The sequence below is a fragment of the Apodemus sylvaticus genome, chromosome 20 (genome assembly GCF_947179515.1).
Source record: "Apodemus sylvaticus chromosome 20, mApoSyl1.1, whole genome shotgun sequence".
In the NCBI taxonomy this organism is placed as follows: domain Eukaryota; kingdom Metazoa; phylum Chordata; class Mammalia; order Rodentia; family Muridae; genus Apodemus; species Apodemus sylvaticus.
The window spans coordinates 55,752,459-55,824,547 of NC_067491.1; the positions used below are offsets into that span (position 1 = coordinate 55,752,459).

The following is a 72,089-nucleotide window of genomic DNA, read 5'->3' on the forward strand; positions in this document are numbered from 1 at the left end:
GCCCTATTTGTAATAGCCAGATGCTGGAAAAACCCCCAGATGTCCCTCAACAGAGGAATGAATACAGAAAATGTGGTATATTTACACAATGGAATACTATTCAGCTATTAAAAACAATGAAGTAATGAAATTCTTAGACAAATGGGTGGAAATGGAAAATATCTTCCTGATTGAGGTAACTCAATCACAAAAGAACACACAGGCTTTTCACTCACTGATAAGTGGATATCCTAGACACAATTAACCCCTGGGTTAATTTGATCATATTTTCCCTCCCACTTGTAAATGGCATGCCAATCCTCGTCACCTATCTATGAATCCAATTCTGTGGTAATTCTTTTGGTGTTTGTAAAAACGCCAAAGCTTGAAATGGACATTTCAACAAACAAACAAAAAAGAATAAGATTAAACAATGCCTAAAGGAAACAAAATAAACAAAAGTACCGCACTAAATACACAAAGAGAAAAATACATGAAATTAGTATTGTGTTTTTCAACTACAACACAAGACATGACCCTTCTCTGGAATGTGAATGACCCGACCTCTACAAGTAGACTGTAAAAAAACTGATTTTTCTCTTGTCAACAGATATGAATAGAAAAATATTTGCTTAGGGTTAGGACTTGGAGTCCCTGTCCACTTCTAGTACTAGGATATTTTATGGCTTGTACCTGCGCATATATTATTCATGCTTCCAAAATCTATGTGTTCATACAATCATCAGTTCCTTTGCTTCTGGATAACAATACCTCTGTGAAGTAACCCACTACCTCTGTCGTTTACAATCAGTCATTCTGCATCCTTTTCACATGGAGCATTGAGGCTTCAGTGGTGTGGGTGATCTATAAAACTTGGTGCTAAAACAATATCCCAGGTCATAACATTTACTTATGTCATCCAATATGGAAAAATCAAACTGATAGTCAAACTGAGACTTAGTCCTATTGACCAGCATGAAAAAAGCTATAAAGTACTCAGCAAGCAACTAAAATAAAAATAAGTGCTACTAAAGACTAATTGGAGCCAAACTGCCAATGATTCTTCCAGTTCAACACGTACATTTAGAAATAAACCAGGGATCCATCTAAAATACACCTACATACCTAAGTACCTAAGTTTCAGGAAATACTGAAGAAGAAAGAAAATATTCTGTGGGTTAATGAATTATAGAACTTATTGTGAGAATATGTTTTCTACAAATAGAGCTATAACATAAATTCTCACCCACATGTCCCCAAATGTGAGCTAAACAAGAAAGACATAAAAGAACATGCTAAACTGGATGGGGGAAATATCAAAAGGACTCAAGCCTACAATAAGTAGGACAGGCAAGTAATTAAATCTGAAAATGGAAGAGGTGGCTATTCCCAGAAAAATGAATACAGATATTTTACATATAATCTAAAAATATAATACTATGCACGTTTTAATATCGTAATTTATTCCTGTAATTTTGAGGACAGTTTGAATCAGGCTTTATCAAAATAACATAACACTTTGGAACAAAGATGCAGACTAAAAGTCCTGCACTGGAAGCCAAAATGGAGAAGACCTCCACAGCCACCATGTCCTTCCCTTTGGTGCTGTGGTAGACAGGAAGGAAGGTGACCCACACACTGCAGAACACCAGCATGCTGAAGGTTAGGAATTTGGCTTCATTGAATCTATCAGGCAGATTCCTGGCCAAGAAAGCCACAGTGAAGCTTCCCAGAGCCAAGGATCCCAAATATCCCAGGACAAAGTGGAATGCAATGACTGAGCCTTTGTTGCACACAATGGTGATCTGCCCATGTTCAAACTGGGTATCTGTATCAATAAAAGGAGGTGATACTGCTAGCCAGATTCCACAGAGAACAAATTGGAGCAGGGTACAGAGGGGAATGACAAAGTTAGGTGCCCCTGATATCAACATTGATCTCATTCTTCTTCTTGGAGTAGTAATCTTGAAAGCCAGAACCACAGTAATTGTCTTGGTCAAGATAGTAGATAAAGCCACTGTGAAAAAGACACCAAATGTAATCTGCTGCAGGATGCAGGTACCCATGTTAGGATGCCCAATAAAAAGCAATGAGCAGAGGAAACAGAGTGTGATGGAGATTAGTAGGATGTAACTGAGATTGCGGTTGTTGGCCTTCACAATGGGAGTGTCACTGTATTTCACAAAAGTACCAAATACAAGACTTGCGAGTACAGAGAAACACAGGGACATGCAAGCAAGAGCCATTCCCAGTGGGTCTTCATAGGCCAGATAGGAGAGATGCCTTTTCAGACAGTGTGTGTGCTCTGTGTTGGCATACTCATCAGGTAGACAGCTCACACACTGTTCCAAATCTGCTGGAGAACATTAACAACAAAGCTTAAGAAAATGTCCTCATTATACACTCAATCACTTAGTATCTGTATTAATCAGAGGATATCACAATAAACATTTTGTTGTTCAGCAACAATTCTCTTGTTTGATATTGTAGGGAGCTGCTCTGAAGCAGTTCATCCCTGGTAGTGTAACATACCACTTTCAAGATAAAAAGGGGAGAGAAGATACTCATTCACAAGAATTATCTCTGATATTGATAAAAGTTTTTAGAAATCATAATTTATAAGATCTCAAGTTGGTGAATTTATAAGACATTAAATGTGGAAGTATATAATCTGCTTTTTGATTTTGATTTTAAAAGTTTTGAAACTGTTGGGTCATGAGTAATTATGAAGCCAGAATAACTTAATTTTTTATTATAGTATGACAAAAACTGTATGGCACCAAAAGGGGTTACATGTGGTTGTTTGAATGAGAATGACACGCTTAGAGTCAGATTTGTCTGCTTAGTCACTATTGAGTACCACAATTTGAAAGGACTAGAAGCTGTGGCCTAGTTGAAGAAAGTGGGCCAGTAGAGTAGGCCCTGAGATTTTAAAACCTCTACCAATCCAATGTTTTTTGTTTTTTTGCTTTGTTTTTTGTTTTTGTTTTTTTTATAATCCTGCTTCCTGAAGATGCGGTATAAAACTCTCAGTCACTTCTCTAGAAATATCCCTTCTCTAAAAACATCAGCAGACTCAATTCCCCAATAAAAAGATATAGGCTGACAGGCTGGATACATAAAGACGATCCATCTTTCTGTTTCATACAAGAAACATACTTCAAAAAGAAAGACTTTAAATATGTTGATACTGAGTTGTATATTTTAAAATAAATTTCAGTAGTTTAATTTAAAAAAAAAAACTAAAAAGGGAGTGAATCCCAGAGAGATGGCTCAGCAGTTAAGAGCATTTGGACTAGGGTTCATGTACCTGAACCCATGTGGGAGGTCACAGATGTCTTTAACTCCTATGCCAGCAGCTCTGATAAACTCACACAGAATAAATGCAAGCAAAGCAGCAATGATCATAAAATAATATAATGATATATTTTTAACTTGAAAAAAATAAAAAATTAAAAAAATAAGTAAATAAAGTTTTGAGCAGATCAGAAATTCATGGCACATGGTTAAACATAATAAAAAACTAATATACACTGAGACAACAGGCAACATCAAATTAAATGGAGAGAATGTTGAAGCAATCACATTAAAATCAGGGGCAAGTCAAGGATATTCACTCTCTCCCTATCTTTTAAATATACTCTTTGAAATTATTGCTAAAATAGTTAGACAAGAAATGTAGATCAATGAGATGAAAATTAGAAAAGAAGTCAAGCTATTACTATTTGGGGAAAAGATCAAATACATAAGTGATCCCAAAAATTCTACCAGAGAATTTCTAAAGCTAATAAACAACTTCAGTAAAATGGCTGCATGTAAAATTACACTCAAACCAGTCGGTAGCTTTGTACAAATGCTTAACTGCTGAGAAAGAAATTAGAGAAACAAAACCAGTCACAATGGCCACAAATAATACAAAATATCATGGTGTAAATACAACTAAGCAAGTGAGAGATCTGTATGTCAAGAACAGAGTCCCTGACAGAGGGCAGACAAGAAGAATTCAGAAGACAGAAAGATCCCCAATGTTCCCAGAACAGTAGGATTAACAGTGAAAATAACCATGTGACCAAAAGCAATCTGCAGGTTCAGTGCAATTCCCATCAAAATTCCAATGCAATTCTTCAAACGCATGGAAAGAGCAATTCTCAACTCCATCTGGAAAACAAAAATCGTAGGATAATCGCAACAATTCTGGAAAATAAAAGAACTTCTGGGGTGATCACCATTCATGACTTGCAACTGTACTACAGAGAAGTGGTGAAAAAGATCACATGATTGATAAAGAGATAGACCGGTCTGTCAAAGGCATAGAATCAAAGACCCAAAAATAAATCCCCACAGTGATATATACTTGATCTTTGATAAAGAATCCAAAACCATAAAGTGGAAAAAAATCTTCAAAATTAGTGCTGATCTAACTGGTGATTTGCATGTAGAAAATTGGAAATCAATCCATATTTATCATCCTGCACAAAACTCAAGTCCAAATATATCAGAGACCAGAAAACAATACCAGATACACTAAATCTAATGGAAGAGAAAGTGGGGAAATAGCCTTGAACACATCATTGGCACAGGAGGAACTTTTCTGAACAGAACACCAATGTCTCAAGAGTCTAAGTTCAACAATACATAAGTGGGACTTCATAAAAAACCTGAAAGGCTTTGAAAAGGCAAAGGATACCATCAATGGGACTAAAAAACATCCTGCATATTGGGAAAAGATCTTCACTGAACAAGGGTTATTATCCAAAAATACAAAGAACTCAAACATTTAGACTCCAGAGAACCAAATAACCCTATTAAAAATAGGGTATAGAACTAAATAGAACTGTCAAGACAGGCATCTTGAATGGCTGAGAAGCACTAACAGAAATGTTCAATATGCTGAACCATCAGGGAAATGCAGCTCAAAACAACACTGAGATTTCACTTTGCAGCAACCAGAATGCCTAAGATCAAAAAACTCAAGTGACAGCATATGTAGGCCCCAGATATGGAGAAAAGTGAACACTCCAGCAAGCCTGTACAAATGCTCTAGAAAACAATTTTATGGTTCTTCAAAAAGTTGGAAATAGTTCAACCTGAAGACTCAGCTATACCACTCCTGGACACATACCCCAAAAGATTCTCTACCAGAGATAGCACAGGGCTAGATGGTTTTAGTGCAGAATTCTAGCAGACCTTCAACAAAAAACTAATATGAACACTCTTCAAAATATTCCACAAAGTAGAAACAGAAGGAACACTACACCAATCATTCTATGAAGTCACAATTTTGCTGATACCAAAACCATATAAAGATCCAACAAAAAAGAGAACTTCAGAACAATTTTACTTATGAGTATCTGTGCAACAATATACAAAAAATTCATGCCAACTGGATCTAAGAACACATCAAAACAATAATTCACCGCAATCAAGTAGGCTTCGTCCCAGGAATGCAAGAATGGCTCAACATATGGAAATCCATCGATGTCATCCACTACATAAACAAACTCAAGGAAAAAAACACAAAGTCATTTCATTAGATGCTGAAAAATCATTTGACAACATTCAGCATCCCTTTGTGTTAAAAGTCTTGGAAAGATGAGAATTCAACACCCATATCTAAACATAGTAAAAGCAATATACAGAAAACCAGCAGCCAACATCAAACTAAATGGAGAGAAACTTGAATCATAAAATCAGGGACTAGATGCCCTCTCTCTCCATATCAATTTAATATAGTACTTAAAGTTCTAGCTAGAACAATTAGGCAACAAAAAGAAGTCAAAGTGATACATATTGAAAAGGAAGAAATCAAACTATCAGTATTTGCAGATGATAGGATAGTATACTTAAGTGGCCCAAAAAACTTTATCAGAGAAATCCTATAGCTGATAAACAACTTCAGCAAAGCGATCAGATATAAATTTACTTAAGCAAATCAGTAGCCTGCCTATACTCAAAGGATAAACAGGCTGAGAAAGAAATTGGGGAAATGACACCCTTCACAATAGCCACAAACAATATAAAGTATCTTGGTGTGAATCTAACCAAACAAGTGAAAGATCTGTATGACAGGAACATCAAATCTCTAAAAAAAGAAATTGAAGAAAATGGAAAAATATCCCATGCTTGTGGATTGACAGGATTAAGATAGTAGTAATGACCATCTTGCCAAAATTAATATACAAATTTAAATTTGGGATTTATCAAAATCCCAACTCAATTCTTCATAGTGTTCGATAGAGCAATTCTCAAATTCATCTGAAATAACAAAAAACCCAGGATAGCTAAAACTATTCTCAACAGTAAAAGAACTTCTGGGGATATCAATATCCCAGACCTCAAGCAGTACTACATAGCAATAGCATTAAAAACTGCAAAGTATTGGTACAGTGACAGGCAGGTGGATCAATGAAATAGAATTGACGACCCAGAAATGAACCCACACACTTATGGTCACTTGATCTTTGACAAAAAAGGTAAAACCATCCACTGGAAAAAAGATAGCCTTTTCAACAAATGGTGATGTTTCATCTGACAGCATGCAGAGGAATGCGAATCAATTCATTCTTATATCCTTGTACTGAATGTATTCTCTTTTTGTTATTTGTTTTGGGTTTTTGTTTGTTTGTTTGTTTGTTTGTTTTTCAAGACAGGGTTTCTATGTGTGGGCCAGGCTGTCCTGGAACTCATTCTGTAGACCAGGCTTGTCTCGAACTCAGTTATCCACTTGCCTCTGCCTCCGAAATGCTGAGATTTCAGGCGTGTGCCACCACCGCCTGGCTTAAATTATTCTTAATTAATGTAAATACAGTGTATCTCTTGTCCTTTTGCTTCTTAACTGAGAATAGAGGGGACATATATAACAGTGTTTAGTGAGGCTAATAGTGCTGAATAGAGAAATAAAAGGGTTGTAATTCCCTTTCAATTAAAATATAGTTAGGTGAATTATTATGTGTATGTGGTATGCATAAAAGTGTATCCATGATTACATGATTGTAGGTATGAATGATTTTGCATTTCAATATCAGAACATATACATTTTTTGCATATATTTGACATTCAGAAGACAATCATCAAATCAGATGTATCTCCCCACTTTCCACTATTGGATGTATAGTCTTTTATTGTTCTCAACTATATATTCCAAGCTATATGTCAAGCAACAAAATACATATTACAAATCTTTCCTCTATCTCTCAGTAGGCTACAGAATAACACTAACACATCTTTGTGTGGATTTTTGGTTTTTGCACTCTTACTTAAATTCTGTCATAGTTAGTGCTTCCATTCTATGAGCTAGTTCATATCTTAAATACATTTCATTAAATAATAACAAGAGTCTGAGCCTCTAGTCTCTCTCAGGAACCAATTTGGTTTTTAGGATAACAAGATTGTGTACTGATCATGTTATCAATTTAAATTGTGCATAGGATAGAGGACAATTAGACATATGTATAACAATACTATGTACAAAATTTTCTGACAGAATAATAGCTAAAATATTTCCATTAAATATTCTTTGTAAAATATAAATTATGTAACCAACATAATATGAAAAAATGTGTGATTATGGAAGATAGTGCATGTTCATTTCAGGGTTCAGAATATTTTTGATATAAGTAAAACGATTATATTGAAATACATGTCTTATGTCTCCAGTTTCCTTTCAGACTCATTTAAATTTCTATTTTGTAAAAGACATTTCTGCACACAAACACATACCTGTCTCATTGGAAACCTCATTCTCTGGGCACTGAACACAATCAAAGCAGCATTCTGCTGTCTGTTCCTGATGAAGTCTCCTGAATCCAGGGTTACAGATCACACTGCATGTAGAGGTGGGAACCTGATGTAAATAGAGTATGTAGAGATAACTGTGATGGCTTGAAATGTTTGACCCAGGGAATGGCACTATTAGAAGGTGTGGCATGTGGGAGTAGGTGTGACATTGCTGGAGGAAGTGTGTCATTGTGGGCATGGGCTTTAAGACCCTCATCCTAGCTCCCATGAACCAGTCTTCTCCTGTTTGCCTTCGGAACAAGATGTAAAACTCGTGGCTCTTCCTATGTCATGCCTGACTGGATGCTGCCATGCTTCCCCCTTGGTAATAATGGGCTGAACCTCTGAACCTGTAAGTCAACCCCAATTAAAGGTTTTTCCCATAAGAGGTGCCTTGGCCATGGTGTTGTCCACAGCATCAAAATCATAACTAAGACAGTAACAACTGTGTGATAATACTCTTCTATTTTCATGCATTGTTTGCCAAATTAGGGTATCTGAGCATTTCATATAAACCTGCAATTAAATTAAAGGTCATAAAACATTGTGGAAGTATTTTCATATTCTAACTGTAAATGTTTGGATGAAGAGATTAAAATTTATTTCTTCTTAAATTTAAGTGATCCACACAAACTATGTAGTAGAAAAATTGTTTTTGAAAAGTTTAGATATCAAAAAGGAAAAAAGAACATTTGGTGAATAAAATGTTGGATGGAATAGTGAAGGTTTATTCAATGTATATCCTCATAGTAGGTGGCTAGAGACTCTTAGAGACATAATAAAATTAAAGTTACAATGAAAGGCTAAGATATACAAAAATGTTTCACTAAAAAAATTACATGGTGGCCCCATCTTCCTTCTGGTTCACACGTCTACTTGCAATCAGGATTGGCACCATTCTCCTCAGCCCACAGCTCTGCCTGTCTCTCAGGAGGTCTGCTCTCACAGGGAACAGCCAGGTGAGACACCCAGACCCCAATCCCCTGCCTGCTAGGACCCCAGCAAACCCAGATCTCTTATGTCTGCTTCATATTTTCAGAGCTCCATCTTTTTTCTGGTCCATACTTCTACCTGCAATCTTGAACTAATATCTTGCTTCCAAGCCCAGAGCTCTGCCTGGGAGGCCTGCTCCCACCTAAGAAAACCAGCTCCATCTTCTAGTCTACAGTGCTACCTGCAAACTAAGATCTGCACTCACATTCATGCCAACAGCTCTCTCCCTGGCCTGCTACCACCAAAGACTACAAGTCTAAGCAGGTAACTACTCCCAGTTGGACTACCAGGCCATGCAACAAAGGAGATAACCAGATGACTAAAGAACAATGCCCTACTAAAATGGGGTACAGAACTAAACAAAGAATTCTGAACTGAGGAATACTCTATGGCCAAGAAACACCTAAAGAAATGTTCAACATTCTTAATCATGGGGGAAAAGCAAATCAATACAACACTGAGATTCCACCTCACACCAGTCAGAATTGCCAGGATCAAAAACTCAGGGGACAGCAAATGCTGGAGAGGATGTGGAGAAAGAAGAACATTCCTCCATTTCTGGTGGGATTGCAAGCTGGTAAACCCAAGCTGGAAATCAGTTTTGTCATTCCTCAGAAAATTAGACATAAAACTACCTGAGGACCCCAATATACCACTCCTGGGCATATACCCAGAAGATGTTCCAACATATAATAAGGGCACATGCTCTACTATGTTCATAGGAACCTTATTGATAATAGCCAGAAACTTGAAAGAACCCAGATGTCCCTCAACAGAGGAATGGATACAGAAATTGTGGTGTATTTACACAATGGAATACTAGTCAGCTATTAAAAATGAATGCATGAAATTCTTAGACAAATGGATGGGGCTAGCAAATATCATCCTGAGTGAGGTAACCCAATCACAAAAGAACACATATGGTATGTAGTCACTGATAAGTGGATATTAGCCTGAAAGTTCAGAATACTCAAGGTATAACTCACAGACCACATGAAGCTCAAGAAGAAGGAAGACCAAAGTGTGGACACTTTGATCCCTATTGGAAACTTGATCAAAATACCCATGACTCACAGGCAACTAATAGGATGAGCATATGGTCCCCAATGGAGCAGCTACAGAGAGGACCCAAGGAGTTGAAGCGGTTTGCAGCTCTGTAGGAGGAACAATATGTACCAACCATTACTCGCAGAGTTCCCAGGGACTAAACCACCAACCAAAGAGTACACATGAAGAGACCCATTGTTCCAGCTACATATGTAGCACAAGATGACCATTTCAGACATCAATGAGAGGAGAGGCTATTGGTCTTGCGAAGGCTCCATTCCCCAGAATAAAGGAATGCAAGTCAGGAAATGGGGGTTTGTGAACAGTGGGAGAAGAAATGGGAAAGGAGGTTTTCGGTGGGGTAACGCAAAAAGGGAATTCCATTTAAAATGTAAATAAAGCAAGTATCTAATGAAAAATTAAAAAATAATAACTACCCCACACTCCCTCAAAGCAATGACAGTATGTTATACTCATCTGTGTGGGTGTTGATTGATGTGATATGGTGTATATACTGTATGTATTATATATATATATATATATATATATATATATATATATATATATATATATATAAGTCATTATTTTATATCTTTAATATATGTAACACTTTAAAATTTGCTGCAGTGTTGCTGAAACTACAGCAAAACTTGTATTCTGCACACCAAGATAGCAATCTTCCCATCCTTGGTAACATCCACATAGAATACATGATAATTTTTGTGGAAAACAACAACAACAAAAACAATAAAAAATAGAAGTACACCAACAATCCGATCCATCTCTGAATATTTCAAGAATGGACAGTTTATAAAGTAATCCAAGGCAGCTGGAACATTCTATCAATTAATAAAGCTCAACAAATCAATGCTTCCACAGATGGAGGACTACTCTGCTTTTAGTAGACTCTAGATTTCCCAAGAAGGGCTCAGTTCATGTAATTTCATTCTGTTTAATAGAGGGGATTTCTCAAATACATAACTAAGGAATTTGATTTCTGTGTCTTTGAAAAACTCTTTGTCTTCATATATTCATACTTCAGAACAAATTCTTTTTTACATTGTGTCTAAATGGAAATTAAGAGAAGTTTGTCATTGGTGCTCAAAGGTTGCTTCAAGGATTTCTGTCACTACTTATCACTTTTGAAAACATCATGTAACTTTGGTGAATGGATAAAACTGGAAGAAAAAGGTTCGTCAGATGATTAAAATTTATGGGCCTTTACTCTACTATATCTTTCAATAGACCATACCTCAAAATAAAAGTTCTTTCTACGTGTTAAGAATGTATCTAAGAATTGTTACCCCTGAGGTGAGTCCATTTTTGGGGATAAATGATAGAACTGTAAGGATATTTTACATAAGATTTATACTTTTGTGTATTTATTTCCTCTGTGTATCTACTAATTTTGCCTGAAGAGGTATATTATTTTAAGTTAATGTTAATGAAATAACTGGTAAAATGGTAAGCTCAGTAAGTCTAAAAAAGCTCACATACTTTTTCTGAGAATGTGTTCTACAAAATTACAAGCCTAAGTATACTGTGAGGTATACAAGCTTGAGGAAATTGGTAGTGGCATGCATCATTTGCAGCTGAAATATTGAAGCAATTTAAATATACATCAATTATAGGTTAACTAAATAAGTTAAGTTACATGTATACCATGAAATATGGACAGTTTCAAAAATAGATTTAAGTGTGCTTTTATGCCCATGATAATACTATCAAATCAAGTTGTAGAACTATATGTAGTTTTACACATATACATTCATATAATTTGTTGAATTACACATACCAATACCATATGTACTTATATACATCATAAAATATTTTTAAAGAATAGAAATCTCATGGGAAATCTGAAGAGCAAGTTTTGTTTTGTATCCTTTTGTATTGTTAAAATATATTTTATTCACAACCATGTATATTGCAACATGAAATTTTTAAAAATAGAAAACCATCAATCTCCCCCAGAAATAAATTTGTAATTACTAGCACCTTTACTAATATTATTTGTCACCATGCTGTTTAAATATTCCTGAATTATCTTCAACTGCCGTGATTACTTGTTCATTAAACCCAGATAGGGTTCATGGCTTCCTGTTACATGTTCCCCCAAAGCCTTGTTCTCATGAATATATATATATATATATATATATATATATATATATATATATATATATATATATATATATATATATATGTAATGTGTAAATAGATTTATTCAGTTTGTAACCTAGTGTTATGCTTATTAAAATTTATTTTTAAGGGTTATAAAAATGAAAACACAGAAATAAAACCACACACTTATGGACACTTGATCTTCAACAATGAAGCCAAAAATATAGAATGGAAAAAAGAAAGCATCTTCAATAAATGGTGCTGGTCTAACTGGCTGTTTGTATGTAGAAAAATGAAAATGAACCGATATTTGTCACCATACACAAAGCTCAAGTCCAGGTAGATTACGGACCTCAACAGAACACCAGATACACTGAATCTATTAGAAGAAAAAGTGATAAAGAGCCTTGAACTCATTGGCACAGGGGGAAACCTCCTAAACAGAACTCCAATGGCTCATGCTCTATGATCAAGAATTAATAAATGGGATCTCATGAAACTGGGAAGCATCTATAAGGCAAAGAATATAGTCAAGAAGACAAATTGGCAACCTAAAGAATGGGAAAAAAACTTCACTAACCCCACATCTGATAGAGGGCTAATATACAAAATATATAAAGATCTCAAGAAGCTAATCACCAGAAAACCAAAGAATCCAATTTTAAAAATGGGGTATAGAACGAAACCGAGATTTCACAACTGAGGAATCTTGAATGGCTGAGAAGCACCTAAAGAAATGTTCTAAGTCCTTAGTGATCAGAGAAATGCAAATCAAAAAGACCCTGAGATTCCACCTTACACCAACTAGAATGGTTAAGATACAAACCTTAGGTGACAACGCATGTTGGAAAGATGTGGACAAAGAAGAACATTCCTCCACAGCTGGTGGGATTGAAAACTGGTACAGCCACTCTGGAAATCAATCTGGAGGTTCCTCAGAAAACTGAAAATAGATCTTCCTTAAGACCCATCTATACCACTCTTGGGAATATACCCAAAAGATTCCCTACCATGCCACAGGGGTACATGTTCCACTATGTTCATTGCTGCCTCATTTGTGATAGCCAGAAGATGGAAAAATTCTAGATGTCCCACAACAGAAGAATGGATACAGAAAATGTGGTTCATTTACCCAATGGAATACTACTAAGCTATTAAGAATAAGGACTTACTTAGTTTTGCAGACAAATGGATGGAACTAGAAAATATCCTGAGTGAGGTAACTCAGACCCAAAAATACATACATGGTATATACTCACAAATAAGTGGATATTAGTCAAAAACAGAAAAGTAGAGAATCCCCAAGATACAGACAGAACTCATAATGTCAATAAGCTAAAGTCCCACTTGGGGGGAAAAACATGGCAATGACAAGTGGGGAGGGAGGGAGGGATGTGGGATGGTAAATAAACAGGGCAGGGAAGAGGGCAACCTGATCTGAATTGGGGAAGGGAAAAGGACTGAAGTCCTGAGGGCCAGCAGAAAGAATGGAAACTGGCAGCCTCTAGAGACAGGAGGTTGGGGTGACTCTCCAGAATGAACCAGAGAGCTGGAAGGTGATTGACTCACAGGACTAAAGGGAGGGACCTTAGATGAAATGCCTGACAGTAGGGAGAGGGACCTTAGAGAGCCTACCTCCAGCAGCAGCATCAAACGAGGGAGAGGGAGGTCTTCTCACAGTCATAACTCTGACCCATAATTATTTCTGTCTGAAAGAATTACAGGAATCCATAAGTAGAGAGGAGCCTGAGGAAAAGAAGGTCCAGTGACAGGCTCAAAGTGGGATCCAGTGCGTGGGGATGTCCCAAAGCCTGACACTATTCCTAAAGCCAGGAGCATTCTCAAAATGTAAACTAGCATGACAGCACTCAGGAAGTCCCAACAAGCAGCTGAAAGGGTCAGACACAGATATTTGCACCCAATCAATGAACAGAAGCAGCTGACCCCTGCTCTTCAATTAGGGAAGGCTGAATGAAGCTGAGAGTGACCCTGCAGGAGGACCAGCAATCTCAATTAATCTGGACCCCCAGAGATCTCTCAAACACTGGACCACCATACAGGCAGAATACACCAGCTGATATGAGACCCCTAGGACACATACAATAGAGGACTTCCAGGTCTGTGTTCATTCTGAGATGAGGCACCTAACCCTCAAGAACCTGGAGGCCCCAGGGAGTTTAGCGATTAGGTGGTGTGGGGGGTAGGAACATTCATGTGGAGACGGGGAGGGGAGGAGGTATGGGACGTGAAACAGTCAGAGTGTAGAAAGAGTATAGAGGGGTAAGGAATAAAATATGGAGGATATAAAAATAATTAATAAAAAAAAATTTCTAAATATCTCCCAACCAAAAAAAAAGAAAAAAAGAAACCCCAGGGCCAGGTATGTTTAATGCAGAATTCTACCAGACCTTCACAGAAGATCTAATATTAATACTCCTCAAACTAGTCCACAAAATTGAAAGAGAAAGATCCCTACCTAATTTATTCTCTGAAGACACGGGTACTCTGATATATAAACCACACAAAGACCCAACAAATAAAATGAACTTCAGACCAATTTTGCTTATAAATATTGATTCAAAAATCAAGCTAAGCTGTGCCTACCCTTTCAGAGAAGAAGGGGAAGGAGAATTGAGGGAGAGACACTACTGTGAGGTGGGGACCAGGATGGAGGTCAGAGATTGCCATGTAAAAAAATAAAATGACAGATATTTAATTACAGATAATCGTGCTTAACAAGAAGTGCAATGAAGAGAGTGTGGACAAGAAAAGAGAAACTCAAATCATATGTAGCATATATTAGATCGCTGTGATCCGTAGAACCATGTAAGGATAGTTGGGTATATAAAATTAGCCATATCTCCATCAGTGTGAAAATAGATTTGGGATTATACAAATTTATGGTATTTTTCTAGAGCTACATACTGATAAGAAAAATAACCGTGCCTAGGAGTATACTTTTAATTTAAGAGACTTTATTCCTTAAATCAATTCTAGTTTATGGAAAACTTAGCAACTATACACACTGTCGTCAGAGTTTTATAGAGAAACTGAACATGCATGTGGTAATATGTTATATTATATTATATTATATTATATTATATTATATTATATTATATTATATTATATTATATTATATTAATATGTATTATATTATTAATTATATATGATATAACTATTTATGTATATTTGTAGTAAAAATAATGTATGTATTATATATAATTGTATAGTTTATAAATATTTATTGTATATTGTAGATATTGTAAATATATTTATATTATATAAATATATAATACACTGTATATTATAATATATTATTAAACACAATTTTATTCACATGTATATATCCACGGTTCATTTTCTCTTTTGCTCCTGCATGATTTTTTTTTTTTATTATTCGATATAATTTATTTACATTTCAAATGATTTCCCCTTTTCTAGCCCCCCCACTCCCCGAAAGTCCCGCAAGCCCCCTTCTCTTCCCCTGTCCTCCCACCCACCCCTTCCCACTTCCCCGTTCTGGTTTTGCTGAATACTGTTTCACTGAGTCTTTCCAGAACCAGGGGCCACTCCTCCTTTCTTCTTGTACCTCATTTGATGTGTGGATTATGTTTTGGGTATTCCAGTTTTCTAGGTTAATATCCACTTATTAGTGAGTGCATACCATGATTCACCTTTTGAGTCTGGGTTACCTCACTTAGTATGATATTCTCTAGCTCCATCCATTTGCCTAAGAATTTCATGAATTCATTGTTTCTAATGGCTGAATAGTACTCCATTGTGTAGATATACCACATTTTTTGCATCCACTCTTCTGTTGAGGGATACCTGGGTTCTTTCCAGCATCTGGCAATTACAAATAGGGCTGCTATGAACATAGTAGAACATGTATCCTTATTACATGGTGGGGAGTCTTCTGGGTATATGCCCAGGAGTGGTATAGCAGGATCTTCTGGAAGTAAGGTGCCCAGTTTTCGGAGGAACCGCCAGACTGATTTCCAGAGTGGTTGTACCAATTTGCAACCCCACCAGCAGTGGAGGAGTGTTCCTCTTTCTCCACACCCTCTCCAACACCTGCTGTCTCCTGAATTTTTAATCTTAGCCATTCTGACTGGTGTAAGATGAAATCTTAAGGTTGTTTTGATTTGCATTTCCCTAATGACTAATGAAGTTGAGCATTTTTTAAGATGCTTCTCCGCCATCCGAAGTTCTTCAGGTGAGAATTCTTTGTTTAACTCTGTACCCCATTTTTTAATAGGGTTGTTTGGTTTTCTGGAGTCTAACTTCTTGAGTTCTTTATATATATTGGATATTAGCCCTCTATCTGATGTAGGATTGGTGAAGATCTTTTCCCAATTTGTTGGTTGCCGATTTGTCCTCTTGATGGTGTCCTTTGCCTTACAGAAACTTTGTAATTTTATGAGGTCCCATTTGTCAATTCTTGCTCTTAGAGCATACGCTATTGGTGTTCTGTTCAGAAACTTTCTCCCTGTGCCGATGTCCTCAAGGGTCTTCCCCAGTTTTTTTTCTATTAGCTTCAGAGTGTCTGGCTTTATGTGGAGGTCCTTAATCCATTTGGATTTGAGCTTAGTACAAGGAGACAAGGATGGATCAATTCGCATTCTTCTGCATGCTGACCTCCAGTTGAACCAGCACCATTTGTTGAAAAGGCTATCTTTTTTCCATTGGATGTTTTCAGCCTCTTTGTCGAGGATCAAGTGGCCATAGGTGTGTGGGTTCATTTCTGGATCTTCAATCCTGTTCCATTGATCCTCCTGTCTGTCACTGTACCAATACCATGCAGTTTTTAACACTATTGCTCTGTAGTATTGCTTGAGGTCAGGGATACTGATTCCCCCAGATTTTCTTTTGTTGCTGAGAATAGTTTTAGCTATCCTGGGTTTTTTGTTGTTCCAGATGAATTTGATAATTGCTCTTTCTAGCTCTGTGAAGAATTGAGTTGGGATTTTGATGGGTATTGCATTGAATCTGTATAGTGCTTTAGGCAAAATGGCCATTTTAACTATATTGATTCTACCGATCCATGAGCATGGGAGGTTTTCCCATTTTTTGAGGTCTTCTTCCATTTCCTTCTTCAGAGTCTTGAAGTTCTTGTCATACAGATCTTTCACATGTTTGGTAAGAGTCACCCCAAGATACTTTATACTGTTTGTGGCTATTGTGAAGGGGGTCATTTCCCTAATTTCTTTCTCAGCCTGCTTATCCTTTGAGTATAGGAAGGCCACTGATTTGCTTGAGTTGACTTTATAACCTGCCACTTTGCTGAAGTTGTTTATCAGCTGTAGGAGCTCTCTAGTGGAGTTCTTTGGGTCACTTAGGTAGACGATCATGTCGTCTGCAAATAATGATAGTTTGACTTCTTCCTTTCCAATTTGTATCCCTTTGACCTCCTTATGTTGTTGAATTGCCCGAGCTAGTACCTCAAGTACAATATTGAAAAGATAAGGAGAAAGGGGGCAGCCTTGTCTGGTCCCTGATTTCAGTGGGATTGCTTCAAGTTTCTCTCCATTTAGTTTGATGCTGGCTACCGGTTTGCTGTATATTGCTTTTACTATGTTTAGGTATGGGCCTTGAATTCCTGTTCTCTCCAAGACTTTAAGCATGAAGGGATGCTGAATTTTGTCAAATGCTTTTTCAGCATCCAATGAAATGACCATGTGGTTTTGTTCTTTGAGTTTGTTTATGTAGTGGATTGTATTGATGGATTTCCGTATATTGAACCAACCCTGCATTCCTGGGATAAAGCCTACTTGATCATGGTGGATGATCGTTTTGATGTGTTCTTGGATTCGGTTGGCAAGAATTTTATTGAGTATTTTTGCATCGATGTTCATAAGGGAAATTGGTCTGAAGTTCTCTTTCTTTGTTGGATCTTTGTGTGGCTTTGGTATCAGCGTAATTGTGGCTTCGTAGAAGGAATTGGGTAGTGTTCCTTCTGTTTCTATTTTGTGGAATAGTTTGAAGAGTATTGGTGTTAACTCTTCTTTGAAGGTCTGGTAGAATTCTGCACTGAAGCCATCTGGTCCTGTGCTTTTTTTGGTTGGAAGACTTTCTATGACTCCTTCTATTTCTTTAGGCATTATGGGACTGTTTAGATGGTCTAGTTGGTCCTGATTTAATTTTGGTATTTGGTATCTGTCAAGGAAATTGTCCATTTCCTCCAGATTCTCCAGTTGTGTTGAGTATAGGCTCTTGTAGTAGGATCTGATGATTTTTTGGATTTCCTCAGTTTCCGTTGTTATATCTCCCTTTTCATTTCTAAGTTTGTTAATTTGGATACTTTCTCTGTGCCCTTTGGTCATTCTGGCTAAGGGTTTATCTATCTTGTTGATTTTCTCAAAGAACCAGCTCCTGGTATTGTTGATTTTTTGTATGGTTCTCTTTGTTTCTACTTGATTGATTTCGGCCCTGAGTTTGATGATTTCCTGCCTTCTACTCCTCCTGGGCGAAATAGCTTCTTTTTGTTCCAGGGCTTTCAGGTGTGTCATTAAGCTGGTAATGTATGCTCTCTCCATTTTCTTTTTGGAGGCACTCAGGGCTATGAGTTTTCCTCTTAGCACTGCTTTCATTGTGTCCCATAGATTTGGGTATGTTGTGTTTTCATTTTCATTGTGTTCTAAAAAGTCTTTAATTTCTTTCTTTATTTCTTCCTTGACCAAGGTATCATTGAGTAGAGTATTGTTCAGTTTCCACGTGTATGTGGGCTTTCTGTTGTTTCTGTTGCTATTGAAGACCACTTTTACTCCATAGTGATCAGATAGGAGGCATGGGATTAGTTCGATCTTCTTATATTTGTTGAGGTCTGTCTTGTGACCAATTATATGGTCGATTTTGGAGAAGGTACCATGAGGTGCTGAGAAAAAGGTATATTCTTTTGTTTTAGGATAGAATGTTCTATATATATCTGTTAAATCTAATTGGTCCAAAGCTTCAATTAGTTTCATTGTGTCCCTGTTTAGTTTCTGTTTTCCTGATCGGTCCATTGAGGAAAGTGCAGTGTTGAAGTCACCCACAATTATTGTGTTAGGTGCAATGTGTGCTTTTAGTTTTAATAAAGTTTCTTTTACAAAAGAGGGTGCCCTTACATTTGGGGCATAGATGTTCAGGATTGTCAGTTCTTCTTTTTGTATTTTTCCTTTGACCAGCAAGAAGTGACCCTCAGGGTCTCTTTTGATGCTTTGGGTTGAAAGTCAATTTTATCTGATATTAAAATGGCTACTCCAGCTTGTTTCCTGAGACCATTTGCTTGTAAAATTGTCTTCCAGCCTTTTACTCTAAGGTAGTGTTTGTCTTTGACCCTGAGGTGTGTTTCCTGTAAGCAGCAAAATGTAGGGTCCTGTTTACGTATCCATTCAGTTAGTCTGTGTCTTTTTATTGGGGCATTAAGTCCATTGATGTTAAGAGATATTAAGGAATACTGATTGTTATTTCCTATCATTTTTGACGTTATTTTTTAAATTTGAATGCTTAACTTCTTTTGGGTTTGATGAAAGGTTACTATCTTGCTTTTTCCAGGGTGAAGTTTCCCTCCTTGTATTGGTGTTGTCCTCCTATTATCATTTTTAGGGCCGGGTTTGTGGATAGATATTGGGTAAACTTGGTTTTGTCATGAAATATCTTAGTTTCTCCATCTATGGTGATTGAGAGTTTTGCTGGATATAGTAGTTTTGGTTGGCATTTGTGTTCTCTTAGAGTCTGCATGAGATCTGCCCAGGACCTTCTAGCCTTCATAGTCTCAGGTGAAAAGTCTGCTGTGATTCTGATAGGTCTTCCTTTATATGTTACTTGGCCTTTTTCTCTTACTGCCTTTAGTATTCTTTCTTTGTTTAGAACATTTGGTGTTTTGATTATTATGTGACGGGAAGTATTTCTGTTCTGGTCCAGTCTGTTTGGAGTTCTGTAGGCTTCTTGTATATTCATGGGCATCTCTCTCTTTAGGTTAGGGAAGTTTTCTTCCATAATTTTATTGAAGATATTTGCTGGCCCTTTAAGTTGTAAATCTTCACTTTCATCTATGCCTATAATCCTTAGGTTTGGTCTTCTCATTGTGTCCTGGATTTCCTGGATATTTTGGGTTACAAGCTTTTTGCATTTTGCATTTTCTTTAACTGTTGAGTCCATGGTTTCTATGGAATCTTCAGCATCTGAGATTCTTTCTTCTATCTCTTGTATTCTGTTGTTGATATTTGTATCTCTGTCCCCTGATTTCTTCCCAAGGCTTTCTATCTCCAAAGTTGTCTCCCTTTGAGTTTTCTTAGTTGTTTCTACTTCTGATTTTAGATCCTGGATGGTTTTGCTTAGCTCCTTCACTTGCATGTTTGTGTTTTCCTGTAATTCTTTAAGAGATTTTTGTGTTTCCTCTTTCATGAGCTCAGCCTGTTGACCAAAGTTCTCCTGTATTTCTTTAAGAGATTTTTGTGTTTCGTCTTTCATGACCTCAGCCTGTTGAGCAAAGTTCTCCTGTATTTCTTTAAGTGTTTTTTGCATTTCCTCCTTGTTGGCTTTTGTATTCTCCTGGATTTCTTTCAATGATTTTTGTGTTTCCCTTGCAAGGGCTTCTAACTTTTGATCCATTTTCTCCTGAATTTCTTTATGTATGACCTTCATGTGTTCCTGTACCAGCATCATGACCAGTGATTTTAAATCCAAATCTTGTTTTACTGGTGTGATGGGGTATCCAGGACATGTTGGTAGAGGAGAATTGGGTTCAGATGTTGCCATATTGCCTTGATTTCTGTTAGTGACGTTCCTGCGTTTGCCTTTTGCCATCTAGATCTCACTGGTGTTAGTTTATCTTGTCAGTGCTGGACTCACCAGTGCAAGCTGCCCCTTCCCAGTTGGCCTCTGGTGCACAGCTTACCTCCTGCACTGCTTGTAGACAGTGTGCTGCTGCCCAGGCTGTTCTGATCCCAAAGCAGGCACCCGAAGGCTCCCGCTGGGGCCCGCTGGATTCACTGGAGCACACTGACTTCTCCCAGCTGGCCGCCCGGAAGCCCAGCTAGCCACTTGCAGGACTTGGAGATGTAATGCTGCCGCCCAGACTGATCTGGATCCGGAAGCGGAGAGAGTAGAGCTAAGGGCTTCTGCCTGAGGCCTTGCCCCAGATTGTGTCTGTGGAGCAGATGGAGCCCGTGTGCACTCCCAGGGAGTGCCGAAGGTGTATGCTACTGTGACCTCCCCTGAGTTCCGCTCACTCCGCTGGGCAGCCGATCTGCCAACCGGGCTATCGCACACAAGGTTAGCCTGGCCGCCCAGTCCCTGAGTCCAGGCAAAAGCCTGGGAGGCCAAGGTCCGAGCAAAGTTCCCCTACGGCTTTGACTGTTAATTGGGTTTGCCAGGTGACTAGGATGGCGGGCGTGTGCGCCCGCGCTCCCTGAAAGTGCCGGGAGAGTCTGCTTTGCTAACAATCACCTGGGCGGGTTGACTCACAGATGGCCCACCAAGCTGCCCAGTTCTTGGGGTCAGTCCTGTGCCTTTTGGGGCCTGGACCCCCGCTTTGTTAGCCTTAGGCTATGCCTGTTACAGGTCTGCCCGCCTGAGCTCTCTGTCGTCCTGCAGGCAAAATGGCGGCGGCGCGCTCGCAGGCCTGGGCAAAAAACCTCCTGGTTGGGTTGGCACCCCGATGGCCCCCCGACCCGCCCAGGGCCTGGGTGCAGGCCAACGCCCGTCGGGCTCAGACCACCGCGGTGTTGGCCTCGGATTATGTTTGTGTACCTCAGTCTGTCTGATTCCTGGAGTACGGAACCAAGATGGATCCTCCTCTCCTGACTGGTGGGAGGCCGAGTTCTGAAGTGGCCTCCGTGCAGGAAAGGCGCCGCACAACTGCAGCTGCTTGCTGTCCGGCTGGTCAGCGAAGGTCAGTGGTCGTGGGCACAGGGCCTAACTGGTCCCTGTGACGCCTTGGTTCCACTGCTGATGGCCCTTCAGCTGGAGCAGCCACTGCTGCCGCTGCTGCCGCCGCCGCCGCCGCCCGCTCCTGCATGATATTAATGCAGCCCATCTAATTACAGTTAGTTACCATGCTGAAACATAACTATGAGGTAAAAACTAGTGTCTAGAAACCTATGATAGATATTTGTCCTTTCTTCTTATTATTTGTGCAATCCAAACAAAAACAATCCAACCATAAATATGCTGTTCTCCCACAAATGGGCCAGCAAAATTGCTAATAAAGACATTTCAAAAATATAGAGCCAGAATTTTATCATACTTTAAAAAACGTTATTGTCAATTACTTCATAGTATCAAATAACCAGGCCATGTTCTAGTTTCTCCTATCATCTCAAATGAACTTGCCCAGCTGATTTGAGTCAGGGTCAGAGCCACACCTGTATCTTGTACTTCTAATATCAGTATGGACTCAAGGATACTTACTTTATACTGTGAGCTACAGAAATGCCTATTTATTTATTCTCTTCCTCCAAGTGTTCAAGTTTTGGCTGTAAAGGGCATTACTTTGTTTGTAGTTGGGTACTATTTCTCTTTTATATAACCTCACTGTTATTTTATTAAATATGTTTTACAGGTTTTACATTCTGCCACCATAAGGCACTCCAGATTCATCTTAAATAATGTGTGCGCTGGTCCTAAAATCAGTTCTTTCCCAAGCCAAGCAGGTTTATTCAAAATACTCCAGGCATGCTCATTGTCTCTGAGTTGACATTGCTTCAAGGTCCCCATGGCTGACAAAGCAAGGAAACATTTGGGACACTAGAGAGATGGTTCAGTAGTTAAGAGTACTTACTAATCTTCCAGAGGACCTGAGTTAAGTTCCTCACATCTACATGGTGGCTCACAACCCTATGTAACTCCAGCTCCAGAGAACGTAACACTAGTGATCACTGCATGCACTGGTACTCACATGTATACAGAAAGAAAGAAAGAAAGAAAGAAAGAAAGAAAGAAAGAAAGAAAGAAAGAAAGAAAGAAAGAAAGAAAGAAAGAAAGAAAGGAAGGAAGGAAGGAAGGAAGGAAGGAAGGAAGGAAGAAAAAGAAAGAAAGAAAGAGAGAGAGAGAGAGAAAGAGAGAGAAAAAGAAAGAAACAGAAACAAAGAAACAAAGAGAAAGAAATGTACATTAACATACATTTAAAACATAAATAAAATATATTGGTGTATACTCTGATAATATAATTACCAGTAAATATAAAGAGTTACACTGTGGGAAAAAGTAAAAAAAAAGTAAAATTACACAGTATACTTGATTCATTTATAAAGATGCATGCACAGAATCACAAAATTTCACAGTTTATAACTAGTTACAAAACTTAATAGGCTAAACGTTTTTATGATATTTTAAATTTTTTATACATGTTTTTGGAGTCTGAGGTAAGTTGCAATTGCCTTTAAGTGTCCATGGAAGTCAGAGGCACTGGATCTCCAATATCAGGACTTACACCAATTTGTGAAGAATCAAACATGGGTGCTTGACTCTGTCACAAGATATGAAGTTGTTCTCTAACTCACTAACCCATGACCAAATGCCACAAAATTGTATAAAATAAACATGCAGAAAAGAATAAAAATTATAGTGTACACACCAGTGTTTCTCCCATGGCCCACTTCAAGTCTTCAGATATGTGCAGTTGTTGAGTCTGTGAGAAATAAGGGAAGTAACCTCCTATTTTCACCTTTAGTCCAAAGCCTTGTGGGAAATTCCAGATGCTGAAAATCTCATATTCTACACACAGGTTTTCTCTTAGATTCATGTTCACCAGTTCTCCAACGGGATTAGTGAATACCCTCTTCTTCAGCAATGAAGCAATCTAAATGAGATGCATCATTAGATGATTACATATACCCACACACTAAGGCAAAGTGACACTGTGAATGTACAATAATGTATAATATATTACAGGAAAGCAACTGTATTGAAGGTGTCCTACCTAGGGAAAAACAAGATACCTCATGGGTAAAAGAAAAAAATACTCCATATATATTTCATGACAGAAACTGACAGAATAAATGCTTACCAACTATTGAGTAGCATAATGACAGAGATGTGAACATTTAATAATTATATCAAAACAGTCACACAGAAGCCATAAGATTGGGAGATCTGGAAGTGGTTAAAAGGAAGACAAGGGGATTTAAAATCATGTAATACAGTACACATTTATTTAAAAAAATAAATGTAATAAAAACAGAGTCCATATAATTGTGTATATTATTAATTGACATTTCATAAAATAATTATGCATGACAATGACCAATGTGAATTCTATTTCTTAAGAAAAAATTCTACATGTCACTTGAAGATTTTATGATAAAAAATTCCAGTTACTGTTTTAAATATTAAACTAATTTGGCAAAAAATTGAGAAATATTCTAACAAAAGTAACTAATCTCCATATGAAAATGTTTTCATATATTGAATGTTAATGTTGCCCAGTCTATTTATCCACAAAATATTGATGTTAGGGAGTTTTAAGGTATAGAAATCCTGGTATTGCGAGAAGTCTCTGACAAATTTATACCAGCATTTCTGGAACCATTTAAAAATAACATAATTTAAGTATTATAGAAAGACCTACACATAAAGCCAGACACTCTGAAGCTAATAGAAAAGAAACTGGGGAAGGCCCTTGAGGACATCGGTACAGGGAGAAAGTTTATGAACAGATCACGAACAGCATATGCTCTAAGATCAAGAATTGACAAATGGAACCTCTTAAAATTACAAATTTTCTGTTAGGCAAAGGACACCATCAAAAGGACAAATTGGCAACCAACAAATTGGGAAAAGATCTTCACCAACCCTACATCAGCTAGAGGGCTAATATCTAATATATAAAAAGAACTCAAGAAGTTAGACCCCAGAAATCCAAATAACCCTATTAAAAAATGGGGTATAGAGTTAAACAAAGAATTTTCACCTGAAGAACTTTGGATGGCTGAGAAGCATCTTAAAAATGCTCAACTTCATTAGCCATTAGGGAAATGCAAATCAAAACAATCCTGAGATTTCACCTTACACCAGTCAGAATGGCTAAGATTAAAAATTCAGGAAACAGCAGGTGTTGGTGAGGATGTGGAGAAAGAGAAAAACTCCTCCTGGGGTTGCAAATTGGTACAACCACTCTGGAAATCAGTTTGGCAGTTCCTCAGAAAACTGGGCACATCACTTTTGAAAGATCCTGCTATACTCCTCCTGGGCATATACCCAGATGATTCTCCAGCATGTAATAAGGATACATGCTCCACTATGTTCATAGCAGCCCTATTTATAATAGCTAGAAGCTGAAAAGAACCCAGGTATCCCTCAATGGAAGAATGGATGCAAAAAATGTGGTATATCTACACAATGGAGTACTATTCAGTCATTAAAAACAATGCATTCATGAAATTCTTAGGCAAATGGATGGAGCTGGAGAACATCATACTAAGGGAGGTAACCCAGTCTCAAAAGATCAATCATGGTATGTACTCACTAATAAGTGGATATTAACCTAGAAAACTGGAATACCCAAAACATAATCCACACATCCAATGAGGTACAAGAAGAACGGAGGAGTGGCCCGTTGTTCTGGAAAGACTCAGTGTAGCAGTATAGGGCAAAACCAGAACATGGAAGTGGGAAGGGGTGGGTGGGAAAACAGGGGGAGGGAAGGGGTCATTTGGGACTTTCAGGGAGTTGGGGGCCAGAAAAGGGAAAATCATTTGAAATGTAAATAAAAAATAAAAAAACTAAACAAAAGAAAGTAAGATACCTTACCTTCTGACAATCAGAGAATTCTCCTATGGGTTCTTCTGTTTCCTGAGACTCTGCCTGTTGAAGAATGGCTTCATGGTAAGTGTGGGCCACAGCATACACAGCATTGTATAAGTTGTAACCTTCTTCACTCAGGACCATATCAAAATTATGCTGGGATAACCATTCCAATGAAGTGTTGAAAGAATAATGATTCATTGAGCTATAGTTGGTATTGGAACCTGAACAATTAAAAGAATTCCACTTCTGTCTCATTTGAGAAATATCTACTGGGTATTTAGAAGTGTTCCTTGTTTCTATAAAGTTTCTAAACTTAGAAATCCCAACATGATGCTGTGCAAAAGTGAGAGTCCCATGGAAGGCATCAAGGCTGAAATCTCTTTTACTTGTGATGACATCCCATTGTGAGGTAGTGACCCAGATTCTCTGTACACCTAAATATACCCATCTTCTGAAGCTGGCTTCTAGGGTAGACCCCATTTCACCATAAATGATAACAACCTTTGCTGAAGATGTCATGATTTGAGTATCATATATTCCAGCCCTGGTCATGTATGTCTGCATGCTATCAGGGATCACATTCACAAAGGCTAAACAGACTCCATGACTATGCATCTCTTCTCTTAAATCTGAGAGAAACTGATTTCCCTGGTCATTATCCAAAATGAGCAACCCTATCCAGTTCCATGTAAAATAAACCATTAAAGAAACCATGGCATGAGGTAAACATGTATCCTTGTGTGCTATCTGGTAGACATGGGGAAACTGGACATTGTCACTCAGGATAGGATGAAATGGTCCAAAGAAAATCTGAAGGATGTAGAACAGAGGAACCAATGTGAGTAATATGGTTGGCTGGAAGTCCATTCTCAGCTATGAGTTATGTTACTTACCTTCCAGAACTCCTCCAAAGGACGATAAGTTTACCCTGTAAATGTTCTGTATTATTCCTATTGGATTCTATAATATTTATATGAATATAATATTTATCTGAATGTTCAATAAAACATTTGCTTATTTTTCCATTTCGTACATACTTGTGATTAAAGGAAGTGTTACTGTCCTGTCAATATCTGATTCCTTAATATTTTAGAATATATAAATCAGCACATCCAAACCCTTGCTGCCCATTCATTCTCTGTGGGAACCTGAGATTGGCACAGACCAACTGTTAACTCTTATTTTTCAAGAGAGCCTCACCTTTGGAGAACTGGAAAAGATTTCCAGTTTTAAAGATATAGTCCATGATGGTCCTGTAAGACCTATATCACATCCAGGGAATATACACATATAATTTGGAAATGCTCGAGTATTGTTCCGTGGTATATTCATTTCATCAATTGTTTTCAATGTATCAAAACACATGCCAACAGGGAACGTAAATAACAAGGACATGTTAGGTAAAAGGTAGGGATTCCTGTTAATCTCATCAGTTGCAAAAAGCAGTATAAGAATAAACTCATATTTCCATGTTGGTATTCTAAAAGAAAGCACAGTAGCTTTATGGAGAATGTTGTAGATATGAAATATTCAAATCAATTGAAGTAATATTTATAATATGTCCCCCATATATTTCTGCTTAAATTTTATCTATCCTAATATAAAGACATAGAAGAAGAAATCTTTAAAGCTGAAATTATTTTCAGAATTTTTCAAAATAGAATAATCTTATATGAGATATTTTGACTTAGTAAAAATTCATAAAGTGCTTGTTTGATCTCTGAATTCCATCCATGAACTAGAACACAACATAACACATTCAGTTTGCTATATATTGGTCTTTCAATTCTCATTCTAGAGAAACATTAAAAAAACCTGTTACTTAAACCACAGCTGTCTTCAGAGATTAGTTTGCTCATATATTAAAAGTGCAATATAAATCTGTATCCATATGGAAAGATGATATGTAATTAATTATGAGAATTTTGTAGCCAACAGGATTTATTTGCCATGTAAGCTGAAGTTCTGGCATATATATTTCAGGGTTGTTTCAAAACAGGGTTTAGCACTATACATTACTAGTGCATTTGGTCTTTTAAAATTTCTCCTGTCTACAACTGAGATTTCAGGGTATCTCCATCTATCAAATCTGATCTTTATTACTTTGGAAAAATTCCAAAGCCTTTTTCTTCTTTTCTGTTAACAAAAACATAGACCATCTTTTCCAAACAGCATATCCCTAGTTCATCAACCTGATGTCACAAAAAGTATGCATTAGTTCAATACATCAGTACCACACACACACACACACCTTTTTTTAAGGCCTGTGCTATTTTGTCCTGTCTAAAAGAGAGTACAACATACTATTATAATCATTTTATAATCATAGAGGGCTACGATCCAAAATAAACAAAGAACTCAAGAAGTTAGATTCCAGAGAATCCAGTAACCCTATTTAAAAAAAAATGGGATACAGCACTAAACAGAGAATTCACAGCTGAAGAATACCAAATAGCAGAGAAGCATCTAAAGCAAAGTTCAACTTCTTTAGTCATCAGGGAAATGCAAATCCAAACAACCCTGAGATTCCACCCCACACCAGTCAGAATGGCTAAGTTAAAAAATTCAGGTGACAGCAAATGCTGAAAAGGATGTGGAGAAACAGGAACACTCCTCCACTGCTGATGGGACTGCAAGCTACAGTCTGAAAATCAGTCTGGCTGTTCCTGGGAAAATTGAAAATTTTATCCTGAAGACCAAGATCAATGCAATCCACCATATAAACAATCTAAAAAAAAAATCATAATCAGCTCATGCTCAAAATTAGTTTACAAAATTTAACACCTTTTCTCCTAAATGTTTTAGAACAATTGTGGAAATAAGGGACATACTTAAAAATAATAAAGCCAAATTAGACTAAGCCTATAGCCAACATCATGTTAAGTGGAGAGAATCACAAAGCAATTCCAGTAAAATCAGAAACAAGACAGCACTTCTCAACCTTCATCATATTTACACAATATAGTACTTGAAGTTTTAGCTAGAGAAATAAGACAATTAATAAATCAAGGAGATACATAATGGAAAGGAAGAATTCAACGTATCTTTATTTGCAGATGATATGATAGTGCATCTAAGTGACTCAAAAAATTGAATTAGGGAATCCTTGCCAGAAACATGAAGATACTGTGATGCAGCCTCTTTATACTAATCTCATGCCAGAATGTGGATTCTGTTTTCATGTCAGATCATCACACACTGTGCAATGACAACACTCAACATAAGGAGATTCATGAGGAGGCAGGCTCTCACCTTACATCTCAGTGAACTGGAGTCTAACATAACAAATACACACAATGAAATGCATTTGAAAATATTAAAATAAAGATTTTAAAAAGAGAAAAATTTTGGTAGTTTATAGTTAGAGAAGGAAGAACATGACAGTTTCCTTATTCATGATATTTATGAATGAAATGGAGAAGCTAATTATTTACCTAAAATCAAGGAGAGACTTATAAAAATCTTCTTCTATAAAGCCCTGATACATAAAAATAAAAAAGTAACAGTCAGTTCTCATATCTCCATCATCATCTTCATTGTACTTTATTCTCCAAAAGCAGCTGATGTCTGTCAAACTACACAAGATGAGACAAAGCTTAAGAAGCAATAAGGACATAATGAGAGCACACTGTTCCCTCATGTCTACCAGTATCTAAGACTGAGCAGATGTAAAAACAGTTCCTCATGCAGACAAACATAACACACACACCTATGTGCCTCTTTTATGACAGTGAATGACTGGGTGGATGGGGGCACAATTATACTCCTTATTTCCCTCATGCAAAGGTTGTGTCATACTCCCTAGATACATCTGAAATATTCTGGCCTCAGGATCTGGATATGAGGTCTGCAGTATTTTTCAAGACTAGTAAGAAAACATGTTATGAAGGCCATGCAGTCCAGCCCTGGGTGCCATAATTTCTTCCATGTCCATGACATGAATGCCCCAAGGACAATATTCTCTTGAGCAGCTTTGGTCCCCAGCCTGTGTCCACATCCATTTGCATTAATACCATTTTCAAAGATTATAGTAGATTTCATTAGATTTTCCACAATAAGAAGAGAGGTGAGAAGGTCACCATGAAATTTCCAGAAAATTTATGATTTATTGTGACTCACCAGCCGCCCACTCCAATATCCACACTGATACAGACATTCACAATAAAACTGACTTCAGGAACCTTGGTCACTACATCATTCAATTCCTATGTTTAGTGTCTTCTAATGAAGTAATTCTTTATTCAGAACAGGGATTTCCTCCAGACTTGCTTCTATTGCCTTTAGTAGCTACTTCATGGCATTTCTGTCCAGGAATCTGCCTGACATATTTGATGAGGCCAAGTTCCTGGCTTTCAGCATGCTGGTGTTTTGTAGTGTCTGGATCACCTTCCTTCCTGTCTACCACAGCACCACATGGAAGACCATGGTGGTTATGGAAATTGTCTTTATCTTGGCTTCCAGTGCAAGCATTCTAAGACTAATCTTTGCTCCAAGGTGCTATGTTATTTTTTTCTTTTTTTTTTTAACATTTTTTTTTATTATTCGATATAATTTATTTACATTTCAAATGATTTCCCCTCTTCTAGCCCCCCCACTCCCCGAAAGTCCCGCAAGCCCCCTTCTCTTCCCCTGTCCTCCCACCCACCCCTTCCCACTTCCCCGTTCTGGTTTTGCCGAATACTGTTTCACTGAGTCTTTCCAGAACCAGGGGTCACTCCTCCTTTCTTCTTGTACCTCATTTGATGTGTGGATTATGTTTTGGGTATTCCAGCTTTCTAGGTTAATATCCACTTATTAGTGAGTGCATACCATGATTCACCTTTTGAGTCTGGGTTACCTCACTTAGTATGATATTCTCTAGCTCCATCCATTTGCCTAAGAATTTCATGAATTCATTGTTTCTAATGGCTGAATAGTACTCCATTGTGTAGATATACCACATTTTTTGCATCCACTCTTCTGTTGAGGGATACCTGGGTTCTTTCCAGCATCTGGCAATTACAAATAGGGCTGCTATGAACATAGTAGAACATGTATCCTTATTACATGGTGGGGAGTCTTCTGGGTATATGCCCAGGAGTGGTATAGCAGGATCTTCTGGAAGTAAGGTGCCCAGTTTTCGGAGGAACCGCCAGACTGATTTCCAGAGTGGTTGTACCAATTTGCAATCCCACCAGCAGTGGAGGAGTGTTCCTCTTTCTCCACACCCTCTCCAACACCTGCTGTCTCCTGAATTTTTAATCTTAGCCATTCTGACTGGTGTAAGATGAAATCTTAGGGTTGTTTTGATTTGCATTTCCCTAATGACTAATGAAGTTGAGCATTTTTTAAGATGCTTCTCCGCCATCCGAAGTTCTTCAGGTGAGAATTCTTTGTTTAACTCTGTACCCCATTTTTTAATAGGGTTGTTTGGTTTTCTGGAGTCTAACTTCTTGAGTTCTTTATATATATTGGATATTAGCCCTCTATCTGATGTAGGATTGGTGAAGATCTTTTCCCAATTTGTTGGTTGCCGATTTGTCCTCTTGATGGTGTCCTTTGCCTTACAGAAATTTTGTAATTTTATGAGGTCCCATTTGTCAATTCTTGCTCTTAGAGCATACGCTATTGGTGTTCTGTTCAGAAACTTTCTCCCTGTACCGATGTCCTCAAGGGTCTTCCCCAATTTCTTTTCTATTAGCTTCAGAGTGTCTGGCTTTATGTGGAGGTCCTTGATCCATTTGGATTTGAGCTTAGTACAAGGAGACAAGGATGGATCAATTCGCATTCTTCTGCATGCTGACCTCCAGTTGAACCAGCACCATTTGTTGAAAAGGCTATCTTTTTTCCATTGGATGTTTTCAGCCTCTTTGTCGAGGATCAAGTGGCCATAGGTGTGTGGGTTCATTTCTGGATCTTCAATCCTGTTCCATTGATCCTCCTGCCTGTCACTGTACCAATACCATGCAGTTTTTAACACTATTGCTCTGTAGTATTGCTTGAGGTCAGGGATACTGATTCCCCCAGATTTCCTTTTGTTGCTGAGAATAGTTTTAGCTATCCTGGGTTTTTTGTTGTTCCAGATGAATTTGATAATTGCTCTTTCTAACTCTGTGAAGAATTGAGTTGGGATTTTGATGGGTATTGCATTGAATCTGTATAGTGCTTTAGGCAAAATGGCCATTTTAACTATATTGATTCTACCGATCCATGAGCATGGGAGGTTTTCCCATTTTTTGAGGTCTTCTTCCATTTCCTTCTTCAGAGTCTTGAAGTTCTTGTCATACAGATCTTTCACATGTTTGGTAAGAGTCACCCCAAGATACTTTATACTGTTTGTGGCTATTGTGAAGGGGGTCATTTCCCTAATTTCTTTCTCAGCCTGCTTATCCTTTGAGTATAGGAAGGCCACTGATTTGCTTGAGTTGACTTTATAACCTGCCACTTTGCTGAAGTTGTTTATCAGCTGTAGGAGCTCTCTAGTGGAGTTCTTTGGGTCACTTAGGTAGACGATCATGTCGTCTGCAAATAATGATAGTTTGACTTCTTCCTTTCCAATTTGTATCCCTTTGACCTCCTTATGTTGTCGAATTGCCCGAGCTAGTACCTCAAGTACAATATTGAAAAGATAAGGAGAAAGGGGGCAGCCTTGTCTGGTCCCTGATTTCAGTGGGATTGCTTCAAGTTTCTCTCCATTTAGTTTGATGCTGGCTACCGGTTTGCTGTATATTGCTTTTACTATGTTTAGGTATGGGCCTTGAATTCCTGTTCTCTCCAAGACTTTAAACATGAAGGGATGCTGAATTTTGTCAAATGCTTTTTCAGCATCCAATGAAATGACCATGTGGTTTTGTTCTTTGAGTTTGTTTATGTAGTGGATTGTATTGATGGATTTCCGTATATTGAACCAACCCTGCATTCCCGGGATAAAGCCTACTTGATCATGGTGGATGATCGTTTTGATGTGTTCTTGGATTCGGTTGGCAAGAATTTTATTGAGTATTTTTGCATCGATGTTCATAAGGGAAATTGGTCTGAAGTTCTCTTTCTTTGTTGGATCTTTGTGTGGCTTTGGTATCAGCGTAATTGTGGCTTCGTAGAAGGAATTGGGTAGTGTTCCTTCTGTTTCTATTTTGTGGAATAGTTTGAAGAGTATTGGTGTTAACTCTTCTTTGAAGGTCTGGTAGAATTCTGCACTGAAGCCATCTGGTCCTGTGCTTTTTTTGGTTGGAAGACTTTCTATGACTCCTTCTATTTCTTTAGGGGTTATGGGACTGTTTAGATGGTCTAGTTGGTCCTGATTTAATTTTGGTATTTGGTATCTGTCAAGGAAATTGTCCATTTCCTCCAGATTCTCCAGTTGTGTTGAGTATAGGCTCTTGTAGTAGGATCTGATGATTTTTTGGATTTCCTCAGTTTCCGTTGTTATATCTCCCTTTTCATTTCTAAGTTTGTTAATTTGGATACTTTCTCTGTGCCCTTTGGTCATTCTGGCTAAGGGTTTATCTATCTTGTTGATTTTCTCAAAGAACCAGCTCCTGGTATTGTTGATTTTTTGTATGGTTCTCTTTGTTTCTACTTGATTGATTTCGGCCCTGAGTTTGATGATTTCCTGCCTTCTACTCCTCCTGGGCGAAATAGCTTCTTTTTGTTCCAGGGCTTTCAGGTGTGTCATTAAGCTGGTAATGTATGCTCTCTCCATTTTCTTTTTGGAGGCACTCAGGGCTATGAGTTTTCCTCTTAGCACTGCTTTCATTGTGTCCCATAGATTTGGGTATGTTGTGTTTTCATTTTCATTGTGTTCTAAAAAGTCTTTAATTTCTTTCTTTATTTCTTCCTTGACCAAGGTATCATTGAGTAGAGTATTGTTCAGTTTCCACGTGTATGTGGGCTTTCTGTTGTTTCTGTTGCTATTGAAGACCACTTTTACTCCATAGTGATCAGATAGGAGGCATGGGATTAGTTCGATCTTCTTATATTTGTTGAGGTCTGTCTTGTGACCAATTATATGGTCGATTTTGGAGAAGGTACCATGAGGTGCTGAGAAAAAGGTATATTCTTTTGTTTTAGGATAGAATGTTCTATATATATCTGTTAAATCTAATTGGTCCAAAGCTTCAATTAGTTTCATTGTGTCCCTGTTTAGTTTCTGTTTTCCTGATCGGTCCATTGAGGAAAGTGCAGTGTTGAAGTCACCCACAATTATTGTGTTAGGTGCAATGTGTGCTTTTAGTTTTAATAAAGTTTCTTTTACGAAAGAGGGTGCCCTTGCATTTGGGGCATAGATGTTCAGGATTGACAGTTCTTCTTTTTGTATTTTTCCTTTGACCAGCAAGAAGTGTCCCTCAGGGTCTCTTTTGATGACTTTGGGTTGAAAGTCAATTTTATCTGATATTAAAATGGCTACTCCAGCTTGTTTCCTGAGACCATTTGCTTGTAAAATTGTCTTCCAGCCTTTTACTCTAAGGTAGTGTTTGTCTTTGACCCTGAGGTGTGTTTCCTGTAAGCAGCAAAATGTAGGGTCCTGTTTACGTATCCATTCAGTTAGTCTGTGTCTTTTTATTGGGGCATTAAGTCCATTGATGTTAAGAGATATTAAGGAATACTGATTGTTACTTCCTATCATTTTTGACGTTATTTTTTAAATTTGAATGCTTAACTTCTTTTGGGTTTGATGAAAGGTTACTATCTTGCTTTTTCCAGGGTGAAGTTTCCCTCCTTGTATTGGTGTTGTCCTCCTATTATCATTTTTAGGGCCGGGTTTGTGGATAGATATTGGGTAAACTTGGTTTTGTCATGAAATATCTTAGTTTCTCCATCTATGGTGATTGAGAGTTTTGCTGGATATAGTAGTTTTGGTTGGCATTTGTGTTCTCTTAGAGTCTGCATGAGATCTGCCCAGGACCTTCTAGCCTTCATAGTCTCAGGTGAAAAGTCTGCTGTGATTCTGATAGGTCTTCCTTTATATGTTACTTGGCCTTTTTCTCTTACTGCCTTTAGTATTCTTTCTTTGTTTAGAACATTTGGTGTTTTGATTATTATGTGACGGGAAGTATTTCTGTTCTGGTCCAGTCTGTTTGGAGTTCTGTAGGCTTCTTGTATATTCATGGGCATCTCTCTCTTTAGGTTAGGGAAGTTTTCTTCCATAATTTTATTGAAGATATTTGCTGGCCCTTTAAGTTGTAAATCTTCACTTTCATCTATGCCTATAATCCTTAGGTTTGGTCTTCTCATTGTGTCCTGGATTTCCTGGATATTTTGGGTTACAAGCTTTTTGCATTTTGCATTTTCTTTAACTGTTGAGTCCATGGTTTCTATGGAATCTTCAGCATCTGAGATTCTTTCTTCTATCTCTTGTATTCTGTTGTTGATATTTGTATCTCTGTCCCCTGATTTCTTCCCAAGGCTTTCTATCTCCAAAGTTGTCTCCCTTTGAGTTTTCTTAGTTGTTTCTACTTCTGATTTTAGATCCTGGATGGTTTTGCTTAGCTCCTTCACTTGCATGTTTGTGTTTTCCTGTAATTCTTTAAGAGATTTTTGTGTTTCCTCTTTCATGAGCTCAGCCTGTTGACCAAAGTTCTCCTGTATTTCTTTAAGAGATTTTTGTGTTTCGTCTTTCATGACCTCAGCCTGTTGAGCAAAGTTCTCCTGTATTTCTTTAAGTGTTTTTTGCATTTCCTCCTTGTTGGCTTTTGTATTCTCCTGGATTTCTTTCAATGATTTTTGTGTTTCCCTTGCAAGGGCTTCTAACTTTTGATCCATTTTCTCCTGAATTTCTTTATGTATGACCTTCATGTGTTCCTGTACCAGCATCATGACCAGTGATTTTAAATCCAAATCTTGTTTTACTGGTGTGATGGGGTATCCAGGACATGTTGGTAGAGGAGAATTGGGTTCAGATGTTGCCATATTGCCTTGATTTCTGTTAGTGACGTTCCTGCGTTTGCCTTTTGCCATCTAGATCTCACTGGTGTTAGTTTATCTTGTCAGTGCTGGACTCACCAGTGCAAGCTGCCCCTTCCCAGTTGGCCTCTGGTGCACAGCTTACCTCCTGCACTGCTTGTAGACAGTGTGCTGCTGCCCAGGCTGTTCTGATCCCAAAGCAGGCACCCGAAGGCTCCCGCTGGGGCCCGCTGGATTCACTGGAGCACACTGACTTCTCCCAGCTGGCCGCCCGGAAGCCCAGCTAGCCACTTGCAGGACTTGGAGATGTAATGCTGCCGCCCAGACTGATCTGGATCCGGAAGCGGAGAGAGTAGAGCTAGGGGCTTCTGCCTGAGGCCTTGCCCCAGATTGTGTCTGTGGAGCAGATGGAGCCCGTGTGCACTCCCAGGGAGTGCCGACCGTGTATGCTACTGTGACCTCCCCTGTGTTCCGCTCACTCAGCTGGGCAGCGGATCTGCCAACCGGGCTGTCGCACACAAGGTTAGCCTGGCCGCCCAGTCCCTGAGTCCAGGCAAAAGCCTGGGAGGCCAAGGTCCAAGCAAAGTTCCCCTGGGGCTATGACTGATAATTGGGTTTGCCAGGTGACTAGGATGGCGGGCGTGCGCGCCCGCGCTCCCTGAAAGCGCCGGGAGAGTCTGCTTTGCTAACAATCACCTGGGCGGGTTGACTCACAGATGGCCCACCAAGCCGCCCAGTTCTTGGGGTCAGTCCTGTGCCTTTTGGGGCCTGGACCCCCGCTTTGTTAGCCTTAGGCTATGCCTGTTACAGGTCTGCCCGCCTGAGCTCTCTGTCGTCCTGCGGGCAAAATGGCGGCGGCGCGCTCGCAGGCCTGGGCAAAAAACCTCCTGGTTGGGTTGGCACCCCGATGGCCCCCCGACCCGCCCAGGGCCTGGGTGCAGGCCAACGCCCGTCGGGCTCAGACCACCGCGGTGTTGGCCTCGGATTATGTTTGTGTACCTCAGTCTGTCCGATTCCTGGAGTACGGATCCAAGATGGATGCTCCTCTCCTGACTGGTGGGAGGCCGAGTTCTGAAGTGGCCTCCGTGCAGGAAAGGCGCCGCACAACTGCAGCTGCTTGCTGCCCGGCTGGTCAGCGAAGGTCAGTGGTCGTGGGCGCAGGGCCTAACTGGTCCCTGTGACGCCTTGGTTCCACTGCTGATGGCCCTTCAGCTGGAGCAGCCACTGCTGCCGCTGCCGCCGCCGCCGCCCGTTATTTTTTTCAAATCAGAGGAAGTCACACTTTATCAAATCAGGAATAAAAGACATCAAAGTAGCAAAAACTTGCATAAAAGACAGTTCCCATGATTCTTCAAGTAAAATGATTATTACTAGTTATCTACTACACCACTAGTCATATATAAGGTTATAATATTTTGTACCAAAAATAGCTTTATGGGATTCTTCTTACCAAATCTTATATTCTGAGCTTAATTTTCTTGAATAGCATGGTAAACTAAGGAACAACCAATTTTCTGTGGTTGAACTAGTGTTTGTCCAGGATCCAAAATAAATAAACGTGTGTAATAAATCTTTTGAAAACATTTTAGTTCAAGATATGATTGTATGAGCTTTTACTGATTTTACTAACAATAAATTATTTTTTCAGATTGAAATCTGTTACATTTTGGAATCATGATTCTCTATGCACCAAATTGTATGCTGATTCTCAGGCTTTTCCTCTAATTTCTTATCTCTTATTCACATTAGCAAATTCAACCAGTGGTGCTTTTACTTAGAGAACAGTTACAATTCTCCTAGTGCTGACCAGGATCGTTTTTTCTGATGGAGTTAACATTGATCTTCTCAGATGTTATGAATTGCACACAGCATAGCTGCAACATTAATTTCTCTAACACAGAATTATCAAAACATTTCACATTTTCTAATCAGTCTGTTCCTTTTTTAACTTTGAAAAAATTATCTTATCTATTCACAACCCATATATTGATGCCCGTCCCAGTTACCCACTCCAAGAATTCTTCACCCCAACTCTGTTCCTCATCTTCTGTGAGAGGGAGCCACCACAAGTGGGGCATAGCCCATCTCTGCATCATCAAGTCTGTACAGGATTTTGCACAACAAATCCTTCTGAGGTCAGACAAGGCATTCAGTTCTCTGATATATACATGCCAGGGTCTACAGACCAGTCAGTGTGTCATTGGTTGGTGGCTTTGTCTCTGTGAGCTCCCAAGGGTCAGGGTACTTGAAATTTTTGTCTTCTTATTGGGTCATCATCCCCTTCAGTTCCTTTAAACCTCTTCATTAGGTGTCGCTGAAATCAGTATTATGTTTGACTGTAAGTACATGCATCTATCTTGAACAACAGCTGGTAAAGCCTCTCAGAGGATAGCCATGCTAGGCTCCTGTCTGCAGGAACACCGTAGCCTCATGAATATGGTAAGGGTTGCGTGCATGCCCATGAGATCAATCCCTAGTTTGGTCTTTCACTGGTCAGCCATTCTTTCAGTCACTGGACTATTTTTTGCTTCCATCTCTTTTAGATATGCACAACTCTGGGCAAAAAGACTGGACCAGAACAGAAATTCCTCCCATTACATAGTAAGCAAAACAGCAAATAAACTAAACAAAGAAAGAATATTAAAAGCAGTAATGGAGAAAGGTCAAATCACTTATAAAAGCAGGCCTATCATAATTACACCAGACTTCTCACCTGAGAAGATGAAAGCTAGAAGATCCTAGGCAGATCTCAGACAGACCCTGAGAGAACAAAAATGCCAGCCCAGTCTACTATACCCAACAAAACCCTTAATCATGATAGATGGAGAAACCAAGATATTCTGTGATAAAACCAAATTTACACAATATCTTTCTACAAACCCAGCCCACAAAGGATAATAGATGGAAAACACCAACACAAGGAGGGAAACTACACTCTAGAAAAAGCAAGAAAGTAATCTTCTTCCAACAAACCCAAAATAAAGTAACCACACAAACATAAAAATAACATCAAAAATTACAGGAAGCAACAATCATTATTCCTTAATATCTCTTAACATCAATGGACTCAATTCCCCAACAAAAAGACATAGACTAACAGAAATATATTTTAATGTAAATCTTCAATTTTATCAGAAAATGGTTGCAATTCCTATTGCAATTAATTGGTGATGTTTTTATGTCTATCATTTATCTATATTATTTTCCATGATAATCTTCAATTTTGACATGTTTTTCTATATATTTCTTTAATTGTATCAGAGATATTCTCCATGTAAATCTTCGATTTTATCAGAAAATGTTTATAATTTAACTTTCAATGAAGTTAGAAATCATTTATGGCTACAATTTTATCTGTACAATTTTCCAAGAAATAGTAAATTTTAACATGTTTTTCTATATATTTTTTGAATTTTATCCATGTAGAAATTTTTCCATGTAGATCTTTAGTCTTATCAGAAAATGTTTATAATTCCACTTTTAATCAACTTAGAAATATTTTTATACCTACCATTTTATCTCGGTAGTTTTCCATGATAATCTTCAATTTTAACATGTTATCCTATATTTTTCTACAATTTTATCAGAAATACTTTCCACATAAGGCTTCAATTCTATCACAAAATGTTTCTATTTCCTTTTTCAATTAATTTAGTAATGTTTATTTTGTCTACCATTTTACTCTTACTTTCCATGAAAATTGTCAATTTTAACGTGTTTTTCTATATATTTCATTTTTCAGAAATATTTTCCATGTAAATCTTAAATGTTATCATAAAATGTTTTTACTTCCTTGTTCAATAAAGTCAGGAAGGAAGAAAGAAAGAAAGAAAGAAAGAAAGAAAGAAAGAAAGAAAGAAAGAAAGAAAGAAAGAAAGAAAGAAAGAAAGAAAGAAAGAAAGAAAGAAAGAAAGAAAGAAAGAAAGAATTTTTGTGTTTCCTCTTTAAGGTCTTCTAACTGTTTGCCTGTGTTCTCTTGGATTTCTTTAAAAGAGTTATTTATGTCCTTCTTAAAGTCCTCTATCATCATCATGAGATGTGATATTAAATCAAAGTCTTCCTTTTCTGGTGTGTTGGGGAAGCCATGGCTTGCTGTGGTAGGAGAACTGTGCTCTGATGATGCCAAGTAGCCTTGGTTTCTGTTGCTTGTGTTCCTGCACTTGCTTTTCACCATCTGGTTATCTCTCCTGTTAGCTGGTCTTGCTGTCTTTGACTGTGGCTTGTTTGTCTTGCAAGCCTGTGTGTCAGTACTCCTGGGAAACAAGTTCTCTCTGCGAGGAATTTAGGTATAGTGAGCTGTGGTATAGGGTCAGCTCTGTTTTGGCAGGTGTGTAGGCACTCCTGGGAGACCAGCTCTTTCCTGGTAGTATTTGTGTATATATCTCTGTGATCCAGGATCAGCTCTGGGCACAGAAGGCAATCAGAAGCCTCCTGTCCCAGGCAACCCCTCTCTTCCTGTGCACTGAGTGTTCTGGGCATGTTCCTCTAAGCAGCAGGAGTGTTCCTACTTGGACTTATCGGCCTTCCCAAACTCCTTGTGACCACCTGGGTATGGAGCACTGTGGCAGGAGGTCTTTTTTCTGTACCACCTGCATATGGAGTGCTGTGGCAGAAGATTGTCTTCAGTAACAGACAGAAACTGGAAGGCTCCCATCGCAGGGCACTCCTGGGTTCTTTTTTTTTCCCAATATTATAACACACATTTTTCTCAATTTCAAAAATAATGAGAATAAAACACTTGTTTTTCTGAATAAGAAAAAATAATTCACTTTTATTAGATATATTCTTTCTTTACATTTCAAATGTCCACTTTCCTGGCTGCCCTCCCTGAAAATCACATGACTTATCTCCCCTTCACCTGTTTCCCAATAAACCCTCTCCAACTTCCCTTTCCTGGTATTTCCCCACACTGCAGCATCAGCCTTCCCAGGACAAAGGACCTCTCTTCGCTTTGATGTCCAATAAGACCATCCTCTGCTGCCTATGCATCTGGAGCCATGGGTAACTCCAGAATCCTGAGATTTCACCTCACTTCAGTCAAAATTGCTAAGATCAAAGTCTCAGGAGACAGCAGCTGTTGGTAAGGATGTGGAAAAAGAGGAATACTCCTTCACTACTGGTGGGATTGCAAGCTGGCTCAACTGCTCTGGAAATCAGTTTGGCAGTTCCTCAGAAAATTGGGTATAATACTACCGGAGGACCCTCCTATACTACTCCTGGATATACCCAGAAGATTCTCCAGCATGTAATAAGGACACATGCACCACTATGTTCATAGCCATCCTATTTATAATAGTCAGAAGCTGGAAAGATCCCAGATGTCCCTGAACAGAGGAATGGATACAGAAAATGTGGAATAGTTACACAATGGAATACTACTCAGCTATTAAAACAATGAATTCATGAAATTATTAGACAAATGGGTAGACATGCAAAATATCATCCTGAGTTAGGTAACCCAATCACAAAATAACACATATGGTAGGCACTCAATGATAAATGGATATTAGGTCCAAAGCTTGAAATACTCAAGACACAATCACCCCTGGGTTCTTGTGGCCCAAACATTGTTTCTTAAATCTCTTTAACTGCAACAGAAACAGTACTACAGTTACTGGTTTGAAGGAGGTGTGTCTAGGATACTATGCATCTTTACAATGACTGATAGAGAGCAATTGTGGTGAATAGAATTAGAGGAAAGAAAGAGCTTCTTGAAATTTCGTGGTGTGAAAATCCTCCACTCCAGACTCCCTCCCATGCCCAGAGACAGCTTGATTTCCAGGGCCACTGTCACAACCAGGCACACATGAGGGACAGGATCCAGTCAAAGAAAGCAAGGCCAGTTTATAGCTGAGTTAACCAGATGGCAAAAGGCAAGTCCAAGAACATAACCAACAGAAACTGATATCACTTGACACAATGAGAACCCATCTCTCCCACCACAGAAAATCCTGGATATTCCAACACTCCTGAAAATCAAAACTCCAACCTAAATTCCCATCACATGAAAATGATAGAGGATTTTAAGGACGACATAAATAACTCACCTAAAGAAAAACAGGAGAACACAGGTAAACAGGGAGAAGCACTTAAAGAGGAAACACATAAATCCCTTAAAGAAATACAAGAAAACACAAACTAACAGGTGAAAGCATCTAGGATCCAAAATTAGAAACAGAAACAAAAAAGAAATCACAAACAAAGTCAACCATGGAGATGGAAAACTTAGGAAAGAGATCAGAAGATACAGATGCAAGCATCATGAAAAGAATACAAGAAATAGAAGAGAGAATCTCAGTCATAGAAGATACCATAGGAGATATTGATACAACAGTCAAAGAAAATACAAAGCAGGAAAAGCTTCTAACACAAAGCATCCAGGAAATCAAGTAAACAATAAATAGACCAATCCTAAAAGTAATAGGAATAGAAGAGAGCAAAGATTCCCAGCTCTAAGGACAAGAAACATCTTCAGCAAAATCATGCAAGAAACCTTCCCAACCTAAAGAAGAGAGCCATAAATGTAGAAGAACTGTACAGAACACCAAACAGATTGAACCAGGAAAGAAAGTCATCCTGTTACATAATAATCAAAACACTAAATGCACAGAACAAAGAAAGAATGTTAAAGGTGTAAGAGGGAAAGGCCAAGTAGCATATAAAGGCATACCTATCAGAATTATACCAGACTTCTCAACAGAGACTCTAAAAGCCCCTGGACATATGTCATGCATTGAATACAAATGTCAGTTGAGGCTACTAAACCCAGCAACACTATCAATCATCATTGATGGAGAAACTAAGATATTGCATAACAAAACCAAATTTAAGCAATATTTATCTACCAATTTAGCATTACAGAATATTTTAGAAGGGAAATTCCAACACAAAGAGGGTATCTATACCCAAGAAAACAGAAGAAATTAATCATCTCACAACAAACCCAAAAGAAGAGAGACACATATACACTCAAACGCACGCGCGCACGCACACACACACACACACACACACACACATTCAATAACACTTCGAAAAACAAAAAATCAGGAACCAACAATCACTGGTCTTTAACATCCTTCAGCATCAATGGACTCAAGTCCCCCAATAAAAAGATAGCCTAACAGACTGAATATGTAAGTAGGATCCATCATTTTGCTGCATATCAGAAGCACACCACAACAACAAAGATAACACCTACCTCAGAGTAAAAGATTGGAAAAAGTTTTCCAAGCAAATGGTCCCAAGAAACAAGCTGGATTGGCCTTTCTAATATCCAATAAAATAGACTTTCAACCAAAAGTTATCAAAAGAGATGGGAAGGACACTTCATACTCATCAAAGGGAAAATATACTGGGATGAAGTCTCAACTCTGAAGGTCTGTGCTCAAAGCACAAGGATAACCATATTCATAAAATACTTTACTAAAGCTCAAAGCACACACTGAATCTCACTCAATAATAGTGGGAGATTTCTTTTCTTTTTTTCCGTGTTCAGCCTTCTTTTTTTTTATTTGATATATTCTTTTTTAACTTTTTTTAATTCCATATATTTTTATTTACATCTCAAATGATTTCCCCTTTTCTAGCTTCCCACTCCCCGAAAGTCCCATAAGCCCCCTTCTCTCCCCCTGTCCTCCCACCCACCCCTTCCCAATTCCCCGTTCTGGTTTTGCCGAATACTGCTTCACTGAGTTTTTCCAGAACAAGAGGCCACTCCTCCTTTCTTCTTGTACCTCATTTGATGTGTGGATTATGTTTTGGATATTCCAGTTTTCGAGGTTAATATCCACTTATTAGTAAGTTCATACCATGATACACCTCTTGACTGTGGGTTACCTCACTTAGTATGATGTTCTCTAGCTCCATCTATTTGCCTAAGAATTTCATGAATTCATTGTTTCTAATGACTGAATAGTACTCCATTGTGTAGATATACCACATTTTTTGCATCCACTCTTCTGTTGAGGGAAACCTGGGTTCTTTCCAGCATCTGGCAATTATAAATAGGGCTGCTATGAACATAGTAGAGCATGTATCCTTATTACATGGTGGGGAAACCTCTGGGTATATGCCCAGGAGTGGTATAGCAGGATCTTCTGGGAGTGAGGTGCCCAGTTTTCAGAGGAACCGCCACACTGATTTCTAGAGTGGTTGTACTAATATGCAACTCCACCAGCAGTGGAGGAGTATTCCTCTTTCTCCACATCCTCGCCAACACCTGTTGTCTCCTGAATTTTTAATCTTAGCCATTCTGACTGGTGTAAGGTAAAATCTCAGGGTTGTTTTGATTTGCATTTCCCTAATGACCAATGAAGTTGATCATTTTTTAAGATGCTTCTCCTCCATCCGAAGTTCTTCAGGTGAGAATTATTTGTTTAATTCTGTACCCCATTTATTAATAGGGTTGTTTGGTTTTCTGGAGTCTAACTTCTTGAGTTCTTTATATATATTGGATATTAGCCCTCTATCTGATGTAGGATTGGTGAAGATCTTTTCCCAGCTTCTTGGTTGCCCATTTGTCTCACCGAAGTTCTTCAGGTGAGAATTATTTGTTTAATTCTGTACCCCATTTATTAATAGGGTTGTTTGGTTTTCTGGAGTCTAACTTCTTGAGTTCTTTATATATATTGGATATTAGCCCTCTATCTGATGTAGGATTGGTGAAGATCTTTTCCCAGCTTCTTGGTTGCCCATTTGTCCTTTTGATGGTGTCCTTTGCCTTACAAAAACGTTGTAATTTTATGAGGTCCCATTTGTCAATTCTTGATCTTAGAGCATACGCTATTGGTGATCTGTTCAGAAACTTTCTCCCTGTACCAATGTCCTCAAGGGTCTTCCCCAGTTTCTTTTCTATTAGTTTCAGAGTGTCTGGCTTTATGTGGAGGTCCTTGATACATTTGGATTTGAGCTTAGTACAAGGAGACAAGGATGGATCAATTCGCATTCTTCTGCATGCTGACCTCCAGTTGAACCAGCACCATTTGTGGAAAGGCTATCTTTTTTCCATTGGATGTTTTCAGCCCCTTTGTCAAGGATCAAGTGGCCATAGGTGTGTGGGTTCACTTCTGGATCTTCAATCCTGTTCCATTGATCCTCCTGCCTGTCACTGTACCAATACCATGCAGTTTTTAACACTATTGCTCTGTAGTTTTGCTTGAGGTCAGAGATACTGATTCCCCCAGACTTTCTTTTGTTGTTGAGAATAGTTTTAGCTATCCTGGGTTTTTTGTTATTCCAGATGAATTTGATAATTGCTCTTTCTAACTCTGTGAAGAATTGAGTTGGGATTTTGATGGGTATTGCATTGAATCTGTATATTGCTTTTGGCAAAATGGCCATTTTAACTATATTGATTCTGCCGATCCATGAGCATGGGGGATTTTCCCATTTTTTTGAGGTCTTCTTCCATTTCCTTCTTCAGGGTGTTGAAGTTCTTGTCATACAGATCTTTCACATGTTTAGTAAGATACTTTATACTGTTTGTGGCTATTGTGAAGGGGGTCATTTCCCTAATTTCTTTCTCAGCCTGCTTATCCTTTGAGTAATCTCCGTATATTGAACCAACCCTGCATCCCTGGAATAAAGCCTACTTGATCATGGTGGATGATCATTTTGATGTGTTCTTGGATTCGGTTGGCAAGAATTTTATTGAGTATTTTTGCATCGATGTTCATAAGGGAAATTGGTCTGAAGTTCTCTTTCTTTGTTGGATCTTTGTGTGGCTTTGGTATCAGCGTAATTGTGGCTTCGTAGAAGGAATTGGGTAGTGTTCCTTCTGTTTCTATTTTGTGGAATAGTTTGAAGAGTATTGGTGTTAAGTCTTCTTTGAAGGTCTGATAGAATTCTGCACTGAAACCATCTGGTCCTGGGCTTTTTTTGGTTGGAAGACTTTCTATGACTCCTTCTATTTCTTTGGGGGTTATGGGACTGTTTAGATGATCTATTTGGTCCTGATTTAATTTTTGTATTTGGTATCTGTCAAGGAAATTGTCCATTTCCTCCAGATTCTCCAATAGTCTCTTGTAGTAGGATCTGATGATTTTTTGGAATTTCTCAGTTTCTGTTGTTATATCCCACTTTCATTTCTAAGTTTGTTAATTTGGATACTTTCTCTGTGCCCTTTGGTCAGTCTGGCTAAGGGTTTATCTATCTTGTTGATTTTCTCAAAGAAACAGCTGCTGGATTCGTTGGTTCTTTGTATGGTTCTCTTTGTTTCCAAATGATTGATTTCAGCCCTGAGTTTGATGATTTCCTGTCTTCTACTCCTCCTGGGTGAATTGTTCCAGGACTTTCAGGTGTGTTGTTAAGCTGATAGTGTATGCTCTTTCCATTTTGTTTTTGGAGGCACTCAGGGCTATGAGTTTTCATCTTAGCGCTGCTTTCATTGTGTCCCAAAGATTTGGGTATGTTGTGCCTTCATTTTCATTAAATTCTAAAAAGTCTCTGATTTCTTTCTTTATTTCTTCTTAGGCCAAGGTGTCATTGAGTAGTGTATTATTCAGCCTCCATGTGTATGTGGGCTTTCTGTTGTTTTTGTTGCTATTGAAAACCACTCTTACACCATAGTGATCTGACAGGACGCATGGGATTAGTTCGATCCTCTTATATTTATTGAGGTCTTCCTTGTGACCAATTATATGGTCAATTTTGGAGAAGGTACCATGAGGTGCTGAGAAAAAGGTATATTCTTTTGCTTTAGGGTGAAATGTTCTAAAAATATCAGTCAAATCCAATTGGTCCAAAGCTTCAATTTGTTTTACTGTGTCCCTGTTTAGTTTCTGTTTTCCCGATAGGTCCATTGAGGAGAGTGGAGTGTTGAAGTACCCCACAATTATTGTGTTAGGTGCAATGTGTACTTTGAGCTTTAGTAAAGTTTCTTTTATGAATGAGGGTGCCCTTGCATTTGGTGCATAGATGTTCAGAATTGAAAGTTCTTCTTGGTGGTTTTTTCCTTGGACCTGCAAGAAATGTCCTTCTGTGTCTCTTTTGATGACTTTAGGTTGAAAGTCAATTTTATCTGATATTAGAATGGCTACTCCTGATCGTTTCCTGCGACTATTGGCTTTTAAGATTGTCTTCCAGCCTTTTACTCTAAGATGTTTTCTTTCTTTGACACTGAGGTGTGTCTCCTGTATGCAGCAAATCATAGGGTCCTCTTTCCTTATCCAGTCTGTTAGTCTATGTCTTTTTATTGGGGAATTGAGACCATTGATGTTAAGAGATATTAAGGAATAGTGATTATTACTTCCTGTCATTTTTGATGTTCTTTTTATATTTGAGTGGTTATCTGCTTTTGGGTTTGATGAAGGAAGGTAACTATCTTGCTTTTTCCAGGGTGTAGTTTCCCTCCTTGTATTGGAGTTTTCCTCATATTATTCTTTGCAGAGCTGGGTTTGTGGAAAGATATTATGTAAATTTGGTTTTGTCATGGAATATCTTGGTTTCTCCATCTATGGTGAATGAGAGTTTTTCTGGGTATAGTAGTCTTGGCTGACATTTGTGTTCTCTTAGAGTCTGCATGAGATCTGCCCAGGATCTTCTAGCTTTCATGGTCTCTGGTGAGAAATCTGGTGTGATTCTGATCGGTCTTCCTTTATGTTACTAGGCCTTTTTCTCTTACTGCCTTTAATATTCTTTTTTTGTTTAGTGCATTTGGGATTTTGATTATTTTGTGACAGGAGGTATTTCTGCTCAGGTCCAGTCTGTTTGGAGTTCTGTAGGCTTCTTGTATATTCATAGGCTTCTCTCTATATAAGTTAGGAAAGTTTTCTTCCATAATTTTGTTGAAGATATTTGCTGGCTCTTTCTGTTCACTCTCATCTATACCTATAATCCTTAGGTTTGGTCTTCTCATTGTATCCTGGATTTCCTGGATGTTCTGGGATACAAGCTTTTTGCATTTTGCATTTTCTTTGACAGTTGAGTCAATGGTTTCTATGGTATCTTCAGCATCTGAGATTCTTTCTTCCATCTCTTGTATTCTGTTGTTTATATTTGCATCTATGGTCCCTGATTTCTTTTCAAGGTTTTCTATCTCCAAAGTTGTCTCCCTTTGTGACTTCTTAGTTGTTTCTACTTCTGTTTTTAGATCAAGGATGGTTTTGCTCAGTTCCATCATTTGTTTGTTTGTGTTTTCCTGTAATTCTTTAGGAGATTTTTGTGTTTCCTCTTTCATGACTTCTGCCTGTTGACTCAAGTTCTCCTGCATTTCTTTAAGTTTTTTTTACCTTTCTTCTTTATTGGCTTCTATCTCTTGGGCCTTATTCTCCTGCATTTCCTTAAGTGAATTTTGTGTTTCCATTATACGGGTTTCTAGCTTATTCATATTCCCCTGTATTTCTTTAAGAGATTCATTTATGTCCGTTTTGTGTTCTTCTAGCAGCATCATGAACAGTGATTTGAAATCCATATCTTGTTTCTCTGGTGTGTTGGCATAACCAGGACTTACTGATGTTGGAGAGTTTGGTTCAGATGCTGCCATATTGCCTAGATTTCTGTTAGTAGCATTCCTGCGTTTGCCCTTTGGCATCTTGTTCTCTGGAGCTAGTTGGTCTTGTCTCTGGCTGGTGTTTCAGCCTCCTGAGAGGCTCTAGGGCTATTTCTGCAACACTGGATGGCAGGGTTTCCCCTATTGCAGATTGCTGATTTGCTTTCCTCCTCTTGGGTGCCCTTGAAGCCCTAGTGTTCTTTGCCCCAGATTGTGTCTGTGAACCAGTGGTGCCCGTTTGCTCCTTCAGGGAGTGCTGAGGGTGTATGCTGCAGGGACCTTTTCTGCATGCTGATCACTCTGCTGGACAGCAGAACTCCCAACCGGGTTGGTGCACACAAGGCTAGCCTAGCTGCTTGGGCCCGGAGTCTAGGCAAAAGCCTGGCAGGCCAATGTCCAAGCAAAGTTCCCCTCAGCTGTGAGTGTTAATTGGGTCTGTCAGGTGGCCAGGATGGTGGTGTGCGCGAGCTCCCTGAGAGTGCTGGGAGAGTCTGCTGAGCTAACAAGCTCCTGGCCGGGTTGGCACACAGATGGCCCACCGAGTAGCCCAGGGCCTGGGGGCAGTCCAGGGCCTGACAGTCTTAGACCTCTGCTATGTCAGCCTTGGGCTATGCCTGTTAGCTGGTTTGGTTTTGCCTGCTAGGACTCTCTGGCTTCCCGTAGGCAAAATGGCGGTGGCGTGCATGCTGGCCCGGGCAAACAACCTCCTGGCCGGGTTTGCACACCGGTGACCCCCCCCCCCCACTAGCCCAGGGCCTGGGTGCAAGCCAATGCCCGTCGGGCTTAGACCCCCGCGATGTTGGTCTCTGGTTGTATTTGAGTACCTCAGTTTATCTGATCTTTCTGGAGTCTGAGAACCAATATGGAGGCCTCATAACTGACTGGCGGGAGGCAGAGTTCTGATGTGGCTTCTGTGTGGTGAAAGGTGCCATAAATCCTCCGCTGCTTGCAGCACGGCTGGCCAGCCATGGCCAGTGGTCGTGGGCGCAGGGTCTGCCTGGACCCTGTCAGCTTGGTTCTACTACTGCTAGCCCTTCCTCTGGACCAGCCACTGCTGCTGTTGCTACTGCTGCTGCTCCCGTGTTCCTTTTATTGATATTTTTATTTACATTTCAAATGATTTCCCCTTTTCTGGGTCCCCACTCTCCGCAAGTCCCTTTTCCCTCCCCTTGTTCCTCCATCTACCCCTTCCCATTTCCCTGTTCTGGAATTCCCCTATACTCTTGCACTGAGTCTTTCCAGAACCAGGGACCACTCCTCCATTCTTTTTAGACATCATTTAATTTGTGGATTATGTCTTGGGTATTCAAAGTTTCTAGGTTAATATCCACTTATCAGTGAGTGCATACCATGATTGATCTTTTGAGACTGGGTTACGTCACTTAGTATGATATTCTCCAGCTCCATCCATTTGTCTAAGAATTTCATGAATTCATTGTTTCTAATGGCAGAATAGTATTCCATTGTGTAAATATACCACATTTTTTGTATCCATTCCTCCGTTGAAGGACACCTAGGTTCTTTCCAGCTTCTGGCTACTACAAATAGGGCTTCTATGAACATAGTGGAGCATGTGTACTTATTGCATGCTGAAGAATCCTCTGGATATATGCCCAGGAGTGGTATAACAGGGTCCTCAGGAAGTGTCATGCCCAGTTTTCTGAGGAACCGCCAGACTGATTTCCAAAGTGGTTGCACCATCTTGCAATCCCACCAGCAGTGGAGGAGTGTTCCTCTTTCTCCACGTCCTCGCCAAGACCTGCTGTCTCCTGAGTTTTTGACCATAGCCATTCTGACTAGTGTGAGGTGAAATCTCAGGGTTGTTTTGATTTGCATTTCCCTAATGATTAATGATGTTGAACATTTCTTAAGGTGTTTCTCAGCTCTCTGAAGTTCTTCATGTGAAAATTCTTTCTTTAGCTCCGTACCCCATTTTAATGGGGTTATTTGGTTCTCTGGGTTCTACCTTCTTGAGTTCTTTGTATATATTAGATATTTGCTCTCTGTTGGATTTAGGGTTGGTGAAGATCCTTTCCCAATCTGTTGGTTGAAGTTTTGTCCTTTTGACAGTGTCCTTTGCCTTACAGAAACTTTGTAGTTTTATGAGGTCCCATTTGTCAATTCTTGATCTTAGAGTGTAAGCTATTGGTGTTCTATTCAGGAACTTTTCCCCTGTGCCCATGTCCTCAAGGTCTTCCCCAGTTTCTTTTCTATTAGTTTCAGTGTGGGATATTTCAACACCACCCTCACTAATGGACAGATCATTGAAGCAAAAACTAAGGAGAGACACAGAGAAACTAAGTTTGAAGTTATGAACCAAATAAATTTGCCTTGTATTTGTATGTATTTAAAGATACATACAAAAACATTTCACCCTAAAACAAAACAATACATCTTCTTCTCAGCACCTCATGGTACCTTCTCTGGTACTGACTATATAATCAATCACAATAACTAGCCTCAACAAATACAAGAAGATTGAAGTATTCCCATGCATCCTATCAGATCACCATAGATTAAGGGTAGTCTTCAATAACAACTAAAACAATAGAAAGACCACATAGTTGTGGAAATTGAGCAACTCTCTACTAAATAATAACTTGGTCAGAGAATAAATACAAAAAGAAATTAAAGACTTCTAGAGTTCAGTGAAATTGGTGACACAGCATACCCAAATATATAAGATACAATTAAGGCTGTGCTAAGAGACAAATTCATAGTGTGAAGGTCCCTGTAAAAAAGAGAGTTTCTACACTAGCAAATTATCAGTACACCTGACATCTCTAGAACAAAACAAAGCAAGCATGGTTCTCCTTCCCTAATTACTCTGAAATTCTCCTCACCTCGAGGACAAACCAAATCCACATCTTCACTCCCGCCTCTGGAAAATAAGCAGACATTAGAATAGAATGCATTGTATTAACATACAAAGTGCTAAAGAAAATCATAAGACACACATCTTTCTATATAGGTATACACCTATAGGCGTGCACAGAAACTCCATAAAAGGAAAAAAATTGAAAATCCTGTTATAAGAGGAAAAGTACTACTGTGTTTGCTTTCTGTTGACCATCATCTACTGCTTGGCAGAAGACCTGGCCTCCTCAGTAGTTTGCATACTTAACAGGAATCAGAAAAACAAGCTGATTTGTTTTTTAATTTTTCTTTCTTTCCTCTCTCTCTCTCCATCTATCTATCTCTTTACCTATTACCTTAATTTTCATTTGGACATAGCTTCTTGATTAGGATCCAGGTTTTGTAATGACTTCCATACTTAACATTGGGAAGCCATCAACCTCAAATCTATCCATGCTGGCATACTGTCTATAAATTCATACATATAATTGTCCTACTGTGTTTAGAAGGATGTGTTTCCTTGGTGTTCTCTATCCACTCTGAAACTTACATCTTCCTAACAACTCTCTGCAGGGTTCCCTGTGCTATGCAGAGAAGGAAATGATGGAATCATGCAATTCATTACTGAGCGTTCCAAGGTCTCTCAATATGTGCACATGGAGAGTCACTGTAATTACATTCAGGCATTTACTGCAGAAGGCAATTTCTCTTATTATGTCTAAGCTTGAGAATGATCTATGACTATAGTAGAATGTTGTTAGGACTCATTTTATGGCTACATTCCATAATAATATGTGATTGCCTAATATGTGTATGGCCGATCTAGTCTCAAAACAATATCCACCACAATTGTATATATAACAGGTCCATCACAGAGGGTAAACCTTAAACCAAATCCCATGGGATTTGTTCCAATTTTTCACTAGTGTATCTTGTAGGCAGGGTACTATAGGGGATTAAAGGGTTTTTACCTGATTTGGTGTTTACCTTTTTCCTCTGGAAACATGCAAAATACCATTGATTACCATGAAGACTACTTAGTAAGAATGAAGTTTTTAGGTAGGTACTTGCTCAATAAATCCATGTTTCAGTGTTTTGTGTGCCTATTGTCTTCAGCAAAACAGCAATACAACATTAACATAAGATTGTGTGAATCCAATTTTGTCTTAATACTTTTCCATCTCTTAAAAAAAAACAATGTTTGGATCCTGGGGGCGGCGGTGGCGGCGGCAGCGGCGGCGGCGGCGGCGGCTGCGGCGGCGGCAGTGCAGCAGTGGCTGGTCCAGCTGAAGGGCCATCAGCAGTGGAACCAAGGCGACGCAGGGTCCAGTTAGACCCTGCGCCCATGACCAGCTGACCAGCCTGGCTACAAACAGCTGCGGTTTTGCGGCGCCTTTCGCTGCACAGAAGCCATTCAGAACTTGGCCTCCTGCCAGTCAGGAGAGGCTCACCTCCATGTTGGTTTCAGCTCCAGAGAGATTAGACAGACTGAGATCAGCCTGGGCTGCGTCACCACATCTCCAGGTCCTGCAAGAAGCTAGAGGGGCTTCCGGGCGGCCACCTGGGAGAAGTCGGTGTGCTCCAGTAAATCCAGCAGACCCCAGCAAGAGCCTTCGGGTGCCTGCTTCGGAATCTGAACAGCCTGGGCAGCAGCACCCTGTCTACAGGCAGTACAGGAGGTAAGCTGTGCACCAGAGGCCAACTAGGAAGGGGCAGCTTGCACTGGTGAGTCCAGCACTGACAAGACAAACTAACACAAGTGAGAACTAGATGGCAAAAGGCAAACGCAGGAATGCCACTAACAGAAATCAAGGCAATATGGCAACATCTGAACCCAATTCTCCTCTAACAACATGTCCTGGATACCCCATCACAATAGTAAAACAAGATGTGGATCTAAAATCACTGGTCATGATGCTGGTACAGGAACACATGAAAGACATAGTTAAAGAAATTCAGGAGAAAATGGATCAAAAGTTACAAGCCCTTGCAGGAAAACACAAAAATCTTTGAAAGAAATCCAGGAGAATACAAAAGCCAACAATGAGGAAACACAAAAAACACTTAAAGAAATACAGGAGAACTTTGGTCAACAGGCTGAGGTCATGAAAGAGGAAACACAAAAATCTCTTAAAGAATTACAGGAAAGCACAAACAAGCAAGTGAAGGAACTAAGCAAAACCATCCAGGATCTAAAATCAGAAGTAGAAACAACAAAGAAAACTCAAAAGGAGACAACTTTGGAGATAGAAAGCCTTGGGAAGAAATCAGGGGACAGAGATGCAAATATCAACAACAGAATACAAGAGATAGAAAAAAGAATCTCAGATCCTGAAGATTCCATGGAAACCATGGACTCAACAGCTAAAGAAAATGCAAAATGCTGGAGTAGCCATTTTAATATCAGATAAAATTGACTTTCAACCCAAAGTCATCAAAAGAGACTCTGAGGGACACTATGCTGGTCAAAGGAAATATACAACAAGAAGAGCTCTCAATCCTGAACATCTATGCTCCAAATGCAAGGGCACCCTCTTTTGTAAAAAAAACTTTATTAAAACTCAAAGCACACATTGCACCTAACAGAGTAATTGTGGGTGACTTCAACACTGCACTTTCCTCAATGGACCGATCAGGAAAACAGAAACTAAACAGGGACACAATGAAATTAATTGAAGCTTTGGACCAATTAGATTTAACAGATATATATAGAACATTCTATCCTAAAATAAAAGAATATACCTTTTTCTCAGCACCTCATGGCACCTTCTCCAAAATCGACCATATAATTAGTCACAAGACAGACCTCAACAAATATAAGAAGATCAAACTAATCCCATGCCTCCTATCAGATCACTATGGAGTAAAAGTGGTCTTCAATAGCAACAAAAACAACAGAAAACCCACATACACGTGGAAACTGAACAATATTCTACTCAATGATACCTTGGTCAAGGAAGAAATAAAGAAAGAAATTAAAGACTTTTTAGAACACAAAGAAAATGAAAACACAACATACCCAAATCTATGGGACACAATGAAAGCAGTGCTAAGAGGAAAACTCATAGCCCTGAGTGCCTCCAAAAAGAAAATGGAGAGAGCATACATTACCAGCTTAATGACACACCTGAAAGCCCTGGAACAAAAAGAAGGTATTTCACCCAGGAGGAGTAGAAGGCAGGAAATCATCAAACTCGGGGCCGAAAACAATCAAGTAGAAACAAAGAGAACCATACAAAAAATCAACAAAACCAGGAGCTGGTTCTTTGAGAAAATCAACAAGATAGATAAACCCTTAGCCAGACTGACCAAAGGGCACATTTCTAACAAACTTAGAAATGAAAAGGGAGATATAACAACAGAAACTGAGGAAATCCAAAAAATCATCAGATCCTACTACAAGAGCCTGTACTCAACACAACTGGAGAATCTGGAGGAAATGGACAACTTCCTTGACAGATACCAAATACCAAAATTAAATCAGGACCAACTAGACCATCTAAACAGTCCCATAATGCCTAAAGAAATAGAAGGAGTCATAGAAAGTCTTCCAACTAAAAAAAGCACAGGACCAGATGGCTTCAGTGCAGAATTCTATCAGACCTTCAAAGAAGAGTTAACATCAATACTCTTCAAATTATTCCACAAAATAGAAACAGAGGGAACACTACCCAATTCCTTCTATAAAGCCACTATTACGCTGATACCAAAACCACACAAAGATCCAACAAAGAAAGAGAACTTCAGACCAATTTCCCTTATGAACATCGATGCAAAAATACTCAATAAAATTCTTGCCAACCGAATCCAAGAACACATCAAAACGATCATCCACCATGATCAAGTAGGCTTTATCCTGGGAATGCAGGGTTGGTTCAATATACGGAAATCCATCAATGCAATCCACTACATAAACAAACTCAAAGAAAAAAACCACGTGGTCATTTCATTGGACGCTGAAAAAGCATTTGACAAAACTCAGCATCCTTTCATGCTTAAAGTCTTGGAGAGAACAGGAATTCAAGGCCCATACCTAAACATAGTAAAAGCAATATACAGCAAACCGGTAGCCAGCATCAAACTAAATGGAGAGAAACTTGAAGCAATCCCACTGAAATCAGAGACCAGACAAGGCTGCCCCCTTTCTCTTTACCTTTTCAATATTGTACTTGAGGTACTAGCTCGGGCAATCCGACTACATAAGGAGGTCAAAGGGATACAAATTGGAAAGGAAGAAGTCAAACTATCATTATTTGCAGACGGCATGATAGTCTACCTAAGTGACCCAAAAAACTCCACTAGAGAGCTCCTACAGCTGATAAACAACCTCAGCAAAGTGGCAGGTTATAAAATCAACACAAGCAAATCAGTGGCCTTCCTATACTCAAAGAATAAGCAGGCTGAGAAAGAAATTAGGGAAATGACCCCCTTCACAATAGCCACAAACAGTATAAAGTATCTTGGGGTGACTCTTACCAAACATGTGAAAGATCTGTATGACAAGAACTTCAAGACTCTGAAGAAGGAAATGGAAGAAGACCTCAAAAAATGGGAAAACCTCCCATGCTCATGGATCGGTAGAATCAATATAGTTAAGATGGCCATTTTGCCAAAAGCAATATACAGATTCAATGCAATACCCATCAAAATCCCAACTCAATTCTTCACAGAGATAGAAAGAGCAATTATCAAATTCATCTGGAACAACAAAAAACCCAGGATAGCTGAAACTATTCTCAGCAACAAAAGAAAATCTGGGGGAATCAGTATCCCTGACCTCAAGCAAAACTACAGAGCAATAGTGTTAAAAACTGCATGGTATTGGTACAGTGACAGACAGGAGGATCAATGGAACAGGATTGAAGATCCAGAAATGAACCCACACACCTATGGCCACTTGATCCTCGACAAAGAGGCTGAAAACATCCAATGGAAAAAAGATAGCCTTTTCAACAAATGGTGCTGGTAAAACTGGAGGTCAGCATGCAGAAGAATACAAATTGATCCATCCTTGTCTCCTTGAACTAAGCTCAAATCCAAATGGATCAAGGACCTCCACATAAAGCCAGACACTCTGAAGCTAATAGAAAAGAAACTGGGGAAGACCCTTGAGGACATCGGTACAGGGAGAAAGTTTCTGAACAGAACACCAATAGCGTATGCTCTAAGAGCAAGAATTGACAAATGGGACCTCATAAAATTACAAAGTTTCTGTAAGGCAAAGGACACCATCAAGAGGACAAATCGGCAACCAACAAATTGGGAAAAGATCTTCACCAATCCTACATCAGATAGAGGGCTAATATCCAATATATATAAAGAACTCAAGAAGGTAGATTCCAGAAAACCAAACAACCCTATTAAAAAATGGGGTACAGAGTTAAACAAAGGATTCTCACCTGAAGAACTTTGGATGGCGGAGAAGCATCTTAAAAAATGCTCAACTTCATTAGTCATTAGGGAAATGCAAATCAAAACAACCCTGAGATTTCACCTTACACCAGTCAGAATGGCTAAGATTAAAAATTCAGGAGACAGCAGGTGTTGGAGAGGGTGTGGAGAAAGAGGAACACTCCTCCACTGCTGGTGGGGTTGCAAATTGGTACAACCACTCTGGAAAGCAGTCTGGCGGTTCCTCCGAAAACTGGGCACCTCACTTCCAGAAGATCCTGCTATACCACTCCTGGGCATATACCCAGTAGACTCCCCACCATGTAATAAGGATACATGTTCTACTATGTTCATAGCAGCCCTATTTATAATTGCCAGATGCTGGAAAGAACCCAGGTATCCCTCAACAGAAGAGTGGATGCAAAAAATGTGGTATATCTACACAATGGAGTACTATTCAGCCAATAGAAACAATGAATTCATGAAATTCTTAGGCAAATGGATGGAGCTAGAGAATATCATACTAAGTGAGGTAACCCAGACTCAAAAGGTGAATCATGGTATGCATTCACTATTAAGTGGATATTAACCTAGAAAACTAGAATACCCAAAACATAATCCACACATCAAATGAGGTACAAGAAGAAAGGAGGAGTGGCCCCTGGTTCTGGAAAGACTCAGTGAAACAGTACTCAGCAAAACCAGAATGGGGAAGTGGAAAGAGGTAGGTGGGAGGACAGGGGAAGAGAAGGGGGCTTACGGGACTTTCGGGGAGTGGGGGGGGCTAGAAAAGGGGAAGTCATTTGAAATGTAAATAAATTATATCGAATAAAAAAAATGGGAAAACCTCCCATGCTCATGGATCGGTAGAATCAATATAGTTAAAATGGCCATTTTGCCAAAAGCACGATACAGATTCAATGCAATACCCATCAAAATCCCAACTCAATTCTTCACAGAGTTAGAAAGAGCAATTATCAAATTCATCTGGAAAAACAAATAACCCAGGATAGCTAAAACTATTCTCAGCAACTAAAGAAAATCTGGGGGAATCAGTATCCCTGACCTCAAGCAATACTACAGAGCAATAGTGTTAAAAACTGCATGGTATTGGTACAGTGACAGGCAGGAGGATCAATGGAACAGGATTGAAGATCCAGAAATGAACCCACACACCTATGGCCACTTGATCCTCGACAAAGAGGCTGAAAACATCCAATGGAAAAAAGATAGCCTTTTCAATAAATGGTGCTGGTTCAACTGGAGGTCAGCAGGCAGAAGAATACAAATTCATCCATCGTTGTCTCCTTGTACTAAGCTCAAATCCAAATGGATCAAGGACCTCCACATAAAGCCAGACACTCTGAAGCTAATAGAAAAGAAACTGGGGAAGACCCTTGAGGACATCGGTACAGGGAGAAAGTTTCTGAACAGAACACCAATAGCGTATGCTCTAAGAGCAAGAATTGACAAATGGGACCTAATAAAATTACAAAGTTTCTGTAAGGCAAAGGACACCATCAAGAGGACAAATCGGCAACCAACAAATTGGGAAAAGATCTTCACCAATCCTACATCAGATAGAGGGCTAATATCCAATATATATAAAGAACTCAAGAAGTTAGACTCCAGAAAACCAAACAACCCTATTAATAAATGGGGTACAGAGTTAAACAAAGGATTCTCACCTGAAGAACTTTGGATGGCGGAGAAGCATCTTAAAAAATGCTCAACTTCATTAGTCATTAGGGAAATGCAAATCAAAACAACCCTGAGATTTCACCTTACACCAGTCAGAATGGCTAAGATTAAAAATTCAGGAGACAGCAGGTGTTGGAGAGGGTGTCGAGAAAGAGGAACACTCCTCCACTGCTGGTGGGGTTGCAAATTGGTACAACCACTCTGGAAATCAGTGTGGCGGTTCCTCCGTAAACTGGGCACCTCACTTCCAGAAGATCCTGCTATACCACTCCTGGGAATATACTCAGAGTATTCCCCACCATGTAATAAGGATACATGCTCTACTATGTTCATAGCAGCCCTATTTATAATTGCCAGATGCTGGAAAGAACCCAGGTTTCCCTCAACAGAAGAGTGGATGCAAAAAATGTGGTATATCTACACAATGGAGTACTATTCAGCCATTAGAAACAATGAATTCATGAAATTCTTAGGCAAATGGATGGAGCTAGAGAACATCATACTAAGTGAGGTAACCCAGACTCAAAAGGTGAAACATGGTATGCACTCACTAATAAGTGGATATTAACCTAGAAAACTGGAATACCCAAAACATAATCCACACATCAAATGAGGTACAAGAAGAAAGGAGGAGTGGCCCCTGGTTTTGGAAAGACTCAGTGAAGCAGTATTTGGCAAAACCAGAACGGGGAAGTGGGAAGGGGTGGGTGGGAGGACAGGGGGAGAGAAGGGGGCTTATGGGACTTACGGGGAGTGGGGGGCTAGAAAAGGGGAAATCATTTGAAATGTAAATAAATTATATCGAATAAAAACAAACAATGTTTATTTATTTATTTTTTTATTCAATATATTCTTTATTTACATTTCAAAAGTCCCTGAAAGTCCCATAAGCTCTCTTCCTTCCCCTTGTTCCCCCATCCACTCCTTCCCAGGCAACTATACAAACGTTTAAAATAGAATTTTTAATAAAAAAAACAAAAAAACAGAATAAGATGAAATGATGCCTAAAGGAAACAAAGAAAAGTGCCCCACAACATGAACAAAAGAAAATTTGTATTGTATTTTCCTTTTTTTTTAATTTGATGTATTCTTTATTTAATTTCAAATGATATCTCCTTTCCTGGATCCTCCATCCCTGAAAGTCCCACAAGACCTCTTTGTTCTACCTGTTCCCCAATCCACCCCTTCCTTCTTCCCTGTCCTGGTACTCCCCTACACTGCTGCACTGAGCCTTTCCAGGACCAGGGGCCAATCCTTCCTTCTTCTTGGGCACCATTTGATATGTGAATTGTGACTTGGGTATCCCAAGCTTCTAGGCTAATATACACTTATCAGTGAATGCATACCATGTGTGTTTTTTGGATTGGGTTACCTCACTCAGGATGATATTCTCCAGTTCCATGTATTTGTCTAAGAATTTCATGAATTAATTGTTTTTAATGGCTGAATAGTACTCCATTGTGTATATATACCACATTTTCTGTATCTATTCCTCCATTGAGGGAAATCTGGGTTCTTTCGAGGTTCTGGCTATTATAAGTAAGGCTGCTATGAATATAGTGGAGCATGTATCCTTATTACATATGGGGAATCCTCTGGGTATATGCCCAGGAGTATTATGGTGTAGTCCTCTGATAATATCATGCCTAGTTTCTGAGGAACCACCAGACTGATTTCCAGAGTGGTTGTACCAATTTGCAAACCCACCAGCAGTGGAGGAGTATTCGTCTTTCTCCACATCCTCACCACGACCTGTTATCTCCTGAGTTTTTGATCTTAGCCATTCTAACTGTGTGTTGTGTTTTTCAACTACAACACAAGACATGACCCGTCTCTGAATGTGGGTGGCATGACCACTACAACTACACTGTAGAAAACTGATTTTCTCTTGTAAACAGATATGAATAGAAAATATTTGTTCAGGGATAGGACTTGGAGTCCATGTCCACTTGCACTACTAGGATATTTTGTGGCTTGTACCTGTGCATATATTATTCATGCTTCCAAAATCTCAGAAAGCCTTCGGAGTCTTCAGCTTCCAAAGCACTGGTGACACAGTTCTCTGACACACTGCAATGCATCCTCCATAGCAAGACTCAAACACTACTCTGTTTGCCCTAGTAAAACCTGTTTTGTCATCTCAACTTCTAAGAGCTAAGAGACACTCCTTCCACTTGGTGTAATGGCCATTTACTTACAGTACAGGGGGCAATGCCTGAGTCATTTAGCTCAGCTGAGTCTGATTACTAACCAGCTGTGGAACTGAGCATTCTCCTTGTACAGGAGAATGAATGCTTTCTCTAGAACAGGAATATCTTGAGGGCCAATGGATTATAAAGCTTGTTGTGAGAATATGTTTTCAAGAAATAGAAGGTATAATGTACAATCTGACCCACATGTCCACAAAATGTGAGCTAAGCAAGAAAGACATAAAAGAACATGCTAAACTGCATGGGGGAAATATCAAAACGATTCAAGGCTACAAAAAGTATTACAAGCAAGTAATTAAATCTAAAAATGGAAGAGGTTGTTATTCTCAGGAAAATAAATATAGGTATTTTAAGTATAATTTTAAAATGTAACACTATGCAAGTTTTAATATCGTAATTTATTCCTGTAATTTTGAAGACAGTTTGAATCTGGCCTTATCAAAATAACATAACACTTTGGAACAAAGATGCAGACTAAAAGTCCTGCACTGGAACCCAAAATGGAGAAGACCTCCACAGCCACCATGTCCTTCCCTTTGGTGCTGTGGTAGACAGGAAGGAAGGTGACCCACACACTGCAGAACACCAGCATGCTGAAGGTTAGGAATTTGGCTTCATTGAATCTATCAGGCAGATTCCTGGCCAAGAAAGCCACAGTGAAGCTTCCCAGAGCCAAGGATCCCAAATATGACAGCACAAGATGGGATGCAATGACTGAGTCTTTCTTGCACACAATGATGATCTGCCCATGTTCAGACTGTGTATCTGTATCAATAAAAGGAGGTGATACTGCTAGCCAGATTCCACAGAGAACAAGTTGGATCAGGGTACAGAGGGGAATGACAAAGTTAGGTGCCCCTGATATCAACATTGATCTCATTCTTCTTCTTGGAGTAGTAATCTTGAAAGCCAGAACAACAGTAATTGTCTTGGCCAAGACAGTAGATAAAGCCACTGTGAAAAAGACACCAAATGTGATCTGCTGCAGGATGCAGGTACCCATGTTAGGATGCCCAATAAAAAGCAAAGCACAGAGGAAACATAGTGTGATGGAGATTAGTAGGATGTAACTGAGATTGCGGTTGTTGGCCTTCACAATGGGAGTGTCTCTGTATTTAACGAAAGTACCAAATACAAGACTTGTGAGTACAGAGAAACACAGGGACATGCAAGCAAGAGCCATTCCCAGTGGGTTTTCATAGGCCAGATAGGAGAGATGCCTTTTCAGGCAGTGTGTGTGCTCTGTGTTGGCATACTCATCAGGTAGACAGCTCACACACTGTTCCAGATCTGCTGGAGAACATTAACAACAAACCTTAAGAAAATTTCCTCGTTATACACTCGATCATTTAGTATCTGTATTAATCAGAGGATATCACAATAAACATTTTGTTGTTCAGCAACAATTCTCTTGTTTGATGTTGTAGGGAGCAGTAAGATCATGCTGCTCTGAAGCAGTTCGTCCCTGGTAGTGTAACATACCAATTTCAAGATAAAGAGAGAAGACACTTACTTATAAGAATTATCTCTGATATTGATAAACGTTTTTAAAAATCATAATTTAAAAGATCACAAATTGGTGAATTTCTTGGACACTAAATGTTGAAATGTATAATCTGCTTTCTGATTTTTATTTTAAAGTTTTGAAACTGATATATCATGAGCACTTATGAAGCTAGAATAACTTCATTTTTTGTTATGGTATGACAAAAACTGTAAGACACCAAAAGGAGGTTACATGGGTTGTTTGAATGAGAATGACACACATAGGGTCAGATTTATCTGCTTGTTATTTATTATTATTATTATTATTATTATTATTATTATTATTATTTATTGAGTACCAAAATTTGAAAGATCTAGAAACTGTGTATTAGTTGAAGAAAGTGGGCCAATAAGTGTAGGCTATGAGATTTTAAAACCTCTACCAATCCAATGGATTTTTAAATCCTGCTGCCTGAAGATGCGGTATAAAACTCTCAGTTACCTCTCTAAAAACATGCCTTCTCTAAAAACATCAGCATACTCAACTCCCCAATAAATAGACACAGGCTGAGAGTCTGGGATATGTAAAGAGGTTCCATCATTCTGTTTCATACAAGAAACATACTTATAAAACAAAGACAAAAAATGTCAATACTGAGTTGTATATTTTAAAATAAATTTCATTTGTTTGATTTTTGAAAAAAGCTTAAAAGGGAGTGAATTCCAGAAAAAATGGCTCAGCAGTAAAGATCATTCATTGACAGCTACTCCAGAGGACCAGGGTTCAAGTCCCAGATGCATTGTGGAAGCTCACAGATTCCTTTAATTCCTATTACAATGGATCTGATATACTCACATACACATACATGCAGGCAAAACAATAATGAGCATAAAATAAAATATATTTTTTAACTTGAAAATAATGAAAAATAAAAATAAATAATAAATAAATAAATAAAGTTTTGAAGAGATCAGAAATTCATGGCACATGTGTAAACATAATAAAAAAATTATGCAGTGAGCCAACAGGCAACATCAAATTGAATGGAGAAAATGGTGAAGCAATCACATTAAAATCAGGGGCAAGACAAGGATGCTCACTATCTCTCTCCCTATCTTTTAAATATACTATTTGAAATTATTGCTAGAACAATTAGACAACAAATGGAGATCAATGGGTTAAAAATTGGAAAGGAAGAAGTCAAGGTACTACTATTTGCAGAAATGACCATATGTATAAGGGATCCCCAAAATTCTACAAGAAAACTTCTAAAGCTAACGAACAACTTCACCAAAGTGGCGGATATAAAATTACACTCAAACCAGTCAGGAGCCTTCCTTTGTAGAAATGCTTAGTTGCTGAGAAATAAATTAGAGAAACAAAACCAGTAACAATAACCACAAATAACATATATCATGGTATAAATACAACATCAAACTAAGTAGAGAGAAACTTGAAGCAATGCTACTAAAATCAGGGAATAGCTGCCCTCTTTCTCCATATCTATTCAATATAGTACTTCAAGTTAAGGCTAGAGCAATTAGGCAACAAAAGGAGGTCAAAGTGATACAGATTGGAAAGGAAGAAATCAAAGTACCACTATTTGCAGATGATATGATAGAACACTTAAGTGACCCCAAAAACTTTACCAGAGAAATTCTACAGCTGATTAACAACTTCAGCAAAGTGGCTGGATATAAAATTGTCTCAAAGAAATCAGTAGTATTCCTATACTCAAAAGATAAACTGGCTGAGAAAGAGAATAGGGAAATGATACCCTTTACAATTGTTTCAAACAATATGAAGTATATTGGTGTGACTCTAAGCAAACAAGTGAAACATCTGTATGACAAGAACTTCAAGCCTCTGAAGAAAGAAACTGAAGAAGCCCTCAGAAGATAGAAAGACCTCCAAACTTGTGATGGGCAGGATTAATATAATAAAAACAGCCATCTCGCCACAAACAATCTACAGATTCAATGCAATCCCCATCAGAATCCCAACTACTTCTTCATAGAGTTAGAAAGAGCAATTCTCAACTTCATGTGGAATAACAAAAAACCAGGACATAAGAACTGGGGGGAATCAGAATCCTGGGTCTCAAGCAGAACTACAGAGCAAGAGTGGTAAAATGTGAATGGTATTGGTACAGTGACAGGCAGGCAGAGCAATGGAAGATACTGAAGACCCAAAAATGAACCCACACAGCTATGGTCACTTGATCTTTGACAAAGAAACGAAAAACATCCAGTGGAAAAAGACAGCCTTATAAATGGTGCTGGTTCAACTGACATTTAGCATGCAGAAGAATGCAAATCAATCCATTCTTATTCCCTTGTATTAAATGTATTCTTAATTAATGTATATATAGTATATCTCTATAGTGTCCTTTTGCTACTAATCTGAGAACAGAGGAGACATATATAACAGTTTCAAGCAGGGTTAATATTTGGTGCTGAATAGAGAAATGGAAGGGGATGTAGTTACCTTTCAACTAAAATATACTTAGGTGAATTATTATGTGCATGATTGCATGATTGTACTGTGGTTGATTTTTGCATGTCAATATCGGAACACATATATTTTTTGCATATATTTGACATTCAGAAGACAATCATCAAATCAGATGCATTTCCTCAGTTTCCACTAGTTGAGGGAAACCCTTTTATTGTTCTCAACTACATATTCCAAGCTATATGTGAAGTAACAAAATACATCTTACAAATCTTTCCTCTATCTCTCAATAGGTCGCAGAATAACACTACCACCTCTTTGTGTGAATTTTTGATTTTATACTCTTACCCTAATTCTGTCATAGTAAGTGCTGCTATTCTCCAAGGAGCTCACATCTTAAATACATTTCATTAAATAATAACAAGAGCCTGAGCCTCTGGTCTCTCTCAGGAACCAATTTGGTTTTTAGGATAACAAGACGGTGTACTGTTCATATTGTCAATTTAAATTGTGCATAGAGTCAAGGACAAGAAGACATATGTATAGCAATACTACATACAAATTTTTCTGACAGAATAAAAGCTAAAATATTTCCATTAAATATTATTTGGAAAATATAAACTATGTAACCGACATAATATGAACAAAATGTGTGTTTATGGAGGACAGTACATGTTTCTTCCAGGGTTCAGAATATTCTTGATATAAGTAAAATGATTATATTGAAACACATGTCTTATATCTCCAGTTTCCATTCAGACTCATTTCAATTTCTATTTTGTTTAAGAGAAGATGTCAACAAATTATTCTGCACACAAACACATACCTGTGTCATTGGATACCTCATTCTCTGGGCACTGAACACAATTAAAGCAGCAGTCTGGTGTCTGTTCCTGATGAAATCTCCTGAATCCAGGGGTACAGATCACACTGCATGTAGATGTGGGAACCTGATGTAAATAAATTATGTATTGGTACTTATGATGTCTTTAAATTCTTGGCCCAGGGAATGGCAGTATTAGAAGGTGAGGCCTTGTGGGAGTAGGTGTGGCCTTGCTGGAGGAAGTGTGTCATTGTGGGAATGGGCTTTATGACCTTCATCCTTGCTCCCAGGAAGCCAGTCTTCTCCTGTTTGCCTTCGGCACACGGTGTAAAACTCTTAGCTCTTCCTACATCATGTCTAACTGGATGCTGTGATGCTTTCCGCCTTGATGATAATGAGCTGAACCTCTGAACTTGTAAGTCAGCCCCAATTAAATGTTTTTCTTATAAGAGTTGCCTTAGTCATGGTGACTGTCCAGAGCATCAAAATAATAATTAAGAGAGTAAAATTTGTAGTGATAATAATCATTTAGTTTCATACATTATTTGCCAAATTCAGGTCTCTGAACATTTCGTATTAACCTGCAATTAAATTAAAGGCCATAAAAAGGTATGAAAGTACTTTCACATCCCAAGTATAAATGTTTGGATGAAGAGATTAAAATTCGTTTCTTCTTAAATTCAAATCATTCACATGGATTACTTAGTAGAAAATTTTGTGTTTGAAAAGTTTAGAAATCAAAAAGGGAAAAACGAACATTTGTTGAATAAAATGTGGGATGGAATAGTGAAGGGTTTGTTCAGTGTATAATCTTAGAGCAGGTGGTTAGAGACTCTTAGAGACATAATAAAATTACAGTTACAATGAAAGTCTAAGATATACAAAAATGTTTCACTAAAAAATTACATGGTGGCTACATCTTCCTTCTGGCCCACACCTCTACTTGCAATCAGGATTGGTACCATTCTCCCTAGCCCACAGCTCTGCCTGTCTCTCAGGAGGTCTGCTCTCACAGGGAACAGCCAGGTGAGACACCCAGACCCCAATCCTCTGCCTGCCAGAAGTCCAGCAAACCCAGATCACTTATGCCAGCTTCATCTTTTCAGAACGCCACCTTTTTTTGGTCCATACTTTTACCTGCAATCTTCAACTAATACCTTACTGCCTAGCCAATAGCTCTGCCTGGGAGGCCTGCGCCCACCTGAGAAATCCAGCTCCATCTTCTATTCCACACTGCTACGTGAATAATAGAAATATAATCGGGTAAAAATGCTCAGTTCAAAGGCACAAAAATAGCCTCAAAAATCATAGAAAGAAACACAACTTACCTAAAGAAAGTGAAGACTATAAACATACAAGAAACCTACATAACACAAAATAGATTTGGCCAAAAATAATCTCTTCAACCACATAATAACTAAAACACAAAATGTTCAGAATAAAAAGAGTGTATTAAAAGCAGCAAGGAAAATGAAAAGTAAAATATGAAGGTAAACCTATGAGAATTACATCTGACTTCTCAAATGAGACTCTATACCAGAAGATCCTAGAGAGATGTCTTGCAGACCCTAAGAGACCACAGATACCTCAGAGTAATATACCAAGTAAAACTTTCAATCACCATGGATGGGGAAATGAAGATATTCTTTGACAAAAACCAAATGTAGGCAATTCTCTTTCTATTAACCCAACTGAAGAGAGGATGATGGAAGGACTATACCAACACAAGAAAGGTAACTACACAAAAGAAACACAAAAAAATTAATCATTTTGTAGCAAAACAACAATAAAGGAATCACAGGCACACAGTACCACCATAAACATCAAGAGGAATTAAAAATCACTTATCATTAATATATCTCAACATCAATGGAAGTTAAGGCTTTCCACTCTCTCCCTTCCTGTTCAATATAGTACTCGAATTCCTAACCAGAGCAATTAGACAACTAAAGGAGATCAAAGGATTTTAGATTGGAAAGGGAGACGTCAGATATCACTATTTGCAGATGATAGGATAGTATAATTAAGTGAGCCCAAAAATTCCACCAGAGAACTCGTAAACCTGATAAACAACTTCAGCAAAGTGGCTGGATATAAAATTAATTCAAACAAATCAGTATCCTTCCTATACTCAAATGATAAAGAGGCTAAGAAAGAAATTAAAGAAATGATACCATTTATAATAGTCACATATAATATAAAGTATCTTGTTGTGACTCTAAGCAAGCAAGTGAAAGACTGTATGACAAGAACTTCAATTCTCTGAAGAAAGAAATTGAAGATCTCAGAAGATGGAAAGATCTCCCATGCTCATGTATTGACAGGGTTAAAATAGTAAAAATGTCCACCTTGCCTAAAGCAATCCACAGATTCAATCCAATAACCATTAAAATTCCAACGCAATTCTTCATAGAGTTAGAAAGAGCAACTCTCAAATTCATCTGGAATAACAAAAAACAAAGAATAGAAAAAATGATTCTCAACACTAGAAGTAGTTCTGGAAGGATCACTATCCCTGACCTCAAGCTCTACTACAAAGCAATAGTGATAAAAGCTATATGGTATTGGTACAGAGACAGGCAGGAAGATCAATGGAATAGAACTGAAGACCCAGAAATGAACTCACATACCTATGGTCACTTGAACTTTGACAAAGGAGCAAAATCCATCCAGTGGAAAAAAGACAGCACTTTCAACAAAGGGTGCTGGTTCACCTAACAGTCACCATGTAGAATGATGCAAAATTATCCATTCTTTTCTACCTGTACAAAGCTCACGTCCAAGTGGATCAAGGACATCCACATAAAGCTGGATATGCTGAATCTAATAGAAGAGAAAGTGGGATAGAGTTTGGAGTACATGGGCACATGGGGAAAAGTTCCTGATTAGAACACCAATAGCTTCTGCTATAAGATAAAGAATTGACAAATGGGACCTCATAAAATAAAAACTCAGGAGACAGCAGGTATGTGCAAGGATGTGGAGAAAGACGAACACTCCTCCACTGCTGGTGGGATTGCAAGCTGGTACAACCACTCCTGAAATCAGTCTGGCGGTTCCTCAGAAAACTGGGGATGACACTTCCGGAGGACCCTGTTATACTACTCCTGGGTATATACCCAGAGGATTCCCCAGCATGCAATAAGGACACATGCTCCATTATGTTCATAGCAGCCTTCTATAAGAGCCAAAGCTGGAAAGAACCCAGATGTCCCTCAATGAAGGAATGGATACAGAAAATGTGGTATATTTACACAATGGAGTACTACTCAGCAATTAAAAACAATGAATTCATGAAAATTTCAGGCAAATGGTTGAAATTGGAAAATATACAGAATTCGATCAATGTTATCCACTAACTAATATCAAAGAATAAAATCGCAGGGTCATCTCATTAGATGCTAAAAAAGTCTTTGACAAAATACAACACCCCTTCATTTTAAAAGTCTTGGAGAAATCAGGAATGCAAGGCACATATGTAAACATAATAAAAATCAATATACAGCAAACCAATAGGCAACATCCAATTAAATGGAGAGAACACCTAAGCACTCTTACTAAAATTGGAAACAAGACAAAGCTGCCCACTCGCTCCCTATTTATTCAATATACTACTCAAAGTTCTAGCTAGAGCAATTAGACAATAAAAGGAGATCAAGGGGATAAAAATTGCAGAGTAAAAGGTGAAGGTATCACTATGTGTATGAGATATGACAATATGCATAAGCAATGCCCAAAATTCCACCAGAGAAATGATACAACTTATAAACAACTTCAACAAAATGGCAGGACATAAAACTAACTCAAATAAATGAGTAGCCCTCCTTTATATAAGTGATAAACAGAATTAGAAAGAAAGTAAGGAAGTGGTATCCTTCAAAGTAGACTCAAATAATTTAAAATATGTTGGTGTAACTCTAAAAATGCAAGCAAAAGAACTGTATGACAAGAATTTCAACTGTCTCAAGTAAGAAATCAAAGAAGACCTCAGAAGATGGAAAGATCTCCCATGCTCATGGATCAGCAGGATCATATAATTAAATGACCTTCTTACTAAAAAAAAAAAAAAACAAATCTACAGATTCAATATAATCCCCATCATAATCCTAACTCAATTCTTCACAGAAATAGAAACAGCAATTGTCAACTTCATAAAGAATAACAAAAAAACAAACAAACAAACAAACAAAAAAACAGGACATTGAAAATAATTCTCAACAATAAAAGTAGTTCTGGGGGAATCACCATCCTTGACCTCAAGCTGTAATACAGACCTATGGTGATAAAGAGCACATGGTTTTGGTAGAGACAGACATGTGGTTCAATGGAGTAGAATCAAAGACCAAGAAATAAACTTGGACACCTATTGATACTTGATCTTTGACAAGGAAGCCAAACCATATAGTGGGGAAAGAAAGCATCTTCAAAGAATGGTACTGCTGACCTAAATGGCGGTCTGCAAGTAAAAGAAGGCAAATTGATCTATAATTATTTCCTTGTACAAAGGTCAAGTTCCAGTGCAACAGGGACATGCACATAAAACCAGATATCTGTTCTGAATATAACAGAACAGATAATGGGAATAGCCTCAAACTCATTGGCACAGAGGAACTTTTCCAGAACAGAACACCAATGGCTCAGGCCTAAGATCAACAATTGACTAATAGGACTTCATGGGAAAAAGCTTTGGTAAAGCAAATGACACTGTGAGTAGGGCAAAATGGCAGTGTGCTGATTGTGAAAAGATCTTCCCTAATTCTAAACCAGACAGAGGGCTAATATGTAAATATATAAAGAACTCGAAAAGTTAGACACCAACAAACCAAATAACCTAATTAAAACATGGAGTAGAGAGCTAAACAGAGAATTCTCAACTGATAATCTCTAATGGCCAAGAAGCACATAAAGATGTGCTCAACATCCTAAGTCATTGGGGAAATGCAAATCAAAACAGAAATTCTCCCTTACAACAATCTGAATGAATAAGATTAAAAACTCAGATAATGGAAGATGCTGGCAAAGATATGAAGGAGAAAAACGCCTCCATTGCTAGTGAGATTGCAAACTAATGCAAGTACTATTGAAGTTAACCTCAAGATTCCCCAAAAAATTGAAAATAGAACTACCTTAAGACTCAGTTATACTACTCCTGGGCATATACCCAAAAGATGCCTCACCATGTCACAAGGACACATACTAAACTATGTCAGTAGCATCTTTATTTATAATGACTAGAAGCTGGAAACAACACTGATGGCCTTCAACCAAAGAACTGATACAGAAAAGGTGGTATATTTACACAATGGAATACTACTCAGCTATTAAAAATGAAGACTTCACAAATTTTGCAGGTAAATGAATAGAACTAGAAAAAATATGGTCCTGAGTGAGGTAACCTAGACCCAAAAGGTCATGCATGGTATTTACTCACTGATAAGTGGATATTAGCCAAAATGTTCCAGGATTCAATTCACAGACCATATGAAGCTTAACAAGAAGGAAGGCTCAAGTGTGGATGCCTCAGTTCATCTTAGAAGGGGGAGCAAAATCATCATGGGAAGCAGAGGGATGAGGGATCTTGGTGGGAGAGGTATGATAGGCAGAAGTGAAATTGAGGGCAGAATCATGTATACATGCAGACAGGAGAGAAGTGCAGAGGGTCTGGAGAATCATAGAACTATACAGGAGTGTGGGATGGGAGATAGGGTAATGATTAGAAAGTCCCAGCCACCAGGGATATGAGAGGATCCCAGGACCCAGTGGAGATGACATTAGCCCAAATTCCCAACAATGGGAATATGGAACCTGCAGATACCACCTCCAGTGCATTGACAAGGCCCTGAATTGAGGAATTGGGCCACCCACCCATCTCAAAATTTTTAATTAAGAACTGTTCCTGTCTAAAGGAAATGAAGGGACAAAAAATAAAGCAAATACTGAATTAAAGGCCATCCAGGAACCAGACCAAGTGGGGTCTATTACATGGTCAGGCACCAAACCCCAACACTATTGCTGATGCCTTGATGTGCTTGCAGACAGGACCTGGGCATGGCTGTTCTCTGGAAGTGTCGACCAGCACCTGATTAAGACAGATGTAGAAACTTATAGCCAACCATTGTACTGAGTCAATGGAAGAGTTAGGGAAAAGACTAATGGAGTAGAATGGGATTATAACCTCATAGGAAGAACATTAGTATCACTGGACACGTCAGAACTCTTAGGTACTAAGCCATTAATGAAAGAGTATATGTGGACTGGTCTATGACCCCACTACATATGTAGCAGAAATTTATTTTATAAAATAAACATGCAGAAAAGAATAAAAATTACAGTGTACACACCGGTGTTTCTCCCATGGCCAACTTCAAGTCTTCAGATATGTGCAGTTGTTGACTCTTTGGGAAATAAGGGAAGTAACCTCCTATTTTTGTCTTTAGTCCAAAGCCTTGAGTGGGTTGGGATGCACTTTTCCTGTGGAGGCTTGATGCCCCATAAAAGAGAGATGCTAGAGGGATTTGTGGGAGTTGGTGGGGGAACACCCACTTAGAGGTAAATGGGAAGGGGTATGCGGTTGTGTGCTTATGGAGGAAGGACCAGGAAGGGGCCAACATTTGAAATGTAAATCAATAAAATAATAAAAAAAAATAAAGAAAACATCGAACCAATTTTTGTGTGATATTTCTGCATGTTATATAATTATAATATTAAGATTTTGAAACTATTTTTGCAATTTCTTTTTTTTTTAATTTTTTTATTCGATATAATTTATTTACATTTCAAATGATTTCCCCTTTTCTAGCCCCCCCACTCCCCGAAAGTCCCGTAAGCCCCCTTCTCTTCCCCTGTCCTCCCACCCACCCCTTCCCACTTCCCCGTTCTGGTTTTGCTGAATACTGTTTCACTGAGTCTTTCCAGAACCAGGGGCCACTCCTCCTTTCTTCTTGTACCTCATTTGATGTGTGGATTATGTTTTGGGTATTCCAGTTTTCTAGGTTAATATCCACTTATTAGTGAGTGCATACCATGATTCACCTTTTGAGTCTGGGTTACCTCACTGAGTATGATATTCTCTAGCTCCATCCATTTGCCTAAGAATTTCATGAATTCATTGTTTCTAATGGCTGAATAGTACTCCATTGTGTAGATATACCA

The 72,089-nt window shown here is 38.7% G+C and overlaps 1 protein-coding gene and 1 pseudogene across 1 annotated transcript; both read right to left on the bottom strand.

Annotated features, from left to right (window-relative positions):
- Positions 1-1,427: 1,427 nt before the first annotated feature.
- LOC127670579 (vomeronasal type-2 receptor 116-like) lies at positions 1,428-29,287 on the bottom strand. The gene is made up of 6 exons (XM_052165078.1): positions 29,082-29,287; positions 26,848-27,127; positions 25,651-26,457; positions 23,477-23,701; positions 7,699-7,822; positions 1,428-2,332 (listed from the first exon to the last, which is right to left on the bottom strand). The coding sequence occupies exons 1-6, from the start codon at positions 29,285-29,287 to the stop codon at positions 1,428-1,430; spliced, it is 2,547 nt and encodes an 848-aa protein (XP_052021038.1).
- A 31,272-nt stretch (positions 29,288-60,559) lies between these two features.
- The window catches only part of LOC127670580 (vomeronasal type-2 receptor 116-like), a 17,129-nt pseudogene continuing 5,599 nt past the window's right edge, over positions 60,560-72,089 (bottom strand).

What these genes read in the sequence shown, in the direction of transcription:
- LOC127670579 (XM_052165078.1), bottom strand. Translation starts at nt 29,287, where the DNA reads ATGAGGGAACAGTGTGCTCTCATTATGTCCTTATTGCTTCTTAAGCTT. An exon ending in AATTCTCTGATTGTCAGAAG is followed by an intron (nt 23,702 to 25,650) that starts GTAAGGTATCTT and finishes CATCTCATTTAG; the next exon opens with ATTGCTTCATTGCTGAAGAA. An exon ending in GGGCCATGGGAGAAACACTG is followed by an intron (nt 7,823 to 23,476) that starts GTGTGTACACTA and finishes TATTTACATCAG; the next exon opens with GTTCCCACCTCTACATGCAG.